Source organism: Papio anubis, unplaced genomic scaffold (genome assembly GCF_008728515.1).
Source record: "Papio anubis isolate 15944 unplaced genomic scaffold, Panubis1.0 scaffold259, whole genome shotgun sequence".
Lineage (NCBI taxonomy): Eukaryota > Metazoa > Chordata > Mammalia > Primates > Cercopithecidae > Papio > Papio anubis.
The window spans coordinates 36,924-109,012 of NW_022162666.1; the positions used below are offsets into that span (position 1 = coordinate 36,924).

Below are 72,089 nucleotides of genomic sequence, written 5' to 3' on the forward strand. Positions count from 1 at the left end.
TGTGAATAGTGCTGCCATGAACATACGTTGGAATGTATCTTTATAACAGAATGATTTATATTCTTTTTGGTATATATCCAATAATGGGATTGCTGGGTCAAATGGTATTTCTGCTTCTAGGTCTCTGAGGAATCACCACACTGTCTTCCACAATGGATGAAATAATTTCTAAGTGTAAATTTTAAATTTCAAAAAGTGACTGTCTAGATTAGAATGTTGTTTGAATTTCAACATTTGGCTCTCCTGGAGGAACTTCTTCCTAGTCTCTGGGGTTCCCTGGAGGAAGCAAAATAATTCAGCAACACTGCTAGGTGAGCCATTTGTAGCTGCCTCTCAATTCCTTTATGTTGTGTGGTAGTTTGGCCTTAGGCCCACGGATTCCAGCGCTGTCCAATATGGCAGCACCAGCTACATGTGGCTATTTCAAATGTGGCCAGTCTGAATTAAGATGTGCTGTAAGCATAAGGTACATACTGGGTTTCGAAGACTTAGTACTCAAAGTGGAAAATATCTCATTAATAATTTTATATTAATCACATATTGAAATAATTTCTTATTTTTTATTTTTTTAGATGGAGTTTCGCTCTTGTTGCCCAGGCTGGAGTGCAATGGGGCAATCTCGGCTCACTGCAACCTTGGCCTCCTGGGTTCAAGTGATTCTCCTGCCTCAGCCTCCTGACTGGCTGGGATTACAGGTGCCCGCCACCACGCTTGGCTAATTTTTTGTATTTTTAGTAGAGATGAGATTTCATCATTTGGCCAGGCTGGTCTCAAACTCCTGACCTCAGGTGATCCACCTGCCTTAGCCTCCCAAAGTGCTGGGATTACAGGCGTGAGCCACTGCACCCGGCCTGAAATGATGTTTTGGATATCCTGAGTTAAATAAAATAGATTATTACAATTAATTTTCTTTTTACATTTTAAACCATGGCTACTAGAAAATTTAAAACTACACATGTTGCCTGCTTTATATGACTATTAAATAGTGCTGGACTAGTCCTAAGATACTGTAGGCTCAACTGTGTCTTAATATGCCTTCCAGAGGTTTGCAATATGTGCTGCGTATAACTCCCTTCCCCTACCTTGTCAATGCCTATATTAGTAATTAGAAGTCTTGATAATAAATCCCAAATTCCGTTTCACAGTGTCCGCAGACAGAGATGGAGCAAGTATATAAATTGAGCCCCTGGGGGAACCACAGATATTCCAGAGTCCTAGTAGTGGCTGAGTTAGTACAGCTTTCTTTTTTCTCTTCTCACACTTCTTTTGAAGGGGTAGACAGGGATAAAACGTTACAGAATTCCTCATAAAACCGCACACCGTCACTATCCATTCACAAGCATGACCCCATTCCAACAAACAGCAATACTAAAAAAGCGAACCTAGTTGGCTGCCATCCATCAATCACTGAGAATTTGGTTATCCCTTCAGAGGGCTAAACATAGGATATTTCACTGTCATCAAGTCTGGAAGAATATTTATGCTACACTTGGACTTATGCCCAGTGACTGAGTATTAACAAAGTCATTAATCTGGATAGTGTTTTCAAGTCTAGCATCAGTGAAAATCCTGTTTGTTTAAACTGAGATTATCTTAGTTCAATGTGCTCATTACCTCCTATTAGTTTGAGAAAATACGCTTGAAATTCTCATTTATAAAATATTCTTGTTCCAGAAAAACAACTTTCAAGAAGGCATGATGTTTGCCTTGATAATAATTGATGATTTTTCAGAAGAGAACTTAAGTCAGGACCTAAATAATGAATAGAGTATAGCTCATGAGCCTATAGTTACGGCTTTAATCTTTGGTTAATTTCACGAGGAGAAAAAACTTTGTTCGAGAGTCATATGATTGCACAGGAACTTTCAGTTACTCGGGCGTTTGAAGGCCCTCCCTTGCGCTTCTCTCCAGAGATTTAAAGCAGTTCTAAACACATCTGCAGAGAATGATCAGCAGCTCTGGGCTGTGAACTGCTTTCTTCCCTTCATGGCTCTAGTCTGATTTGGACCCACCTCATAATCCTGACCATGATTTCACTGGAAAGACACCAACCTTGCCAGTAAAAGGAGCAATGATGGCTTTTCATTTCTCTTTATATAAGAAGCAAGATTGTAAGGATGAGTTGAATATAATTTCAGGCCAACGCAACCTTCTGGTATTGAGAAAAACACGAATTGATGGCTCATCTGAGAGTAGTGACTTGTGAATTTACAGCTGCTGAAGTGGAATCTTACCGGCTGTTGTTAGCATTAGTTTATCTAGCTGGCCTTCCACTGACAAAGAGGGAAAAATGAACTGCACATTATAAAATCAGATATATGTAAGTGTTTTTCAAGGTGAATCTCCATTATCCTTTTCTATCCTTAGCCTTTACCTTGTGTGGAAGGCAGAATTTTCTAGTAATGATCTAGGAAATATCTCATCCTCCTAATGTATGCTGTTTATGAACGTGATAAGATCTTGGTCCCATGACTGTGTTCTGCCTAAGGTACAATTTTCTTTTCTTTTCTTTTTTTTTTTTTGAGACGGGTTTTTTTTGTTTGTTTGTTTGTTTGTTTCTTTTTTTGAGTCAGAGTTTCACTCTTGTCACCCAGGCTAGAGTGCAATGGCATGATCTTGGCTCACTGCAACTTCCACCTCCCGGGTTCAAGTGATTCTCCTGCCTCAGCCTCCCAAGTAGCTGGGATTACAGGCATGCGCCACCACGCCTGGCTAGGTTTTGTATTTTTAGTAGACAGGGTTTTGCCATATTGGTCAGGCTGGTCTCAAACTCTTGACCTCAGGTGATCCACCTGCCTCGGCCTCTCAAAGGGCTGGGATTATAGGCGTGAGCCCCCATACCTGGCCAGTACAGTCAGTTTTCAAAAAGGAAAACTATTCAGGTGGGCCCGATCTATTCAAATAAATCTTGAAATGCAGAGAACCTTCTCAGTCTGGTGGCAGAAGAGGGCAGCCAAATGGGAAATCAGAGATTAGAAGCAAGAGAGGCATTGTTGGCTTGAAGAGGGAGAAAGGGCCAATCCATGAGGAATGTCGGTGACGTCCGAAAGTTAAGAGTGCCCCCCAGCTGCCATCCAGCAAGAAAACAAGGACTTCAGACCTGCAGCTACTAGGACCTGGATTCTGCCAATAATAGGAAAGATTGTGGATGCAGGCAATAGCCCCGACACCATGATTTTGGCTTTGAGAGACCCTGAGCAGAGAACCCTAAGCTAAGACCATGTGCACTTGTGACCTACAGAACTCTGAGATCATAAATGGGTATTGTTTTTAGCTGCTAAGTTTATGGCAATTTGTTGTGCAGCCCAAGAAAATGGATACATCTTGGTAATTTGTTGGATTCCATAGCTTTTCTTTGTTGTGGTTCCTAAATCCACTGAGTTTACAAGCTGTGTGGCCTTAGGTGTCTTACTTGTCCTTGAGCCTATAAAACTTGCCTCACTGAGTTTTTATGAAGATTAAATGAGATCCACATAAAGTGTTTACTGCAGAACCCCGCACTCAGCAGGATCTCAATCAAGCTCCCTCTCTGCTTGAATATTTACGTAGTCCCCAATGTCCACCTAAATACAGAGCTCCTGCACATTTTTGCAGTTCCAGGCACACCATACGTGCTCCCAAATGGATTCTATACACAAATAGTCTTTTTAAGCTCAAATTTATCCAATATTTGCATTGGGAAATGAACATATGAAAAAGATGGATACAGAATTGTGTTTGTCCTCAAACTGCCCAGAAGTTTGTAGGACAGAATTACGTAAACAAAGAAGCGTAATGCAATGTCTTCTACACTAGCATATACCAACTGCTGAGGCCACAGCACCTTTCCACTGTGTCCAGAAAGTGAAGTCACTTACTCAAGTAGACATGAGAAGCGAAAGCACTGAGGTGGCACTGAGTCTGCAGTGATTAGGGGCTGGAAGGACTCTGATCCGGAGGGGAACCAAGGGCGCCTGAGTGAGGTATGATGGAAGGTGGAACTGAGACCTTAGGCTGAGGATGGACTGCACTCCATGCCAGCCTCCATGCTAACGGGTTTGTGCTTCATGCTTTTGGCTCTGGGGAGCTCTCAGGTTTTCTGGCGGTACAGTAACCTGATCAAATCTGTGTGCTAAAAAGGAAACACTGGTTGTGATGGAGGTACTGTGTAGGATGCATTGCAGGGGAAGAGATGAGTGGAACAGAAGCAGGAGGCTAGTGTAGTGATAGGCTTTAACTTTCAAGGAAAATACACAAAAATCTACTAAGAGTCTTCATAGTGAGGTCCTGACATTCTAATATCTTAGTTTAATATCATTTATAAAATAAATATCTGCCGTGATGGACAGCAAAACAAGGACTTCTTGTACAAGTGGGGCATGGTGTGGGTTAGCTGCTGTCTAAGCTGGCTAGAACACGAAGGGTGGAAGCAGAGGGCCATGGCCTGAGCCCCCCAAATTAAAAGCTATGGTCTGGATTGTGGCAGAAACGTGGGGCTGGAACAGCACCTTCCCAGGCTGGCTTGAGTGGGTGGGAGTGGACTCCCTTCTAACTGGGAAACTAATTCTCATGCCTGAGAGGAAGGAGGAAAAGACACTTCATTCTGAATTAACACTCGGAACTCTTTTTCTCATAGAAATGTTATAAATAGTGGTTGGCTACAAGACTGGCTTCTCTGATGAGCAGCAAGGTGCCTGAAATCCAGTCCATTTTTAACTGTTAATTTTATCTTCTGGATATTTCATTAACAACCAGACTTACGCAATATGACCTTTTTTTTTTTAAAGTGGAAATTGATTATCTGTGGTTGAGAGTTTATAATCATGTTGGTTCATCAGGTAATAAGTTTAGGATTGCATTGAGAATTTAACATGTTGCTGTAAGGAACTAGACCAGAAGACATCACCCAGCATACTGACTTGGAAACACTCCTATTTTATAATGAACCACAGCTGTGTTTTTATTTTTATTTTTTAATCAGAATAAACTTTATTTGTGGATTCAAGATTTTAAAAAGTGATTTTATACTTTAAAGTGTGCAATAAATTTCGATACATCAATCTTGATACATATATTTACCATATCAGAAGATTTTAAAAAGTCAAACAGTTTGTAATCAAAATGAATTGTGTTTAACTTGATACTTATATGGAATAACTTCAGTATTATAAATAAAAACCTAACACAAACACCATTTAAATTTGAGTTCTGATGATATGTATTTGTAATACAATTTTATGTTACAATTTTTTAATTAGAGATTGTAGGTTAAAGTTATATGCTTATAATTTCTAGAAACACATGATGTCCTTGCTTTATGAAAATGATCCTACTGACTGTCCAGCAGTAGAATACATTTGAGACACTTTTCTATATGGGATAAGGGCCTGTGTTGCTTGATACACATTCCTTCCGGACCATGAGCCCCCCAGTGGGAGACGAAGGGGATGAAGGTCTGCAGCTGGGGACTGGTGGCAGTGAGTCTGGTCTCATTAACACCGTGTTCTATGAGTCACAGAATCATCCAAATGAGTATCAGCCAGATAAAAAGAAAGCTTTGTATTTTCTCATGCTTAGATACTTCACAAACATAATATTTAAATAATTGCAGCAAAATCCTTTTTAAACAAAAATAATTTTCACATTCCATTCTACATAATGAGGACATTTCCAAAATGCATTGGCCCACATTACTATTACTTTGCTGATACGAAGAAAATGAATTATGATGGTAAGATCCATATACAGATATACACATGTGTATCTATATTTATTTATATATTTAATATCAGATATGCTCCTACTTCCTTGTCTCTTAGAAGTCACTTTACTTTTAAATGATTCTTTGGGAGTGTGGTCAATTTGCACACCTGACTTGACACAATCTGACGGTCAGCACAAAGCACCTTCTGATTGTATAACACTTTACAAAGTACTTTTTGCTTTCTCATCTGTCTGGAACTTATGACAATCTGGCATGACATTGAGGGTGGGCATGATTATTCTCATTTGACAGACGAAGAAATATGAATCCAGAGAGGTTAAGTAAGCTGCTTCAGTTCACATGGCTGGTGAGAGATCAAACCAGGACTATACCTGGCGCTCATCCTTGACTGCTGGTTGTCAATGGTGAAGACAAAACGCAGGGTACGTTAATCTGTGAATTGCTTCCCCTAAACCATGCTGATGATGCGGTGTTTGGAAAGCAGAAAGTGGTTTTGCTACTGTCGTATTTCAGATTTCTATCAGGTGCTAATGAGTACTCATCATGTTATACCCCAACAAACTTAAACCAAGAACCAAGGTACTTTTTACAGTTCTCACAGGGTGTATATATATATTTAAGAAGATTCACAACATATATTTACAATTATTCCTAAATCACCAAGATACCATACTGAGAAATGGGTTTAATCTTTTTAAGAGCATTTTCTATATAATCATTCCAATGTAAGGATGAAACAATGTAAGTATGAAATATAAATACAGTCTTGGCATACTTTATCTTTGCAGGTGTGCTGGAACCTAGAACACTTTCCCTTTTGCCTTATTCTGCTTACACCTACTTTTGATTGTTTTACAAATTCATCGACACATTTGCAAATTCCTTGAGGATCAGGACTCAGCTTCTCTGAAGCTGGCAACTCTTACCCCAGAGCACAGCACAGCGCTATGCACGCAGCATTCAATAAATATTTGATGAACACATGTACATGGTCTTTACGTACTTGAGTTTGGTTAAAGGAAGATGCGAACTGTAGCATTTTGCCTAGAGAGTTCTGGATTTGTAATAAAAACATTGTCTTCATAGTAAACAGTATTTTTAAAAGGCATAAGAAATAGTAATACATTTAATACAAATTATGCATTATAACAACTCTTTGGTTACTTTAAACAAATCATTTGGTTTTTTTTTACTAGAGTGATACTAAAAATATAAAAATGCGACTACAGATATTAGCTTAATCTGTAAACATAATAAACCCTGTAAACATACATTTACTACATAATTGTACAAGTGTAAAGAATGTCTAGTAAAGGCAAGTGCTATCCACTTCATTTAGTTCTTCAAGGCATACTTAGAAATACTGCTCTGTGGATCTTTAATGTTTGAAGAAGGAATTCTTCTAACTACACTAAAATGAAAAAGTGATGACTATGCCAATGGTCAAGAGGATATGCAGGCAAGAGAAAAAGGCTTTAATACTTTTTACCCATTGCAAATATGGATTTGCTTCACATGTCTTATGAACCACCTGTTTAGTAAAAACTGCATATTAACAAAAGCCAAATACTTTGAAAGTGAAGAAGTAAACAGTTTTTCTGTGAGTTGGCTGGAAATATAGGTAACACACTTTCCAAGGTTTTTTTCCAAAAATCTAGGCAGTAAGGTGCGTAAGGCAGGTCTACAAAATAATAAATAGCTGCGAGTAGCACTAAATATATTGTAGTTTACTCAATAGTAAAGTATTTCTTTTTTCAAATTTCAGTTTTCCATCTCAAAATGCATCAAACTTTTCACACATGACACTTATCACAAATATTTCACAGTTATCATCTCAGTAGTTTAAGAAAAAACTGCCTGGCAGATACTATACAAGAGGTAAATGTTAAGGACAAAATTCACTATTTAAGTCATACAGGACTTATATCCTATTGCGTGAACTTTAAAGCCAGGCGTGGTGGTACCTGGCTTTAGGCAGGCACCTAACTCTAAGGACAGAATGAAACAACTGTGTAAATGCAACACATTATTTAAAAGTGATTGAAAATAAGTTGTCATACTATTTCTTCAAATGCTTTTTATATGATTTTCTTCAAGATCTGGGAAGAATCAGTGGCCATGTTTTAGTAGTTCCCTGGAAAATTTTAGGTCAAGATTTTGGTTATAAAACTATGGCAGTGAAAACACTATAGATTGTTATTTGTGATCTAATCAACTCCATCAAAGCCCTGTGTGTTTTCAATTGCCATCTGAAGTTTATCCCATAATTCTTCAAATGATTCATAAGGTGGCAGGTCCAGGCGATTAAAACTGGAAGACGAGAGAGGAACTGGTTATGAAAGACACTGAAAAAGCAGGTACCACTGAAAGACATTGAAATAGCGGCAAACAGAGCAACGCTGCTATTCATGATGAGGATGTGCCACCACCACCAAAATACGTCTTTTCACCAGGGGTAGAAGTAAGATGTAGGACTGGGTTCTGGACATGGATACTCTGCATGACTCCTTGTGGAGTCCTGCCCCCACCACATCTTCCAAATGTCTGAGTTCCTCTTTCATTTCAACCTCCAAAATGGAATGTTCTAGCCCCTCTTGGGATAGCCCATCATTCAGCACTCAGTTTAGATGGATCTCTCTGATCTTCAGCTACCTGGACTTCAAGCCCGGGCTGACTTGGTAACAAAACACACATTCGTTGGGTTAGTGTCACCAACTCCTCCTTACCCCTAATCCATACCTGCCACCGACATAACACAGAGGAGACTAGCCCTGCTGTAGCTAGACTAACAGTCAGAGGAACCTCACTCTCTGAGGCTTCGTTCTATCAAGGTCCAAACAACTGCTTACCAGGTATGAGCTCTTGGCAGCTTTTCAGGAGTACCCCACTGTTCGACTGTAAATGACTGTGGTCCGTTTGAACCTATAAGGAAGAATTTATTTGGTTTCATTTACTCTCTACAGGGATCTTCAGGCATATCAAAACTTTTTCTAGTGTAGAACCTACACATACAGGGAACTAATCTGGTTTATTTATTTATTTATATTTTAGAGATGGGGTATCCCTCTGTCACCCAGGCTGGAGTGCAAGGGTATGATTCAAGCTCACTATAGCCTCAAGCTCCTGCGCTCAAGTGATCCTCTTGCTTTAGCCTCCTGAGTAGCCAGGACTACAGGTGTGCACCACCATGCCTGGCTAACTTTTAAAAAAATTCACTTTGTAGAGATGGGGGTCTCACTATGTTGCCCAGGCTGGTCTTGAACTCCTGGCCACAAGCCATTCACTCTTGTCACCCAGGCTGAAGTACAATGGCATGATCTCGGCTCACTGCAACCTCCGCCTCCTAGGTGCAAATGATTCTTGTGCCTCAGCCTCCCAAGTAGCTGGGATTCCAGGTGCGTGCCACCACACCCAGCTAATTTTTGTATTTTTAGTAGACACGGGGTTTCACCATGTTGGCCAGGCTGGTCTTGAACGCCTGACCTCAGGTGATCTGCCTGCTTCAGCCTCCCAAAATGTTGGGATTACAGGCATGAGCTACTGCACCTAGCCAACTTAACATACTTTTTATTGGCTATCTAATATTGTAATTTTAACATTTTGAAACAACTTATTTCTATAAATACATAAGAATTTGACTTTATATTCTAACACAAACAACTCTGGCTCTATGTGTGGCATATCTGCCCCAAATTTCAAACAGTGCATGAAATCAGTGGATGGTTATAGGGCTGGGTTACATAAAAGAGGGAAGAGAGGCCAGAGATGGAAAGGGGCATTTGTTTGCCCTGCCTTTATTTTTCACTACCAACTGGTTAAGGCAGAGAAGAGAGAGGAAGGGGAATCAGGTGAAACCACGAAAAAGAAAGAGGCTATGAAGTCCAATTAGGCAAAGAATGACTGAATTGGTCAGTGACAAAGCTAACCACTTTTGAGTGGTTACTCTAGGTAGAGAAGTAGCAGCTGCTTGATCAGTTCTGCAAACACACATTAATGAGGCTTGGCAAGCTGACCAGATTTGCCATGAAGAAAGGGTTTAGCTATCCCATCAGATGGTCAGCTTCTATTTGCACAACAAATTCAGCTTAGCGATTTCCTAGGCAGCAGTCCCGACTTCTAATCCTCAGGACAATCCTAATCTTACTCGTTGTTCTGAGTAGGGCTCCCACTTCAGCTACATCCTTTCTAAAAGATTTATTCTTGGATTCTTGGTATCCTTAAAAGCAAGTAAATATTCCAATAAACAGAATATGAATCAATGTGAGAAAAGTTGCTGCAATCTACATCAGAAACGGCACTTTTAAACAAAACACACCTCCAGTTTTGTACATCAACTGAAAAATAATTTGATAGAATACACAGAATGTTACTTTACTGAAAACTGCATTAACTATTCTAAAAATCAAGAAATATGGGCACTCTTCTCCCCAGTCCTGGTGCTCCCCCCAGGAAATGAAAAATAGTAGCCTAATGAGATTCTCTACCCCTATCTTGAAAGGCAAAAAAAAAAAAAAAAAGATTTCATGATCAAATAAGTTTGGGAAACAATGCTTTTGTTTTCTTCTAACAGTAAAGGTTCTACACAAGTCCTGAAGAAATCCATTTAAACTTTGTTTAGTCCAGCATTTCCCTAAAGGTATTCAACTTGAATACACTTAGTGACATTCTGTGAAACTTCAAATGCTATCCTGAACTATCACATGAGAAGTAATGCTTTTTCTTTTTTTTTTTGAGACAGGGTCTCAGTCCGTCACCCAGGCTGAACTACAGTGGTGCAATCTCGGCTCACTGCAACCTCCGCCTCCCGGGTTCAAGCAATTCTCCTGCCTCAGCCTCCCGAGTAGCTGGGACTACAGGCGCACACCACCAAGCTCAGCTAATATTTGTATTTTTGGGTAGAGACGGGGTTTCACTGTGTTGGCCAGGCTCGTCTTGAACTCCTGACCTCAAGTGATCTGCCTGCCTCGGCCTCCCAAAGTGCTAGGATTACAGGTGTGAGCCACCCCTCCCAGCCAAGGTAATGCTTTTTCTGTAACTGACGCACACGGGGCATAGAATCTGAAGTTAAAGAAGGGAAAGTGACTCAAGTCATTTGATGTTTCCAGTTTTCCCCTTTATTATCTGATTCGAAGGTGTAAATATATTTTAGCCTACTCCAGTGTCTCTAATGATATCACTTTCAAAATCTTAATTCTTTTTAAAATTAAGCTAAATGTTAGTAAATGATGGAAGCGTGAGGATTCATCAGCCATGAAAAAGACAATAGGCATCACTCCATTTTTTTTAATGATCTATGGAAAATCCTTACCATATAGTTCAGCAAATCCATTCATAGGCACCCGAGATGTGCCAGTGACAAACTGAAGTAATCTTATTCTTTTTTCTGAATCCATCATTAAAACAGCCTGAATAAGATAAAAACATCATTTAGGGAACAGCACTGGGAAAAAGGTAAACAAATTATCCTGAAACATAAGCTATCAGAATTTAGCTAGAATATTAACAATCCCTTACTAGATGTGGATGTTTCTTTTAGTTAAATTTTTATTTATGGGTGGGTTATAAAGTTCTTGAAAACTTTATTTGTAAGGCTACATGGCAACTTTTTAGAATGGGATTATAACCTAATGAAGTAACAAAATTTCTCTTGAGATATGACTCATGACTTTTAAAACTTATATGCTGGGTGCAGTGGCTCATGCCTATAATCCCAGCACTTTGGGAGGCTGAGGTGGGCGGATCACTTGAGGTCAGGAGTTTGAGACCAGCCTGGCCAATATGGTGAAACCCGTCTCTACTAAAAATACAAAAAAATTAACCAGGCATGGTGGTGCATGCTTGTAATCCCAGCTACTCGGGAAGCTGAGGCAAGAGAATTGCTTGAATATGGGAGGCGGAGGTGGCAGTGAGCTGAGATAGCACCATTGCACTCCAGCCTGGGAGACAGAGCGAGACTCTATCTCAAAAAACACATTATATTAATATTACTGAATGGCATACACATTGCTCTATGAGATATTTTAAAAGAGCCACTCAGGAGTCCCTAGGAATACCCTGTAGGTTATTACAAGTTCTTTCAGAGTCCCTACTTTAGTAGAAAACTAAGTGCCTGTCTCAGCCTGTCATTCCACTTACTACCTTGTGAACATTTTACTTACCTAGTAATAGTTATAGACCCAGAAGGTGCACGTATACGGTACAAAATCAAAGATCATTTTTGCTGGTCTATATATTTTTCTGTGTCAGTTAAATGTAATCCACCAGTATAGTTAATCAAGAGTTGACTTAAATATGATTCAATGTATCAAAAAGTAATTTACGAAAATAGAAGTTTCAAATTACCTTCCAAAACCACTGTATAACCTGATGATTTGCACTGTAGCCATTTTTATACTTTGTATGTTCCCTCCAGTCATTCACATCGACATCTCCCAGTCCACACATAAGAAGCTACGTAAGAAATGTCAAATTATAAACAAGGAAAATAATGGGTTCAAAATTTGTTTCAACGTAAAATATTATGTCTTACCTCTAGTTCATTTTCATCAAAAATTTTGATGAGATCCTGTGGTATTAGTTCAAAGAATCCCTAGAAAAAAGATGTATTTAAAAACCTGATGGGCAGGGCCAATGGCCTTCCCTATGCTTCAGCTTCCGGGTGCCACTGGAGGAATCCCACAGACACACAAGTTTCTACCGCTACACAATCACGGGCTCTTCACTGAGATCTCAATATTGGCCAGAAAATGTACATGTGCACAGTCTGTTCTCTCATTTTTTCCTCAAAGTGGCTATTTTTAAAACTTCCTGTGGCCAGGTGCGGTGGCTCATGCCTGTAATCCCAGCACTTTGGGAGGCTGAGGTGGGCGGACTGCTTGACTCAGGGAATTTGAGACTAGCCTGGGAAACATGGTGAAACACCGTCTCCACAAAAAAATACAAAAATTAGCTAGGCATGGTGGTGTAAACCTGTAGTCCCAGCTACTGGGGAGGCTGAGGTATTCCAGCCTCGGCGACAAAGTGAGATCCTGTCTCAAAACAACAAGAACAACAACAAAAAACAAATTTGCCATCCTTCTCAAGCCTCCACATCACCCCTTCTTTACCGTAGGTAAGTGTAAGTTCTATTTGAGGGAAAACAGAGGCAATTATGCATGACGGAACTCCTTCAAGCTTCTGCATCCCTGTGTCCCAACCATCACCAACACCCATCATGGCCTCCTTCCCGCCGTGGTGGAAGACAGAAGGGCCACCTCTTCTTTCAGGCTAGGCCTGCACCTGTGCTTCACCTGCTCCTCAGGGAGGTCATCTCACTAGATCTCTTTCTCTTTATTGGCTCACTCTGTATGCATTTAAATGTGCTCAAGTCATATCTACCTTTAAAGCAAACAAACAAACAAACAAAAAAACAAAAACAAAACTAATGACCCTCTTTTTCCCTTCACAGGCAAGTTCTTGACAGTGTTATGCACTTAGCATATCCATTCACTTACCTCCCATCTAACACTCAACCCACTGCAATCGGACTTCTACACTACAGCTTCCTTGAAATTGTTCTGGAAAAAGTCAAAGACGGCTTTGCAGCTATATCTAATAAACACATTCAATTCCTTATCATATTTGACTTCTTTGCAGTATGATATGATTAAAACCATCTTTGCTATTGAAACTCTCTCTGCTCTTGATATCTTTCTGTCTGCCTTGGTTATTTTCCTTATTTCCTTTACAGTCTCCTGTTTTTTGTTTTTCTTTTCTTTTTTCTCCCATGCCCTAACCTGTCCATTCATAAACCATCCATTCAAAATAACAGTTAAGATGCTGGTGTTCCCAGTTCACTCTCCACATGTCAGGCCATCCACTTTCACTGCCCTTTCACATCTTCCATCGTATTGAGTTCGCAGCTTCACTACACGTAGGCAAATGAGCCCCAAATCCATACATCTCTATCCTTGAAGTCTCCCTTTCTTTTTTTTTTTTTTTTTTTTTGAGACAGAGTCTCGCGCTGTCGCCCAGGCTGGAGTGCAGTGGCGCGATCTCGGCTCACTGCAAGCTCCGCCTCCCGGGTTCACACCATTCTCCTGCCTCAGCCTCCTGAGTAGCTGGGACTACAGGCGCCCACCACCGCGCCCGGCTAATTTTTTGTATTTTTAGTAGAGACGGGGTTTCACTGTGGTCTCGATCTCCTAACCTTGTGATCCGCCCGCCTCGGCCTCCCAAAGTGCTGGGATTACAGGCGTGAGCCACCGCGCCCGGCCGAAGTCTCCCTTTCTGAATGCCATTCAAATGCACATGAAGCTCTGACCACCACCACTATCTTCATTCCCTTCCCACTCCTGTCTCAACTCCCTCACCATTCCCTTAATTCCTTACCATTTCTCACCAAGATTATGTAGCCCTTTCCCAACTCTGCTGGGAAGTCTCTGCTGCTAGTCTTGCTCTCCTCTAACTTGCTCTACATGGCACTTCCAGAATGATCTAAAACATAAATTGAATCTTGGTGTCTTACTGGTTAATAGCCTTTAATGCTACCTTCCTTCCCCCTCACTGAAATTCAGAGAAAACTCCAAACTCTACCGCTTCACACACAGGCCCTGTATAAGCTGGTCTGTTAGCTCTGCAGGCTGACTGTTTCCCTCTTGCATTCTCTCACCCAGCATACTCAACTGCCTGTGGGTACAGCCTACCTTACTGCCAGACTTCACATACGCTGCTCCTGCTGCCTAGAACTGCATTTCCCTCTTCTCCATGGTTGGCCAATCCCTCTAGTCCTTCTTTGTCCCTTCCTTTGCCCCTCCCTGGTTTGCACTCTTCTCTGCTCACCTAGCACTTTATGCTTGCCTCTGTTCGTTTCTCTCTTTACATCATACATCCCTTAAGAGCAGGACTTATGTCTTTTGGCCTGGTACAGCACCATACACATAGTACTCAATACGGAATTTATGAAAAAGTATGTGATACACACACACACACACACACACACACACACACACACACACACACACTTTAGAGACAAGGTTTCACTCTGTAGCCTAGACTGGAGTGCAGTGGTGCCTTCATAGCTCATAGCTCACTGCAGCCTCGACTTCCAAGGCTCAAGTGATTCTCTAGCCTCAGCCTCCCAAGTAGCTGTGACCATATGCACATGCCATGACACCAAGCTCATTTTTTTTTTTTTTTAGACGAAGTCTCGCTCCATTGCCCAGGCTGGAGTGCAGTGGCGTGATCTCAGCTCAGTGCAACCTCTGCCTCTCGGGTTCAAGCAATTCCCCTGCCTCAGCCTCCCGAGTAGCTGGGACTGCAGGTGCACGCCACCACGTCCGACTAATTTCTTTGTATTTTTAGTAGAGATGGGGTTTCACCATGTTGGCCAGACTGGTCTCAAACTCCTGACCTCAGGCAATCCACCAGCCTCGGCCTCCCAAAGTGCTGGGATTACAGGCATGAGCCACTGTGCCCAGCCTAATTTTTAATTTTTTATAGAGATAAGGTCTCCCTATATTGTCCATGCTGGTCTCAAACTCTGGGCTCAAGCAGTCCTCCCGCTTCATCCTCCTCAAGTGTTGGGATTATAGGCATAAACCACCACACCCAGCCAGATACTTATTTAACAGAAGATTGTAAATTATCTGAAGAAATGAGTGCTCTGACAATCTGTCTACCAATTGGGGAAATTTTAAGTAACTTACTAATTTATATTCTGAATAAAATATAGCCACAAAGAAAGGCAGCTATATGTTTTCACATGTAAATATCCCCAATAAATATCTGATAAAAGAAGAAAGTAGGCCGAGTGCGGTGGCTTATGCCTATAATCCCAGCACTTTGGGAGGCCAAGGCGGGTGGATCACTTGAGGTCCGGAGTTCGAGATCAGTTTGACCAACATGGTGAAACCCTGTGTGTACTAAAAATACAAAAATTAGCTGGGCGTGGTGGCGGGCACCTGTAATCCCAGCTACTCGGGAGGCTGAGGCAGGAGAATTGCTTGAAGCTGGGAGGTACAGGTTGCAGTGAGCCGAGATCAGGCCGCTGCATTTCAATCTGGGTGACAGAGTGAGACTCTGTCTCAAAAAAAAAAAAGAAGAAAGTAAGTCACAAAACAAAATGTCTAAGGTGATCCTATTTAGAAAAACAGACAATATGTTATACTATGCCTAAAGCACTCTTGTTCTTTTGCTGTCCTAAGGTGAAGGGAATGAAATAGGGAAAAGGCTTGGGGGAAAGGGGACCTGTCAATGTTTATTGTCTAGACTTCTTGAATGACTGAATGAAATATTTAGTTAATATAAAAATATAATTTAGAATGATTTCACAAAACAAGCCATACACTTATTTTTCTCAGATATGATGAGGCCCAATATTTGAAACTTATGGGTGCAGCACACCAACATGGCACATGTATACACATGTAACAAACTTGCACATTGTGCACATGTACCCTGGAACTTAAAGTATAATAATTAAAAAAAAGAAACTTATGGGTTATACTATGAAATTATGGAAGAGCAAATAAAAGAAAACGAATACCTCTTTAAAAGCAGCCATTTGCTTCTGGATTCGGTTTACAAATCGCCATTGTATTACAAGACTAAAAAGAAACAACATTTCATTTTCACGTGAACCAAGACAAAATTCTGAGTCACAATTATTCTAGTTAGAAACAAAAACTAAAGGCTAGCTAAGCCCAATGCAAAGGCTGAATATGAGTGCTCGCTACTGCATTGTGATAGAGAAAAAGAACACTGAGATTCTGGCCAAGGGGACAGAAAAAGATGGTAAGCGGAGTCTTTTTGGAGTAAAGTACAAAATTATGTCCCATAAAATAATTATTAACAAAATACTTACTAAATATATTCCTTTTTGTTCTTATTGGTGACAACTATTTCTGATCCACCATTTTTCAGCTCATGTTGGTGTGTCTAAAATTAAACACAATAACTTGATATATGTTATTTTACTGAGAAAAATTTAAAAAGTATACATATTGTAGTTATACAAGAAACCTGGTGTTTTAAATTAAGTCCAGTCACAAGTTAAAAGCTAAGAAAACTTAAAATATTAGTTTTACTAAAATAAATATGGAATGAGTCAAATGTTAAAGAAAGCACAAATTCTTGCTGAGAGACAGTTTTTGTTACTGGAAAATAAATGTAAAAACAGAGCCTAGGAATGTATTCAGTGTACATAGTAACATCTATACATTTGTTTCACAATTTATGTGCCATTTTAACTGATCAAAATTAACAAACCTGTCCGAAAAGTTCTTCATCTATGATAAACCTGAGGTCCAATTCTGTTGGGTCATTTTCAAGAATCCATCTTAGGGAATTGTAATATTCACTATCCTAGATGGGAAAAATTACGTATTTAAAATTTGTACATATAACACACCTGAAATTGCAAAAAACAATTATGTAGAGGGGCTGAGTAATTGGGTAAAAGATGAGAGGTCAGATGGACATCCTTTACTTACACACATAAACAAAAATGTATGTGTGTATGTGTGTGTATTACAAAAAGAGATGGATGACAGGTAAGGGCAAGAGTAAAAATGCACCAGTCAATCAATCAATCAAGTGGTGCCTACTTAAAAGTTCAGAATCTATGTTTATGTGGAAGCAGTGGAGGTACAGATTGTATCATCCAGTTAAAGGAATGAATACAGAAGTTTTCAGATAAAACCTAACTTTTGGCTTTGGATATCCAGGAGCACTTAGCACATTCCTCATATGCCTACGTGACTATAATGTTTTATTTTTATTTTTTAATTTAATTTTTTTTTTTTTTTTTGAGACAGGGTCTTGCTCTGTCCCTCAGGTTGGAATGCAGTGGGGTGATTGTGGCTCACTGCAGCCTCGACCTTCTTGGCTCAAGTGGTTGTCCTACTTCAGCCTCCTGAGTAGCCGGGACTACAGGCATGCACCACGACACCCGGCTAATTTTTGTATTTTTTGTAGAGACAGGCTATCACCATGTTGGCCAGGCTGGTCTCAAACTCTTGACCTCAAGTTCCACATGCCTCAGCCTCCCAAAGTGCTGGGATTACAGTTGCGCACCCCTGTGTCCGGCACTGTGTGTGAAATGTTTAAGTAGCTATGAGGAGGCCACTGTTTATACCCAGCCCGAGTTAAAGAAAAATCTCTAAATAAATATAGAGGCTCAATGAACCAACTCAAATAACTGTGCAATCTTACGATTTATAAAGAAGCACACTGTTTGTGCTGTTAATATGTAATAAGAAAATAAAAAATGAACTTGGTACTAAGGAAGATGTCCTAGAATTCATGTGTACACATATTGTGTGAGGCTATTCAGCAGCACAGGAAACAACATGGCTACAGTCAGGGGTTTAATCCTTGGGCTTCTGTTTTTTTCTAGGAGCCTAACCATAATGCTTTGCCTTTCGACTGCCATTTAAAAAATATACACCATATGGTCGGGCGCAGTGGCTCACGCCTGTAATCCCAGCACTTTGGGAGGCCAAGGCGGGTGGATCATGGGGTCAAAAGATGGAGACCATCCTGGCGAACACAAAACCCCATCTCTACTAAAAATACAAAAATTAGCTGGGCGAGGTGGCGCGCACCCATAGTCCCAGCTACTCGGGAGGCTGAGGCAGAGAACTGCTTGAACCTGGGAAGCGGAGGTTGCAGTGAGCCGAGATCACGCCACTGCACTCCAGCTTGGCAACACAGCGAGACTCTGTCTCAAAAAAAAAAAAAAAAAAAAAAAAAAAAAATATATATATATATACACACACACATACACACACACACGCAATATTCATCATAAAAGATCATAATGCAAATACTGATTCCAAAGACACATAACTTGTACAACCTATTGAAGTATTTAGTGGGATGTTTACTGTTATCTATAACTTACTCTGAAATGCATGAAGAAACTAAGATAGGCTGATGGATAGACAGATAGGTATATGATACAGTAAATCTAGAAAAAACCAATTGTGAGTAATGCATATACAAGTGTGCGGTGTAAAATACTTCCATCTTTATTAAACGTTAGAAAATTTTCATAATAAAATGTTGAGGAAAAAATTAATTTGTATTTTGAAACATAATATATTAATTTCCATGTCATTAAAAGCAAATTCCTCAAAATGTTCAAGTTACTTATTAAATTATACTTTGTCTAAACTATAAGTGAAAAAGACATACCACAGATTCCATATCATGAAGGGTTATTGGTTTGTGAAGCATCATCTTGTAAAATGGGCGGATGAAAAAACCTTGCAAAAAACCAAATACATTTAGGATGATTACCAAGTGAAAGACAACAGGTAATTACATTGTAAAAGTTTATACTTAATACTAACCATCCAACAGTTTGCCATGATAAACTGCCATTCCAGCTACCCGACCAATAAACTTGAAGTAAGAGAGGTGATCTTCATTACACAATCCAGAGTTTGGATTTATCTGTAGGGTATAATTGTCCCTGTAAAGACAACCCCATTTAAATACTTCATTTGAAACACCTGAATATGACAAATAATTATAAATAATCTTCCTCTTTTAAGAGTTGTTTACTACTGTTAGAACCACATTCCTCCACTGAATTTAATGGTTTTAAAAATAGTAATTTCTGTCAAAAAGTGGAAATAACCCAAATGTCCTTTGGCAGATGAATGCATAAACAAAGTTTTGTTTGTTTGTTTGTTTTCGAGATGGAGTCTTGCTCTGTTCCCCAGGCTGGAGTGCAATGACACGGTCTCAGCTCACCGCAACCTCCGCCTCCCAGGTTCAAGTGATTCCCCTGTCTCAGCCTCCCAAGTAGCTGGGATTAGAGGTGCCCGCCACCATGCCTGGTTAATTTTTGTATTTTTAATAGAGACAGGGTTTCACTATGTTGGCCAGGCTTGTCTTGAACTCCTGGCCTTGTGATCCACTTGCCTCGGCCTCCCAAAGTGCTAGGATTACAGGTGTGAGCCACCGTGCCTGGCCTAAACAAAGCATTATATGCAAAAATAATGGAATATTATTCAGCCTTAAAAAGGAAGGACATTCTGATACAATGCTACAACATGGATGAACCCTGAAGACATCATGCCAAGTGAAATGAGCTGGTCACAAAAAGACAAATATTGAATGATTCCACTTATGGGAGGTACCCAGAGGAGTCAAATTTACAGGGACAGAAAGCAGAATGGTGGCTGCCAGGGAATGGGGAGCAAGTGCTTACTGGGTACGGAGTTTCATTTTGGGAAGATGAAAAAGTTCTAGAGTTGGATGGTGGTGATGGCAGCACAACAATGTGAATGTATGCAATGACTCAAAATGGTATATTTAAAATGGTTAAAACAGTAATTTTTTTTTTTTTTTTGAGACGGAGTCTCACACTGTCACCCAGGCTGAAATGCAGTGATGCGATCTCGGCTCACTGCAAGCTCTGCCTCCCAGGTTCATGCCATTCTCCTGCCTCAGCCCCCAAATAGCTGGGACTACAGGTGCCTGCCACCACGCCCGGCTAATTTTTTTTGTATTTGTAGTAGAGATGGGGTTTCACTGTGTTAGCCAGGATGGTCTCGATCTCCTGACCTCGTGATCCACCTGCCTTGGCCTCCCAAAGTGCTGGGATTACAGGCGTGAGCCACCGCACCTGGCCTAAAACAGTAAATTTTATGTAATGTGTATTTCACCACAACTTTTAAAAAAGTCACTTCTGAAGCAACATTAGTTAAAATTGCCCTTTTCTGGCATGACATATATTTTCCTTGTATCATTTGACTCTTACTTTTAAAGCAGTGATTTTTCTTTTTCTGCCTATAATCATTGTAAAGGTACTTACGTAGCAGAATATTCAAACAACCCATAATAAGGGTTAAACATTTCCTTTGAGATCAGAAAGAACCATTCTCTGGCGACTCCTCCATAATCCAATCCCTTTTCACCATCAAACTCAATCCACAGTCGAGCCTTGAGGAAGTCTGCCCTCTTGACACCCATAATTCTCCGGTAAGAGTCCTCAAGAACAGTTGCTCGGCGAAGTTTCATTTCAAATTTGTTTGGAATGTCATTCTGAAAATCCAGAGGAGAGACTTACTGTTTAAATCAGTTCAACATAATCACAAACCTCTCTCTCATGAAGTTATAACATTCCCTCTACACCCTGTGTCCAAGTCTCTTTTTCCTTACATAATATACTCAGGGAAAACACAACTAGGAATATTGTCTTGGTTTCCTCTATGGTATGAGAGAGTTCCTGCATTTTCTCTAATTACTTAGTAATATAGGCTTCTTTATATCTGAGGAAGCTTTTTGGTTTTTGGAGACAGCTCTGTAATCCAGGCTGGAGTACAGTGGCGTGAACATGGCTTACTGCATCCTTGACCTCATGGGCTCAAGTGATCCTCTTGCCTCCGCTTCCTAAGTAACTGGACCATAGGCGCGTGCCATCATGTCTGGCTAATTTTTTAAGTTTCTGAGGTCTTGCCATCTTGCCCAGGCTGGTCTCTCATACTCCTAAGTTCAAGCAATCCTCACGCTTTGGCCTCCCAAAGTGCTGAGATTACAGGCATGAGCCATGGCACCAGCCTAAAGAAGCTACTGATGGTGATGGTAATGCCCCCATGAAGGCATTTCATTAACAGTCCGTTTCATATTAAGTTCCAATGAACACCGTTCTGTGACCTGTAGGATAGCCACTGCCTGCTAGCTGTTGCCTGCCTGTCTGTTCAGGGTTTTCCCTACCTCTTCTTTCCTCCCTGGAGTCTATCTTCCTTCACTCATTAACAGATGGTGACATTTACAGACTGTGCCAGTGATATGTTTTGGCTGTGATCCTACCCAAATCTCATCTTGAATTGTAACTCCCACAATTCCCATGTGTCGTGGGAAGAACCCGGTGGGAGGTGATTGAATTATGGGGGCGGGTCTTTCCCGCACTGTTCTCGTGATAGTGAATGGGTCTCATGAAATCTAATGGTTTCTATGCACAAGCTCTCTCTTTGCCTGCTGCCATCCACGTAAGATGTGACTTGCTCCTCCTTGCCTTCTGCCATGATTGTGAGGCCTCCCTAGCCATGTGGAACTGTAGGTCCAATAAACCTCTTTCTTTTGTAAATTGCCTGGTCTCGGGTATGTCTTTATCAGCAGCGTGAAAATGGACTAATACAGCCAGGCATGGGTCCCCTGGAATGGTAGGTTAACTCATTTAACTTTATAACAACACTATGCAAAAGCTATTCTTATTGTCTTCATTTTACATATAAAACTGAAGAAGACAACTTAAGAAAGTGTTAGCTCCTGAGTCTGTACTCTTAATTAATGGAGCTACATTGCCTCACTAATCTTTTGTACATTCTTTGCTTATGTGACAAATGTACACAACTATGCTTTAGGCAGACCTTTTTGTACATTTTACAAAGATATATCTAAATATTTTATTCCTCAGTACTTCGTGGGCAAATTTCCAGGGGAAACCAGTAAGAGAAAACATGCCATCAACATTCTGTCACCTCCAAAAAAGAAGGTTAGCTCTAAGGAAAAAAAATCAATTTCATTCTCTATTTAGGGAAAATGGAAAGCCCTATAGAAACATAATAATATAAGCAGTTGATATAAGCAATATAAGCATGATATGAGCAGTTTCTTGTACTGCTTATGTCACTAAAAAAATGGTAAGCTTGCAGAAAAGTAACTTTAGACTGGATACTAGGGAGCTGGTGCAGGTAAGCATTTATCAAAGGCCTACTCTGGGCCAGGTGGTATTGTAGTAGGGCCAACGATGGGGAATAAAAAGAATAAAAACACAGGGTAAGATGTCGTTGCTTCCTCAAGGAGTTTCTCATCTGGTGCATATGTGAAAAACAAGTGTAAATGCTGCTAATTCTGAGACTTAAAATAGGAGGACAATTGCTGATGATAAGAGATGGAAGCAATGTTCTGCAGGGCATAAAAGACTGAGCTATTGACTTCAAATGAGGCAATCAAGAAGGCTTTGAGAGGAAGTCTTTAGACAGAGAGAAAGGGAAGGAAGGATGGAGGAACAGCATACATGAGGGGTCTGATATATTTAATACCTACAGGGTACAGAAGGAGAAGAAGGGAGAGGAAGGGAAAGAAAGCAGGGATTATAGTTAAAAAATGTGACAAAGCAGTCTGGGGGCAGAGGGTGGACAGTGTGAATGCAGATGAGAAGAGAGTTTCTGAGTAGGAAAGCCACATGGTCAGATCGCTGGGTTCTCAGAAGCTGAGGGACAGGGTGTAAAGGGTGGTTTTAAGGAGGAGAAACAAGAGGCACACTGGTCAGTTAAAGATCCCTGGAATAGCTCAGTGAGAGAAGACAGAGGGACCTGTGAAGGAGCAATGGTAGTGGAAGAAGAGAGGGTTACCGGAGAAACTTGAGTGTTTGAACTGAGTAGTAGACAAGTGCATGCATTCTGAAATCTGGCCCTGCGTTCAAATCTTGACTCCACCATTCATTAGGAGTGAGACTTTGGACAGGTTACATGTCTTTTCTAAGGATTAATTTCCTCATCCATAAAATAGGGATAATAATAATGATAGCTATCCACATGGAGTTGTTTCAAGACTTAATGGAATAATGCATTAAAAATGCTTACACAGTATCTGGCATATGGTAATTATTAGCCATCATTATTCCTAACTACAAGATGTTGAGAATAAGGAAGAGGAAAAGGTTAAAGACAGTGCATGGCTTTCAAGCACCGGTTTTTAATTTTTCTTTTTTTTTTTTTTTTTGAGACAGAGTACTGCTCTGTCATCCAGGCTGGAGTGCAGTGGCATGATTATAGCTCAGTGCAGCTTTGAACTCCTGAGCTCAAGTAATCCTCCTGCCTCAGCCTCCCAAAGTGCTGGGATTACGGGCATGAGCCACTGCACCTGGTGTTTTTAATATTCTTTCTCTCTGTTTTGGTGCTACACGTTCTTACATTCTAAGTGTTCTGCTCTTTTGCTATGATGTGTCTAGATACAGATTTTATTTTTAAAATATTGCTTGGGCTTTTTTATTAATGTTGAGAATTCATATTCTTATCCTTCTCCTCCTTATGATCTTGGTCCCCTCCTTCTGGAGTGACTTCATGTCCTTTTATTTTATTTTATTTATTATTATTATTTTTTGAGATGAAGTCTCATTCTGTCGCTCAGGCTGGAGTGCAGTGGCGTGATCTCGGCTCACTGCAAGCCCCGCCTTCCGGGTTCATGCCATTCTCCTGTCTCAGCCTCCCAGGTAGCTGGGACTACAGGCGCCTATCACCTCGCCCGGCTAATTTTTTGTATTTTTAGTAGAGACAGGGTTCCACTGTGTTACCCAGAATGGTCTCAATCTCCTGACCTTGTGATCCGCCCGCTTCGGCCTCCCAAAGTGCTGGGATTAAAGGCGTGAGCCACCATGCCTGGCCGACTTCATGTCTTTTAACCTTTCTTTTATATGTTTATTCCTTTACCTACCTTTGTTGCATTCTGGGTAATTTCCATACAAATTAATTAATTTCTCTCTTAATTCTCTTAGTCACCAATATGATATGTCATGTTGCTTAGGAACATGGAATCTGGAGCTAGACCACTTAGCTTTTCTACTTAATAACCACGGGACTTGATCACATTACCTATTCTCTCTGTGCCTCAGTTTCCTCATCTGTGAAATGTAATAGTAGTCCCTTCCTTACAGAGTTATTGTAGACATTAAATGAATAACATATGTAAACTTCTAAGAAGAATGCCTGGTATGCAGTGAGAGATCAACAAATATAATTGCTTTTATCTTTTTTTTTTTTTTAATTTTGTGGCCTGTAATGGCATTGCCTCCCATCTCCTGCTGCCTGGAAGACATTAACAATTAGATACTACAACATGTTTCAACCACTTAAAGTGGCAAATGGAGAAGCTAGTGCTTCTATTCCTCCAGCATATACTCATTGAGAATGAAAAGATTTACCAGAACAATGAATCAGCAAACATTTAAAATCCCAAAATCTAGAAGTAGAAAACAAATTTCCAGGGAAATTTTGACACAATGTTATCTTTTCTTTTTTCTTTTTCTTTGAGACAGGGTCTCATTCTGTTGCCCAGGTTGGAGTGCAGTGAAGTGATCTCAGCTCACTGCAACCTCTGCCTCCCGGGTTTAAGTGGTTCTCCTGCCTCAGCCTCCCGAGTAGCCAGGATTACAGGCGTGTAACATCACACCTAGCTAATTTTTGTATTTTTAGTAGAGATGGGGGTTTGACCGTGTTGGCCAGGCTGGTCTGGAACTCCTGACCTCAAGTGATCCACCCGCCTCAACCTCCCAAAGTGCTGGGATTACAGGTGTGAGCCACTGCGCCTGGCCACAAAATTATCTTTAAAAATGAGTTTAGAAAGTTGATGATATTTAAGGATTTTATTAGGGCATAAAATGTTTACACTAAAAAAACTATCATATTTTATTTTTGTTAAAAGTCTGGGTGAAAATCTGAGGTAGCCGACCCACCATCTTGAATCTTTGTGAAAGCCAGCTTTTGGCTTAGAATGCAAGAAAGTATAACCCAATATGGCCACCTAGTGGTAGTACTCCTAAACTGCAGGCAAAGGAGGACAGGATGAGCAAGTGAGAGAGGCATTAAAACTAGTTAAGACACCAACAGAAATGAAATAGATGGCCAGATGATGAGTTTAGTTCCAAACATATTGCATTTGTGGTGATGGGAAAAAGTGTAGTGAACATAACTGATAAGCATATGGAGACAAGTCACAAGAGCACAGTTCCACTCATGATTGTATTTTTAAATTATGCAGAGACATTACATTTGAAGCTGTAGAGAATGAATGACTACCGCTAGAAAACAACAAAGTCATAAAACAAATCCAGAGTCTTCCAACAGAGTCAAAGACTAGGCCAGAAGATAATTTCCTGAGCCACTCTTGCTCAGGTTCTACAAAGATCAAGCCCCATAAACCCCACAAGGATACATCAGGTTAGAGCTCTGGAAAGCAAACTTTAAATGCCATTTTTCTATATTATAAAATATCTTACAAAATAAAGACATAAAATAATCAGTGGTCTGTAGTGATATATCACAGCTACACAAAAAATAAGCATCCTTTCTCTATGAAAAACTGTTCACTCAAAGTTGTTACAAATATAGAACAAATTATTACTTAAAAAAATTTCCCATTACTTTCCATCTATATATTGATGACTCAAGTATTTATCACAAACATCACTAACCTGCTTCTTCAACTTTCTTCGGAAGAACTCATACTTTCTTTTGTAATCCCTGGAGTAGGGCACTGCCTTTAGTGGGAAATTTTGGAAAAATAAAGAAGTTTAGGTTGTTTTTATGCTGGAACAATTTTTAAAGTTCCCGGCAGGGTATTTTATGAACATACGTTAAGGGCATGAAAAGAAAAATATTTGGAAAGAAAAGTTTAATTAGAAGAAAAACAAATACAAAACTTTAAAATATTTAATTTCTCTGTTTAAGACAAAATTATATTCAGCAATTCCTATGGCTGTAATTTTCATTATGCAATATTCTCAAAATGCAGCATGCCAGAAATAGGAAATTTCTTCCAGGTAGAGAAATACTAGAAACAAAAATTTCCATTTCTAAAGAGACTTTCAAAGTGATTTCTCCATTAAACAGGCAATGTGAAAAGCGTACTTTTTCCTTGAACTCCAAGGAATTGCCTTTTTGAGCCATTAAAGGACTACATGTTGAGATAGTAAATAGTAATAAAAAAAGGTATCTTCAGTTTTATTTTTATGAATTAGAAAACAAAATCTGAATAAAATGGAAAAAGCAGCTATAAAAAAGGATAATAATTTTCCTATCTGACTACAGTTATCATACATGGTAATATTTATACTTAAGTGTGGATGTGTCTTACATACTGGGCATTTACAATGATTTCTTTTTCTTTTTTTTTTTTTAAATTTATTTATTATTATTATACTTTCAGTTGTAGGGTACATGTGCATAACGTGCAGGTTTGTTACATATGTATACTTGTGCCATGTTGCTGTGCTGCACCCATCAACTCATCATTTACATCAGGTATAACTCCCAATGCAATCCCTCCCCCCTCCCCCCTCCCCCCTCCCCATGATAGGCCCCGGTGTGTGATGTTCCCCTTCCCGAGTCCAAGTGTTCTCATTGTTCAGTTCCCACCTATGAGTGAGAACATGCGGTGTTTGGTTTTGTGTTCTTGTGATAGTTTGCTAAGAATGATGGTTTCCAGCTGCATCCATGTCCCTACAAAGGACACAAACTCATCCTTTTTTATGGCTGCATAGTATTCCATGGTGTGTATGTGCCACATTTTCTTAATCCAGTCTGTCACTGATGGACATTTGGGTTGATTCCAAGTCTTTGCTATTGTGAATAGTGCTGCAATAAACATACGTGTGCATGTGTCTTTATAGCAGCATAATTTATAATCCTTTGGGTATATACCCAGTAATGGGATGGCTGGGTCATATGGTACATCTAGTTCTAGATCCTTGAGGAATCGCCATACTGTTTTCCATAATGGTTGAACTAGTCTACAATCCCACCAACAGTGTAAAAGTGTTCCTATTTCTCCACATCCTCTCCAGCACCTGTTGTTTCCTGACTTTTTAATGATCGCCATTCTAACTGGTGTGAGATGGTATCTCATTGTGGTTTTGATTTGCATTTCTCTGATGGCCAGTGATGATGAGCATTTTTTCATGTGTCTGTTGGCTGTATGAATGTCTTCTTTTGAGAAATGTCTGTTCATATCCTTTGCCCACTTTTTGATGGGGTTGTTTTTTTCTTTTTCTTTTTCTTTTTTTTGAGATGGAGTCTCGCTCTGTCACCCAGGCTAGAACGTGGTGGTGCAATCTCTCAGCTCACCGCAACCTCCGCCTCCTGGGTTCAGGTGATTCTCCTGCCTCGGCCTCCCAAGTAGCTGGGACTACAGGTGTCTGCTACCATGCCTAACTAATATTTTTTGCATTTTTAGTAGAGACAGGGTTTCACCATATTGGCCAGGCCGGTCTTGAACTCCTGACCTCAGGTGATCCACCTGCCTTGGCCTCCCAAAATGCTGGGATTACAGGTGTGAGCCTGGCCTGATTTCTATAAAAAAATTTAAGAATGACCCTGGAGTGGATAGGGTGCTGCTACTTCCTCATCTGGATACACTCTCTGCTCCTCTTTGATTTGTGGAGGACTGTCAACATTCTTGTTCAGACAGTGGCAGGCACCCGCCTGAGCTCAGCAGCCCACAATGCCTTAGCATTCCGACCGTCTGGCTCACCTGTCTCCCACTGCTATTGCATAGGGTAAAGATAATGACGTCATAGAATCTTTTCAAATAACTGAGACTTGGAGTATGGGAAATGGGGGAGAGGAGAGAGAATGGCCAATGTGCTTTCCTCTCAATGCCTGTAGGGTTATGCCCTTGAGTATCTGCTCTTGAAGAGACAGGTGAGGGGACAGTCCCATCAGAGCACATCGGCACAGAGAGACTTACTGGTCCAGTTATTGCTACGTTCTGCAACCGAGGATCTTCCCATTGTGTTCTTTTTATATCTGAAGGGAAGAAAAAGAAAAATGGTGAACTTTCTCACACATAAAATTTATTACAAAAAATAACATAATGAAAAATCGCATTGCACATACTGTGATTTATGTAGAAGATTCTTCCATCTGTGTGAGTTCTCTCTTCCCATCCTGGCTATAATGAAGAATGTATTTCAATTATGTTAGGATAGGGTTTTAGATTAATGGATAGAAAAACAGCACTGGTTGTATGGTTAACTTGCATATTCCATTCGATTCTTAGAAGGTATCAACCTTTTTTAATTTTTAATTTTATTTTTATTTTGTTGAGATGGAGTCTTGCTCTTTCACCCAGGCTGGAGTGCAGTGGCGCTATCTTGGCTCACTGCAAGCTCCGCCTCCCGGGTTTACGCCATTCTCCTGCCTCAGCCTCCCGAGTAGCTGGGACTACAGGCGCCCACCACCACGTCCGGCTAATTTTTTGTATTTTTAGTAGAGACGGGGTTTCACCGTGTTCGCCAACATGGCGTGTTGGCCAGGATGGTCTGGATCTCCTGACCTCGTGATCCACCCACCTCAGCCTCCCAAAGTGCTGGGATTACAGGCATGAGCCACGGCGCCCAGCCTACATTTTAATAATAATATTAATTATAGCTGATAAAGAACGACTATATCCAAAAATACAAAATATTTGAGATAGCCAAGTTAGATGGGTTAGCATTTCTATACACTTACAGGTAAAGGCCCTAGATCACTGGAAGTATCAAGTGATGTCTTTCCTCTCAGATGGGCTGGAATTTTCAATCTTGGATCTTCCTTTTTTGGTAGAGTAAATAAAGAACAATACACACACACAAATTTTAAAATAATGAAAGTCAGTCTGTTACCATGTTTTCTAGCATCAATGGATATTTAAAATATTCTCTTGTAAAAGTCAATTTATACTTTATTTCCTAAATATGTGACATAATATTTTCTCCTTCTAAAATCTATCACTCTCAGGCTATAATATCAAAAGGAATAAGGAGCAGTTCTCAGGGATCACCACTAACTAGTAATCTCTTTTGCCCCACGCTTTAGGAAATGTGTCACATACGGCTTTTCTCTATGTAAAAACTGGTGAAAGAGTGGGACATTAAATTGGACCACATGATATTTCTTTCATTGATTTTTTTTGAGATGGAGTTTCACTCTTGTCACCCAGGCTGGAATGCAATGGCACCATCTCAGCTCACTGCAACCTCTGCCTCCCAGGTTCCAGGGATTCTCCTGCCTCAGTCTCCTGGGTAGCTGGGATTACAGGCATGCACTACCATGCCCGGCTAAATTTTTGTATTTTTAGTAGAGATGGGGTTTCACCATGTTGGCCAGGCTAGTCTTGAACTCCTGACCTCAGATGGTCCACTCACCTTGGCCTCCCAAAGTGCTGGGATTACAGGCGTAAGCCACCGTGCCCGGCCCTGGACCACATGATATTTCTAAGCCCCAGAACATACATTTTGCCAGCTATCTGTTCAAGGGTTGATTAATATTTTTGAATAACAGGAAGGTAAGCCCAAAAACGTTATCAAAGGCCAATTCAGAATGTTAAAAAAGAGAACAAAATTCAATTTATTTGGTTTAATTTACATATATTATCTTAATAGTATTAATTTATTAAATAATTTTAGTATTATTTAAGCTATGTTGGTCTTTTAATAATTAAAATCTATTCATCTGCTGCTAATTTTAAGTAATTTTTCTTTTTATTTATTTATTTTTTTGAGATGGAGTCTCGCTCTGTTGCCCAGGCTGGAGTGCAGTGGTGCGATCCCAGCTCACTACAAGCTCCACCTCCTCGGTTCATGCCATTCTCCAGCCTCAGTCTCCCAAGCAGCTGAGGTTTCACCATGTTAGCCAGGATGGTCTTGATCTCCTGATCTTGTGATCTGTCCCCCTCAGCCTCCCAAAGTGCTGGGATTACGGGCGTGAGTCACTGTACCTGGCCTTTAAGTAATTTTTCTGTTAGTAGTAAGCCAAGCACTAAACAACTTTAAGCCTTATCTTAAAATAAAAATACTTGTTTTACCTAGCCTCACAAGGTTTTTCTGATATTAAATGAGATATGGATTCAAAAGTGCTTTGGATCTATAAAGCCTCATATAAAAGCAAAGGGTTATTCCTATATATCTTCCTAAGCATTTGTGGCTAGTGAGCTAAAAACTGGAAATAGGAAGTAAACATGAATATCTCCGTAATCCAAAACAATATTAAAAAGAGGCATAAGCATTACCTTGAATACATATAATATTATTAAGAATTCAATATATCTTTCAATGAATATTAGGAAACACAGGTTATGGAAATACACACTTAAAGATTGTAAGGAACTATACATAAGAGATGATTATTGTTGTTATAAATTTAAATGGAAGAGTGTCAAAGTTACCCAGGTGGTGGTTTTAGTGTTGTGGTCAATAAAGAAAGGCCTCCCATTTGGCGCATGTCGGACTTCCCAGCCTTTAGGAAGGAATCCTTGCTCAATTTCAGATGGCTGGGTCACCTGCTGGCTTGAATCACTGGTGGAGGCTTGTGACTGAGGGCCCGCAGAACTCTGGCTTGATGTCAGCTGACTGGTCTCCACTGTGGCCTAGCACATTAATGAAATCATACTGTAATATTTTATAGAGAGAAAACTCACAAATGGATGCAGTTAAAAAGGTAACCTAACCTGCAAACAGAATACACACCCTCCATTAAAGAGATTCTACATATTTGAGGCTCATTTTCAAATGTAGTTATGGCATATTAATATTTTCCCAACATTTTAATAATGCATTACATTTCATAACATTTAATAACACTTTTCCAATACATTATTTTGTATAACTTTATTTTTACAGTAATTTATAATTTCTCAACTCATTCTCAAGCAGTAAGATGGTAGTTAACAGTCTGCTGTGGGTGCATCTGGCTGAAGGAGCGAGGTCCACAAGCGCAAGTCCTAGCCGCAAGGGGAGCTCTGGTGCCTATAGGAGGAGGTCGTCTTTGTTTTCCCAAAACTCATAGGATGGGGAATTCTTCATACACAGAAGTAGATTCAAATGTTGGGCAGACAAAATGAATGGCAAATATCTACCACAGAAATGGATAAGTGAAATGTAACATATTCATGACGGAATATTAGTAGTTAAGAGAAATACACTGGATCTATAAATAACAATATAGACAGAGCTTTAAAACAATGTTAAGCAAAAAAAGGTGTAGACTTATGGGGCAAAGTTTTTTTTAATTGAGCAGCACCTCATTCTGTAAAATAAAATGAGTGTTCTCTCATTGCAAAATTAGAAACACAGGCATATAAACAATATTTTACATTTTCTTTTCTTTTTTTTTTTTGGAGACGGAGTTTTGCTCTGTTGCCCAGGCTGGAGTACAGGGGCGCAATCTTGGCTCATTGCAAGCTCCACCTCCCAGGTTCGATCAATTCTCCGGCCTCAGCCTCCCAAGTAGCTGGGATTACAGGCATGTGCCACCATGCCCGGCTAATTTTATTTTACATTTTTAAAGCTCTTTATGTAAGTATATAAAAAAGGCTAAAAGAATACACAAGAAATTCAAGATGGTGGATCCCCCTGGGGAATGGGACCAAGAGCTTGGCTAAAAGGAATTTAGCTTAATCTATAAGACTCTATTTTTAAAAATAAAATGTCTGGAAATTAATATGGTAACTTGTTAATGATGGTAATTCTGAGTGTAAAGAATATGTGCATTTGCTGTATTATTCTCTGCACTTTTCAGTGCTAAAATATTTCTCAACAAGAGACACGGTGGTAAGAGAAAATAAATATTTTGCTAAACACTTACAAGGAAATATTATAGATGAAACTGTTGCCAAGGGGAGGTGTCATCAGCATAAACTTCTTTTTTTTGAGATGGAGTTTCGCTCTTGTTGCCCAGACTGGAGCACAATGGCACAATCTCGGCTCACTGCAACCTCCGCCTCTTGGGTTCAAGTGATTCGCCTGCCTCAGTCTCCCGAGTAGCTGGGATTACAGGCATGCGCCACCATACCTGGCTAATTTTTGTATTTTTAGTAGAGATGGGGTTTCTCCGTGTTGATCAGGCTGATCTTGAACTCCCAACCTCAGGTGATCCACCCGCCTAGGTCTCCCAAAGTGCTGGGATTACAGGCATGAGCCACCTTGCCCAGCCCAGCATAAACTTCTTTAATAGATACCAATCGACAAGATTATCTTTTAGTTAAAATAACAATCTTAACTATTCAAATTACAAAAATACCCCAAAACTAGATCATTTGCTTTTTCCTTATTCTCATTTGAACTTGTTTTATATAATAACAAGTGGTAATTCATGTATATTAGAGATTCATAGGGAATGGCAGACACTTAACATCAGTGTCAGAAAATAAATAATTAGAAGATGCTACGGCCAGGCACGGTGGCTCATGCCTGTAATTCCAGCACTTTAGGAGGCTGAGGTGGGTGGATCACCTGCGATAGGAGTTTCAGATCAGTCTGGCCAACATAGTGAAACCCCATCTCTACTAAAAATACAAAAATTAGCTGGGCGTGGTGGCGTGTGCCTGTAGTCCCAGCTACTTGGGACGCTGAGGCAGGAGAATTGCTTGAACCCAGGAGGCAGCGGTGCAGTGAGCCAAGATCACGCCATTGCACTCCAGCCTGGGTGACAAGAGCGAGACTCCATCTCAAAAAAAAAAAGAAGATTCTAGAAGTATCCAGCGTATACTACAAAGTGATGTACTAGTTGACATAGGGATGTGACAGTTGAAATCCTATAAGAAAGCAAGTGAACAAAATGCAGGATACCTGTACAGTGGGCTTTGTCCAAGTAGTCGTTCTGGAATTGTGATCTACATAATATGATCTTCCTCTTTCATCTTGTTTTTCTTCCCAACCTGGTGGTAATCCAGATGAAGTAGGCAAAAGCTACAGTGAAGCATAACAGAAGAATTAAATACATCAAGTTTAAGAATCCTTCTATCACCCCCAAAAGTTCCCTCCGTCCCTATCCCTACTCTCAGCCGGAAACAACCACTCATCTGCTCTCTGTTGCTACAATTTTGCCTTTTCTAGAAATATATATATATATATAGAGAGAGAGAGAGAGAGCGAGCGAGAGAGAAACAGAGTCTTGCTCTGTTGTCCAGGCTGGAATGCAGTGGTGCAATCTTGGCTCACTGCAACCTCTGCCTCTCGGGTTCAAGCTATTCTCGTGCCTCAGCCTCCCGAGTAGCTGGGATTACAGGCATGTGCCAACACACGCAGCTAGTTTTTGTATTTTTAGTAACAACAGGGTTTCACCATATTGGCCAGGCTGGTCTTGAACTCCTGACCTCAAGTGATCCACCTGCCTCAGCCTCCCAAAATGCTGAGGTTACAGGCATGAGCCACTGTGCCTGACCAGAAGACTTAAATATTAACAAGAAAGAATCCTTTGAAAAGCACCACATCCCTTCTTCACTACTTGCTTGCTTTAAAACAATTCATATTTTATTTTATTTTGAACTAAAACCATGTATTATAATAAAAATGGGTAAATTATACATTTTAGTGAAGTAAACCACATTTCAAATATTTTAAAATGTGCAAAATAAAGTGTACAGTATTTCACTTGGGGAAAAAAAACACTAGAACAATAATGTTGAGAGTGATAACAACCCTAATAAAACATCCCAACAATAACAAGCACACGCTCTGTTTAACACGGATAATGTCATTTATTTCCCACCCGAATTTCAATGAGATAATTACTAATACTGGCTCATTTTACTGATGAGTAAACAGAAGCTTACAATATAGAAGTAACTTGCTACTACACTTGGTCTTAGCCAGAAGGCCGAGAGTGATGGAATTAACCTGTTAAGCGACATTGCTTCTAAGGAATGGAGCTGAGATTTGAACCCAGGTAATCTAACAACAGAAATCATGCTTATCTGCTGAATCAAGGGTTACTCCTGCCTTGTTTCTCTAAAAGCTAGGAGATGCTATTTATCATAGTTTGTTAAAAATGAGTAAAGAGAGGTTTGGTTGTTTCCAGGCTTACTTAAAATAGTCCTAAATCCAGGCTGGGTGTAGTGGCTCACCCCTATAATCCCAGCACTTTGAGAGGCTGAGGTGGGTGGATCACCTGAGTTCAGGAGGTTGAGGCCAGCCTGGCCAACATGGTGAAACCTCGTCTCTACTAAAAATACAAAAAAAAATTAACTGGGCATGGTGGTGGGCACCTATCCCAGCTACTCAGGAGGCTGAGACAGGAGAACTGCTTGAACTGGGAGGCAGGGGTTACAGTGATCTGAGATCGCACCATTGCACTCTAGCCTGGGCAACAGAGCAAAACTCCGACTCAAAAAAAACCACAAAAATTAGCTGGGCATGGTGGTGCATGCCTGCAGTACCAGCTACTCAAGAGGCTGAGGCAGGAGAATCGCTTGAACCCAGGAGGCGGAGGTTGCAGTGAGCTGAGATTGCGCCACTGCACTCCAGCCTGGGCAACAGAGCAAGACTCTGTCTCCAAAAAAAAAAAAAAAAAGTCCTAAATCTGGCCTTCCTGTTGTTATTTTGAAGCAGATTAGACCTGGTTTAGTGTGGCTCCTTAAGGTGTCTTACAACATAAAAACCAACACCACCAGGCTCCACACTGAAGACACCACTTACTAGATACACAGGAGCCCTACATACTTTGCTGACAGTTGTGATGAACTGTTAGATCACAAAATGATGGATTTAAATGCTGCCCAGTTCTACAAATGTCCATCAGCTGGTGAACAGATAAATGTAGTGGATATATCTCTACAATGGAATACCGTGCACTAATAGAGGCATGCAATAACATGGATCTATGTGAAAACAGCATGCTAAGTGAAAAAGGTCAGACACATAAGCTTACACCCTACAACTCCCTTTACATGAGATTTCTAGAAAAGGCAAAACTGTAGCAATAGAGAGCAGATGAGTGGTTCCTTGCAGCTGAGAGTAGGCATAGGGATTGAGGGAACTTTTCGGGCTGATAGAAGGTTCTTAAACTTGATTGTGGTGATGTCTCCATAACTGTATACATTTACAAAAACTCTTTAATTGTATGATCAAACATGGCTGGATTTTATGGTATGTAAATTATACTCCAAGACAGCTCTTAAAAAAAAAACCCAATCAATGTATTGAGGGGAAAAAAAGGCATGGAAACAATTTTTCTGGTACATAAAATATAAATCATCTCAAGATTCTGCTGCTCATCCGAAGCACCTAAAGTAGTGTCTTGGGTGAATATCTGTCAGTCAATGAGAACTTCCACATATTCATTGTATAGAGGACATTATAAGGTGCAGAGGGAAAAATACCAGGAACTCGACTTGAGCAGGCTCTGATCTAATGGAGGAGGCTGGACAGATGACAGTGAGTGACAGTAAGGCTGGCGAAGGTAGTCTTTCAATGGCATCTGTCCTCTTGTTGATGGTCAATATTGACCAGAGCAATGGTTGCATAGGTGGGTGACGTCTCATTCCTCAGCACAGGATCTGTGTCCCATTCTTAGTGCAGGGTGTTATTCAGACAGATAAACCACTCATGGGCTGAGGATTTTGAAGCCTCTGCATTGCTGTCCTAGAACATACCCTGTTTTTCAAAGCTGATATCTAGACTGCCATTCCAAATTCCAGATGGTTGGGGAAGAAAATGAGAAAGCCATTCCAAGCAGGGAAATGGAATGCACGCAGACTCAGAAGCGGGAGAGAATCAGGACATGGGAACAGTCTGCTTGGAAGAAAAAGCATAGACAGGAATGAAGGCAGCAGGAGGCTTCTGTTGGGGGATAAGGAGAAGGGTAGGCTGAAGAGGCTGGGAGCCTGGGAGTTTTACTTTAGTTTCAAAAACAAGTAGGGTCTTTGGAAAAGGGAGACAAACTCAGAGTAGTGAGGCTTGTGTCAGGAAGAGGATGGAGGCAGGGTTAAGGTTCAAGCTGCCATCCAGGCTGTGACTGGGACAGCACTGAGCAGGAAGCAGAAGGCCTTAGTAGACTGGTGGATGTGATACTGCAGGGAAGAAACAGACCAGGGACTGATAAACTCCAGCCTGGCCGCCAGCCGTGTCAATGCCAGTGCACACCTGAGTGATGAAACCCTGGCTATGCTTCATGTACAGGGCAGACATGGCTGCTGGATGCCATGTGCTTACGCAGAGCATCGGCAATTGGACACAGTGATCCTGAATTGTATGCTGCATGCAGCGGACCACCTCTAGCCAGCACGGCGCTTCAACCGACAAGCCCAGATACCACCCACAGTCACCAGTATGCAGAGACTTTGCTTTTAACATGGGAGAGACAGTTCTGCATGTTTTGTCTTTGAGGCCTTTCCCTGAACATCACCACCTGGAGCCTACATTCTCTGCTGTATTAGTTCCCTGTAAGGCAAACGTTCACACTTAGTCTTCTAAATAATAAAAAATAAAAAGAGATGCTGAGTTTTATATTTTTCTTGATTGATGGGAGAGGGTAAAACTCACCACAGGAAGTGCAGGTTGTTCCTCAAAAGTATAGGCTTGTAAGCTGCCTCTTCTGCTGGAATGATTCTTGTAAAAAAACAAGACAACAGAAGGAGAATACCTTGAGATTTGTCATTTGTCTCTGAGCATCAGCTAAGGTAGTGAGGGTAAGTATGACAGGGAAGAGAAGGCTGGCTAGGATGCAGCTGTCAAGACTGCAGGCTGAGGCACGTGGTCGCTCTCAGCCCCCAACGTGGACACCTTCACACATCCAGCTCCCACACCCCGGGTGCTGGACTGCCTCCTGGACACCTTCTCTTGAATGTCTCACAGAAACTATTCTCAAATACACTCTCTCTCCACTTTAGTTACTAGTTTTATTGTTGTTTTAACTTCAAGTTTTCATCTTTTGTCACTTCGATGACAATGGCAGCAATATCCTAATAAGTTTCCTCATTGTAAGTCTTACTTCCTTAAGTCCATTCTCCATGCTGCACGCTGCAGGTTCAGAGCATCCTGCAGTGCACAGCCAGTCCTGTCATTCTGGAGCTGAAGCCCATGACAGCACAGAAAACAATGCTTCCTGAGCACCACGACCTGCCTCTTCCTGACTTCTTCTGCCACTTCCCACTTTGCAATCCACCCCCTGGACATTCCAGACTACTTGTTTCCTGGAAATCTCTTGTTCATTCTTTCCTTATGTTTTTCTATTCATGCTATTATCACTATCCGAAATATCTTAGTTTTGTTATTTAACGACATCAAAATTTACAATGCACGTACAAATTAAATCAGAATATCCACTGTAGTACTGTTTATAATAGTACTGTAAACAATCTAAAGTCTTTTAATAGGAGACTGGTGAAATACCTTAAGGACGACTTGTACAATGGAATATGCCAGAGTTGAGTGATTGTTTTAGTTGGTTTCTAAAGGAGTACATCTATATATACTGAAATGGTTCAATGTCTAAGAGACAGCAAGTGAACAAAGCAAGTTACCAAAAAGTATGTTTAAGATGATCTCAGGCTAAAAAATCACCTACAAATGTATGTGTATGCATGCATGTTTATGAATATACAGAAAAAGTTTCCATATATGTATGCATGTGATTTATCACCAGCAAATCAATATCATTTATTCTTTAGTCTTTGACCACTAATAGTGACTGAGGGAGCATACACTAGTGGTAAGATGGAAAATTTAATTTTTATTTATTTATTATTTATTTATTTATTTATTTATATATTTTTTTTTTTTTTTTGAGACTGAGTCTCGCTCTGTCGCCCAGGCTGGAGTGCAGTGGCTGGATCTCAGCTCACTGCAAGCTCCGCCTCCCGGGTTCACGCCATTCTCCGGCCTCAGCCTCCCGAGTAGCTGGGACTACAGGCGCCCACCACCTCGCCCGGCTAGTTTTTTGTATTTTTAGTAGAGACGGTGTTTCACCGTGTTAGCCAGGATGGTCTCGATCTCCTGACCTCGTGATCCACCCGTCTCGGCCTCCCAAAGTGCTGGGATTACAGGCTTGAGCCACCGCACCCGGCCTATTTATTTTACTTATTTATTTTTTTGAGCCAGAGTCTTGCTCTGTCGCCCAGGCTGGAATGCAGAGGCATGATCTTGTCTCACTGCAACCTCCACCTCCCAGGTTCAAGCAATTCTCCTGCCTCAGCCTACTGAGTAGCTGGGATTACAGACACGTGCCACTGTACCCGGCTAATTTTTATATTTTTAATAGAGACGGGGTTTCGCCATGTTGGCCAGGCTGGTCTCGAACTCCTGACCTCATGTGATCTGCCTGCCTTGGCCTCTCAAAGTGCTGGAATTACAGGTGTGAGCCACGATGCCCAGCCTTAAGTTTTATTTTATATACCTAAATACAATTTCAATTTGTAACCGTAACCATACAGTGCTTTAAAAATATTTTTAAAAAATAGATAACAATCATCCATGTTATAAAATTCGAAAGGAGCCTAGGCAACAATACTATACCCAGTCTCTACAAAAATTTTTTTAAAAATTAGTGGGGGTACAATGGCATGTGCCTGTAGTACCAGCTACTCCAGAGGCTGAGGTGGGAGAATCCCTTGAGCTCAGAAGTTTGAGATTGCGGTGAGCTATGATCATGCTACTGCACTCCAGCCTGGGCGACAGTGAGATCCTATCTCAAAAAACCAAAAGGTACAAACAATATATATCCTGTTCATTCTTTGCCTCTCTTCAGAGGCAAGCAACGTTACTAGTTTCCTGTTTCGTTCTTGAGTAAATCATACACACATTTATGCTCTGCATTTAAGTAATTTACATAAATCCTGGCATAACAAACACACTACCTTGCTGTTTTTCATTTACCAGCAGCTCTTAGGGATTGTTCCATCTGACATATACACTTGAGCCCACCTTACTCTCTTCAATGGCTGCATAGTATCACACTATATGGTTGCCAGGTATTACTTTAAGTAAAAAAAAAAATACCAGGAAGAAAAGGGATGGGACTGCATGTGATTTATCACCAGTGAATCAATATAGTTTATTCTTTTTTTTTTCTTGAGATGGAGTTTCACTGTCACCTAAGCTGGAGTGCAATGGTGCGATCTTGGCTCACTGCAACCTCTGCCTCCTGGGTTCAAGCAATTCTTCTACCTCAGCCTCCTGAGTAGCTGGGATTACAGGTGTGCACCACCACACCCAGCTATTTTTATATTTTTAGTAGTGACAAGATTTCGCCGTGTTGCCCAGGCTGGTCTTGAACTCCTGACCTCAAGCCATCTGTCCGCCTCAGCCTCCCAAAGTGCTGGGATGATGGGCATGAGCCACCATGCCCGGCCTAATGTAGTTTATTCTTTAGGTCTTTGACTGCCCTGTCCTACCCTCCTGTGAAAAAATGAAATGAATGAAGACAGAACAGACAAATGGAAGAAAAGAAGGGCAGGAGGCAGGCAGGCAGATTTATTGGTGAATATTCATATTCACGTACAACTATCTACTGTGAAGCTTCTTGAAGAAGATGCTAGAGCAGAGGTTAGCACACATTTCCTGTTAAGGTCCAGACAGTAAATACTGACTGTGGGCCATATGGTTGCTGCTGTAACTACTCAATTCAGATGATGTAGTGTGAAAGCAGAGATGGGCAATATCTAAACAAATGATGTGGCTGTATTTCAGTGGTAATTATTCATAACAGGCAGCTGCCGATTTGGCCCACCGGTTGTAGTTTGCTTTCCTCTGCACTAGAATATAAGTCCCATGAAGGCAGGAGATATTGTTAATTTTATTTACTGATGTATCCTCAGTAACTAGCATATAGTATCTTGCTCTCAATAAATATTTACTTGCTCTCAATAAATATTTACTAACTAAATGACAGGCATGAAAACCTCAACTGGAAATGACAAATAGCATCCTCTCAGAGAGTAATCTTTGGCTCCTACTGAATCTCCCGATGATAGAGTTTAGACAGCTAGCTATGAAGTTCTCATCATAGAAGCATATGCTGGAATACTTTATTCTGAACCCTATGGACAACAGTTTTTACAGTAGTGGCTGAAGTGAAAATGTCATCGATTTCCTTGTTTAGTCAAAGTATATCAGTTCTTATTCATATATACCTGTTGGTGACATTTGTGATATCATGTTAAAACTTCAGGTCAGAAGCAGTGGCTCATGCCTGTAATCCCAGCACTTTGGGAGTCTGAGGCGGGTGGATCACTTGAGGCTAGGAGTTCAAGACCAGCCTGGTCAACAGGGTCAAAGTCCTCCATCTCTACTAAAAATACAAAAATTAGCTGGGTGTGGTGGTGTGCGCCTGTAATCCCAGTTATTCAGGAGGCTAAGGCATGAGAATCGCTTGAAGCTGGGAGGTGGAGTGTGCAGTGAGCCAAGACAGCACCACTGCACTCCAGTCTAGGTGACAGAGTGAGACGTCTCAAAACAAACAGACAAACAAACAAAAAACCAACTTCAGCATAACTGGGAGAGAGAAAAGCAGTCCCTAACATCCAGGAGCTGGCCTGGCACTCATAGGTAAGATCAAGACAAAATCAAAACCACTCTATAATTGTGGCTGAATATAGACAAAACATGAACACTGTCCAAGCCACAAAATACCAAACACTTCCCTCTCCTGGCAAATGTGAGTGACTGTTCTACTTTGCTAATCATAGCTTTAGCCTCACTACGGATAAGATTTGAGATGCAAAATCATAGAATTATCCCTGATTCCCAACAGCATCTCACACAGAGCAAAGTCCTGCTTCCTAAAACCCTCTTCAAAATCACTTAATGGGAGCCCAAATCCTTAAAGTCTTTTCTAACATTCTGCTACCAAAACACCATGGTGCGTGTTCTCCCTTGCCGAAATGAATAATAAACCCAAGTTGTTCAATTACAAATGTGTCCCTAGTGATTTTTGTCTGGAGGGTATTCACATAACGGAAATTTGGCTGCCATGACTCTGGTCCATACTATTGATGGGGATATTTGAAAAATGCCCATGTTATAAAGTCCCAAGATCCCTAACATATTATTACATATTATTGCATTTAAGACAAAATTTTACATAAAAGTTAGTTGTTGAATGGTATAATAAGCATAATATAAACTACTGAAGCCATAACAAAATCTAAGAGCATCTTACTGAGCTGGATGCTGACTGGCTTGTGGCTGAATTTCCAAAAATGGTGAGTCTGGCATTCAATTCTTCTGCAAGATGAGTTGGAACATCCAAGTTACTTGATGGTGGAGGTGATGGGAAGGCCTGGCTACTATACATGGTGGCTTCATCTTCTCTTATAATTTCCCAGTTCTAAAATGAACAGAATAAGCTTGAGGCACACATACTTTATTGCTATAACGTGTCTATCAAGGAGAACTAGGAAACTACTTATACCTCGGAAGACTCTCGGTTATCAACACTTTCTGTTTCCTCGGATATTTGCCGCCTGGTGGTAAATGCACGTTGTGCTTGCAGTTGAATGTTGCCATTCTCAGCATCTGTTAGGTTGTCCCTATATTGGAAGTATAAAAAGTCATCATCCATGTCTTAAGCAGTTAAAATGATTGTCAAAGATTCTGTGATCGTTGAAAAAAAAATCTACATTAGATCAATAAAAAAATGTATTGTCTGGCCGGGTGCGGTGGCTCACGCCTGTACTCCCAGCACTTTCGGAGGCCGAGGCAGGTGGATCATGAGGTCAGGAGATCGAGACCATCCTGGCCAACATGGTGAAACCCCATCTCTACTAAAAATACAAAAAATTAGCTAGGCGTGGTGGTGGGTGCCTGTAGTCCCAGCTACTTGGGAGGCTGAGGCAGGAGAATGACATGAACCCGGGAGGCAGAGCTTGCAGTGAACCGAGATCACGCCACTGCACTCCAGCCTGGGCAACAGAGCGAGACTGCGTCTCAAAAAAAAAAAAAAAAAGTATTGTCTTTGATCAAAGGCTATTTCAACATGCATGGATTCAATCATGGGTAGGCAGACTGGTATATTTAGAGGACCTTACTGAGTTTAAGGTTTTGTGGAAAGGTACAACATGTCTGATTTGATATTTAAGTGTCACTGTGTCTAGGATAATGTCCAACACATATAGGTACTCAAAAATATTTGTTGAATGAATGACTATCAGAGAGCTTCACAGATTATTTCATTACATTATTTTGCCATGTTATTATAAGAGTGATAGAGTTACACATACATTTTTGTGAATCAGATAGTATATTTTCTAGAATTGGTCTTAAGCCAGGAGTAGAGTACTCCGTGCATCAATGTGAAGGGCAGAATGAAAGATGGTGTCATAATTTTATAATGAAAAGCTTAGGAATTACATATCTGTTAGGAATGGTATCTGTTTTTGGTAATATACAGTCATGAGCCTGTTCTGAAAGCGGTAATAGTAAAGATTTGTCTGAGCTTAGGAGTACAATAAATCAGATTGGACGGTTAATGAGCATTTAAAAAAAAATAGAAAGAATGAATAAGACCTAGTATTTGATAGCTTAACAGGTGACCACAGTCAATAATAATTGAATTGTACATTTAAAAACAACCAGAAGACTGTAATTGGATTGTTTGTAAGAAAAAGGATAAAGGCTTGTGAGGATGGACACCCCACTTTCCACGATGTGATTATTATGCCTTGCATGCCTACATCAAAACATCTCATGTACCCCACAAATATATATACCTATTAGGGACCCACAAACATTTAAAAAAAAATCAGATTGAACACCCTTACCCCAAGTCATTTATATTATTCTAATTATTTGCATTTAATATAACCAGTCTATCAGATCAAGAATTTTGTTCAAATATTTAATAATAAAATTATTGTTAATTTATTTAACGCCACATGAGCTCAGGCTAGTTGGAAGACCAGTTCTTACTGTACTGTAGCTAAAGAAAACATAACTTTGATACATAGTTCTAAGGGAAAACTTGTTTTTTTTCCCCCGAAATATTTGATTTTGGCTACCTGAAAATGACATCAGCCACAGTGAAAGAAATGTCATTTTGCTCAAGTAAGGCTTGCCATAATACTGAGGTATGCAACAGGGCAATTCTGCAGAATTTTATAGTGTCTTCAGCTTTGCAGTCTGTATGTCACTCTATGAAGACTGAAGCTTCTGTGCCATGAAGTACTTGAATTGCTGATTTGTTTTGGAAGGATATGAGAACAGAAAATATCTATGACAGTGCCTGGCATATATCAGGCACAAAATATCAAAGCCAAAAATTAGGAGACTAATGAACACATTAAAAAATTACAAGTATGTTTCAAACAGAAGACTAAAGGAAGACTTTATAAGACTATATGGAAGGAAAAATGGAAGGGGATTTGAGAATAAATATGAATGGGAGATTTTATAAATGTATACACAGTTTAATGATAATAAAAAAAAAAAATCACTGAGGAGACATAAGTTAGAATATGTTGAAAGTCGTTCCATCTTTGATCTGTGCATGCTGGAAGTTGTGTGGATATTGACCAGACTATCAAATGGGTGTTTAACGTAAGACCCTTATTATTGAGTCCTTTATATTTTACAAAAAATTTATATTTTAAAAAGAGTACTGTAAAAATTAACATTTTATTATATTTTAATAATAAACTATAAAAATTCTCTAAGACTTCTAATTCAGCCTAAAAAGAAATATATACCATTTGTGGCTATATAATAATTAAAAACTTATTAAAATTAAGAGACAATTAAAAGGGCAGTATCTAGTGTCAAATAATTTTGAATATTATCAAGTCATTTAAAAAAAGAAACAGCAGAGTTAGGATTTTCAAAGTCCTGGGCCATAAAAATCCTAGTATTCTTATAGTTTATGGATCACTATACTGTTATGAATCCATCTGAGATATGACTTCAAAATGAAAATTCGTAAAGTGCTTCCAGATTAAAATTGTGAAAGCCATCAGCACATACTGAGGGGTTGGTCTTTTCCACTGTGTTCTTCTAGATTCATGGTTTACATAGTAGGTCCTTCCAAGGATATCCTGCCTCTCTTCCCACCCTGGAGGTAGAGGAGAAGGTTCCTGTTGTTGCTGCAAATGGCAAGCAGCATCTGGTTGGTCCAAAACAACCCAGCCAGGCTGAAAAACACGATGGTAGCAATTAAGTTTATGCATGACTTTTTTAACTTTAGAAATTATATGCTAAAGGAAATTTAAAAAGAGATTTATTATACCAAGTTTTAGAAATTATGCATAGACAGAATTAACAATCCTCAATTTTTAAGACCATAATATACTTTATGATAATGAAGACTTTTTTTTTTTTTTTGCAAAAATGGTAACCATTGAAATTTTGTCTAAAATTGTCCAAAACTTTTTCAAAAAAAAAACTTTAAAGGCACAAGCCTGTAAAGTTTCCACCAGGTTCTGCCTGGGTGACAGAAGCAGACCCTGTCTCAAAACAACAATAAAACAGAACTTTAAGACAAATCTATTTAAAATTTTCATAACAAAAAAGTAATGAAAGCATGTGAGGTGACAGATTTAATTAGCCTGATTTCATCATTCTGCATGTAAGTATATACCAAAACATCACATTGTCCTCCATAAATATATACAATTATTGTTTGTCAATCAAAAATAAAATTTAAAAAAATCTAAAAGAAAAAAAGGACAAAAAATCTTTTAAATAAACAACCATGGAAAGTTGGAAAGCACTGAGAAATTGAGAAGCATAGTTTACTCGTGTAATCTTAGGCTATTCTCTAAATTATCAGCTGAATGAGGGCAAGGATTATTTCTCATTGGTCATTGTCTTTCCTGCAGAGAAAGCACCTTGTTTATGGTAGAAATCAATAACTATCTGACACATGGAAAAAATCATTAGATAAAGGTCAAATGCATAGACGGGCAAGATACGGAACGGCAAATGATTTAGAAATAACTGCTACAGTGAATTCTCTAGTGATGGAAAAGTCATTCTGATTCCCTTGTCTGATTTCTCTCTTTCTCCTCCAGACCAAGGCAAGGCATTTTATCAAGTCATAAAACAGCCAAAGAAAGATTAAAAAAAAAAATGCACTGGAAGTTTGGTTTCTCAGAGACTAACAAGGGGCAAAATTAACATAAAGCCTTAGGGCAGTTAAAGTAGGAACTGATAGAAAAGAGTACCAAGAGTTAATGCTTTTATATGAGAAACCTCATAAAAGAAAAGGCAGTTGGTCAAAGATTCTATTAAATACCGATTGGTTAGGAAAGCATTAGAAACTGAAATAAACTGGTGAAGAAAATTTAAAAATGCTCCCAAAAGGACACAAAAGAAGACTTAAATAAAGGAAAGACATAGTTTAATCTTGGCAGTCTCATAGTTTAATCTTTGTGAGACTCAGTCTCACAAAGGTGTCAATTCTTCCCACGTTAATCTACAAATTTACCAAGATTCCAACAAAACTACATTATGATTTTAGAAGAATAGGCCGGGTGCAGTGGCTCAGGCCTATAATTCCAGCACTTTGGGAGGCCGAGGCAGGCAGATCACCGGAAGTCGGGAGTTTGAAACCAGCCTGACCAACATGGAGAAACCCCGTCTCTACTAAAAATACAAAATTAGCTGGGCGTGGTGGCGGGTGCCTATAATCCCAGCTACTTGGGAGGCTGAGGCAGGAGAATTGCTTGAACTCGAGAGGCAGAGGTTACGGTGAGCCAAGATCACGCCATTGCACTCCAGCCTGGGCAACAAGAGCAAAACTCCGTTTCAAAAAAAAAAAAAAAAAAAAAAGATACAAGGCAATTCTCAAGTTCAAATAGAAACATAAACAAGCAGGAATAAGCAGCACAATTTTTAAAAAGAAGAGCAAGAAGTGAAGATCAACCCTACCAGATAAAACATATTATAAATGGTAACAATTAAAGCTGCGTGGTTCTGGTGCATGCATTGACAGGCAGCTCAATAGATTTGCCCAGAAAGAAACTCAACTTTATAGGAATTTTGGCCGGGCATGGTGGCTCACACCTGAAATCTCAGCACTTTGGGAAGCCGAGGTGGGCAGGTCACTTGAGGTCAGGAGTTTGAGACCAGCCTGGCCAGCATGGTGAAACCCTGTCTCTACTAAAAATACAAAAATTAGCCAGGCATGGTGGCGGGCACCTGTAATCCCAGCTACTTGAGAGGCTGAGGCAGGAGAATTGCTTGAGCCCGGGAGGCAGAGATTGCACCACTGCACTCTAGCCTGGGCGATAAAGCAAGACTCTGTTTAAAAAAAAAAAAAAAGATTACTTAGAAAATGGGCATCCATTTGGAAAAAACTTCCCTTGAATCCCTACCTCATGCCTTGTATCAGGAAAAGCTACAGACTGAATAATATCTAAACGTTTAAAAGTGAAACCAAAAAGTATTAATAACAAACTGCTGAAAATTTTAGAAATACATTTTAAGAGTGGGACACTGTTAAGTATGACACCAAACCTTGAAGGCATGAAAGAGAAGATCTATAAATTTGACAACAAAACACTCAAATTTGTGTATGGCCAAAACTACTAACATATATATATGTTATAAAGAGCAAATGACAAAGTGGCAAACATGTTCGGTACTTGGATAACTGACACAGAATAATTTCCTTAGATACACAGAGTTTCTGTTATAGGCCTGGAGATCACCAGTAAATGACTGTTGTGTGACAGGCAGTGGATTGCTTCCAAGATGGAAGAGAATTCTTCTACGTTGGAAGGCTAGACTTGAAAACGAGGCCTCAGGGAAGAGTTGGGAAGGAAAGGAATGTGTTTTGGTAGCAGGGAGAAAGGGATAGGGGGTTTCTGCAGCAAGGTTGATCTATTTTGGCTAGCTCTGTATAGAAGGTAATGGGTAGTGGAGGAGCAAGAAGACGGAATAAATTATTTTGGGAGAAAAGGTCTGGATGGGAATTTCTCTTTCTTTCTTCTCTCTCTCTCCACACAGTCTGACATCCAGGTTGAAGTGCAGTGGTGCCATCACAGCTCACTGCAGCCTTGACCTCCTGAGCTTAAGTAATCTTTCGCCTTAGGCTTTAGGTGCATACTACCATGCCGAGCTAATTTTTTATTTTTTTTTGTAGAGATGGGGTCTCGCCTATGTTGCCCAGGCTGGTCTCAAACTCCTGGGCTCAAGCAATCCTCCTGCCTTAGTCTCCCAAAGTGCTGGGATTACCAGCGTGAGCCACTGTGCCTAACCTTTCTTCTCTCTTTTTTTTCCTTTTTACCTCTTTTATAAGAATTGTTATCTGTTTTTTTTTCTTTTTATTGCCCAAATTCCATTCTCTTCTTTCCCTATATCCTCTTACTTTGTCTGCCCATTCATGTTTATCTTCCTTCTTTCTTTTTTCCTTTCCCTTAAACTATGATAATATAGGATCTAGCATACCTAAAAATTAGTCTTGCATATATTGAATCAGATTGCATTTTTCTGGTTTCAATCCCAAAAACATGTAAGTTAAGTTTTTATATTTTGTGAGAAAATATAAGCTTAACATTTTTTGGTTGAACATAATCATTGATTAATTTCCTTTAAGATTAATACAATTTATTAATAAAATAGTTCTCACTACTGCTGTAAAGGATTATAAAAATACTCAGCACTCGAAAAATGGTACCAAAAGAATATTTCTTTTAAAGCTTCTTAGAGATTTCTCCCTTAAAGGTCTGCTTAATGTATTTATATTATCTGAGTGAATTCAAGAAGAGAAAGAACAAAAATTAATTTAATTAAAGGCTTAAGAAAAACCTATCTCAAATTTGTGGAAGTAGAGTTGTACAATCAAACACTGTTTAGAAAGACTGGATAAAATGCCTCTATACAGTCAATTTTTGGATACCAGGCCTTCCTATTAAATATGTATCAGCTGGTATTCTTTATAAAATAACTTTCTAAGCATCAATGAACCTTATTTAATTTCTAACCTCAAAGCCAATATGTAATCACTCACAATTTAATCAAGTCAAAGAGGGTCAGGAAGAAAGTATTCAGAGGTACAACCAACATTTTATATGTTAATTTTGTAAAATACATACAACTAAACCAAAGTTGCAAATGGTACAAACATCAACCGTTACATAATTATCTATTATAGTCATACTTTACTACAGAATACAAACTACTAAGAGTGAGCTTCATTTCAAAATTACAATTGTTTTCCTAGTAGAATTTATATAGTCACAAACTAGCTGTCAAAGGACTAGGCAAGACCATTCTAGTCATTAGCTACACAGAAGGTAAATAAGCACAGATTCATGTGTTTGAATTCCTAGGGCCTTTCATAAATAAACTCCTACACGCTTACATCTCCTGAAATTATAAGGTGCATTCTGAGGGAATTCAAACATTGAGACATGAGACCACAAAATGAAGTGAAGCAGTTCTCTCCACAGAAACTCAACTGTGAATAGGGTCCTATGATGCGTGCATGTGGGCAAAACTTGGAGCAGGTCACTAAATAATGAAACGCTGTTAAATCTTTTTAAGTTACTAAATAAATAATTTTCTTTCTTTACAGCAGATATCCTTCATTTCAAACAGAATTCCATTATGCAAGATACTCTGGTACACCGAAAACCAGGTAGAGAAACTTCTACTGAATAAATACTTGAAAACTTTAAAAATGATTATTATATGAAAATCAGATAAAAATACATAAGAAAAAGTTAATCAAATAAGTGAAGAGAGAATTGAGAAGATAAGTTCTTTGGTCACCAAACTAGGGGCTACCTATACTGTGAGTGAAGAAAAAAGATTCTTTCTTGGCCGGGTACCGTGGCTCACGCCTGTAGTCCCAGCACTTTGGGACGCTGAGGCAGATGGACGGCTTGAGGCCAGGAGATCAAGACCAGCCTGGTCAACATAGTAAAACTCCGTCTCTACTAAAAATACAAAAATTAGCCAGGCATGCTGGCACATGCCTGTAATCCCAGGTACTTGGGAGACTGAGGCATGAAAATTGCTTGAACCCAGGAGGCAGGAGGTTGCAGTGAGCTGAGATTGCACCACTGTACTCCAGCATGGGCCCCAGAGCAAGACCCTGACTCCAGGAAAAAAAAAAAAAAAAAGTCTTCCTTCTATCTTTCTATTATTATGGATTTTCTTGCAAAGCAAAATCTCAGTGCATTTAAAATTTTCCCAGACAGCTCTGCTGCGAATTCACTACCTGTTCTAGAGCTTTCTTTCTCAAGGTACATGGGCATGTGAGGTAGAGCCTAGCCCCTGGGGAAGGCCCTCAGCTTCACTGTTCTTATGCAGACATAAACAGGCCCTCAGTCAAAGAGGCAAAAGTGTTAAGCAAGGCACCAAATAAGAAGCCTCCAGAGCAATTTGGTGCCATACACTGTGTGCTCTGCTTTCAGTAACTGCTGTTGATATGGTCTGGCTGTGTCCCCACTCAAATCTCATCTTGAATTGTAGCTTCTATAATCCCCTCGTGTCATGGGAGGCACTCAGTGGGAGGTAACTGAATCATGAGAGTGAGTTTTTCCAGTGCTGTTCTCATGACAGTGAATAAGTCTCACGAGATCTGATAGTTTTATAAAGGGCTGTTCCCCGGCACACACTCTCTTGCCTGTCACCATGTAAGCTGTGCCTTTGCTCCTCTTTCACCTTCCACCATGATTGTGAAGCCTCCCCAGCCATGTGGAACTACGAGTCCATTAAACCTCTTTTTAAAGCTTTATAAATTACCCAGTCTCGGGTACTTCTTCACAGCAGTATGAAAATGGACTAATACAGCTACTGAATAAATACTTCTTTTTGATGATAACGTGCTTTCAAAAGGAACCTCAAGGAGCAGGTGTTTTTTTGACCCCTTTCCAAATCATAAATTTTTCTGCTGGAAGAAACCCTCGAGGTCATCTGGTGCCATCCTGTCACTCTGCAAACAAGATCCTGAGGTTCAGAAAAGTTCAATGACTCACTCAGGTCTGGCTAGATAGTGTGCAACTAGGATTCCAGTCTCCAAAACCTATCCAATTCTATTCCAAGTACGTATTTTCTGCCTCTTACTTGCTTATTCCAGATGCACGTAACTCTACACAAATCTTGACTTGGACTTTCCTCTCATCCTGTTATCCATGAAAATTGTTAAATTCTACTTGCCGCACATACAGAAGGCTCTTTATTAGATCACTTAAATTCTTCCTGCTCCCTAATTCCCCTCCTTTCCTATGAGCCCTCTCACCATAATAAGAACATTAACAGGACTTAAATTTCATAAAAGAGCTCCTAATCAGTGGAGTCTCCTCAAAATGTCCATATATTTAACTTCAAAATACTAAATTGTGTTCTTACTTTAATGGAGAGAATATACAGTTTTAGAAAACTTTGAAAAACTAGATTTATATTCTATTCTCTACTCCTTAACCTTTAAGAAGGCCATCAATAACGGCCATTCATTCGACAGAAATATCCTTAGAGGAAAGACTATTAATGAATGCTTGGGTGAAATAAATGTCCAAGTAAATAATTTTTATTTACACGTTAACTTCATTCAATAGTTATTGTTCTTCAGAGTACAGTAAAATAAGAAATTAAATTTTTTTTTTTAGTTTAACCAAATATTTATAAAATCTCACCTCTAATTCCTCAGCCTGTTCTGCATTATCATCTTCTGAGCCACTGGTTTTAGGCAAATAAGTCATTTTTAGTCTCAGATAACCTTTAACTCTTGATTTGTGACTGTAGAAAAGAAAATAAATATTCATAAAACTTTATCACCAGGGAGAAAAGTATTCAATTAATAAGAGTTTAATGAACACCCACTAGGTACCAGGGGGTCTACAAAGGGAGGTTCAAAAACAAGTTCCAGGGCAGAAGATATCCAGGGAAAGGAATAGAAGGTGGAGAAAAGGGAAACATATATAAATAAATAATTGTTATGCCACAAAGATGATGCTAAGGAAATTTCAGTGAACCATCAGAGACAATGTCAAAGAGAAGCTGGTCTTTGGGTTGGGATTAGGAGATTGGGGAGGATTCTTATCTGTGGCAATAGAGGAAAAGGCATTATGAGTGGAGAAAAGGGCAAGATCCAGGAAACAGGTGGGAAACTGCGGGTGCAATTAAGGAAATGGCAGTAGTTGAGTTTGGCTAGATTATAGGATATGTTAAGGGAACTACAGGAGGTTGGGATGGTCCAGAGGTCAGGCAAAATCAGACAACTTCAGACTTTATTTTGCATATTTTGGTAAATCACTGAGAATTTGGGGGATAGAGAAAGGTATCCTCAGAGATGTGCTTTAGGGATACTAATCTGGCCATATTTTTTTGGATGACAGAAGAGTAGAGGGCAAGGCTTGATAAGTGTCTGAAACCTGCTACATCTCTTTGGCAGCTGTTTGAATCTGTCACACATTAATTTACCTAATCTATTTTTATATTGTATCACCTCTTTGAATAATTAGTTGTCTAAGCTAAAGGCTGCTGCTTGCTGTAGTAATATTTTAAATCTTTTGAAAACCTGTCTTTCACAAGCTGCTGCTGCTGCTTTTTTTTTTTTTTTCAGGCAGCATCTCCCTCTGTCGCTCAGGCTGGAGTGCAGTGGCTCAATCACGGTTCACTGCAGCCTTGACCTCCCAGGCTCAGGTGATCTTCCCACCTTAGCCTCCCAAATAACTGGGACTACAGGCATGCGCCACCACGCCCAGTTAATTTTTGTATTTTTTTATAGAGACAGGGTTTTGCATGTTGCCCAGGCTGGTCTGGAATTCTTGGGCTCAAGCAATCCACCCACCTCAGCCTCCCAAAGTGCTGCGATTACAGTGCTTTCATAAGCTTCTAATTTAAGGCTTAATTCTATCTATTGCCCTCATCAATTCTAGCATCCTATGATTTACTTAAGAAATCCTTGCTTGTCTCAGCTCTCTATATAGATTTTTTTGGAGATGATTTTTACAGATATCAGATATGCAGCAATTACCCTTTGTCTTTCTAGACAAGAGTCCTAATCTTTTTATTCTGTCTTCAAGAGATTACCTACCCCCACTCCCAAGCCTCCCCTAATCTTTTTAGCTCTTCTCTGTATAGTTTTCATGAATTTGGCACATTCAGTGTATCCTTTCCCGAGTAGTCAGTGAAATCCCCGATGCTTATTTCCAAGGCTGCTAATGTGGCTTGTGTCTCCATACTGAAGGAGATGTGAACATTCTGACTTGTGGCTATAAAAGATGGATACAGAAAATGTGCTCAGATAATGTTTTGCTGAAAAGTTTCTCTACAATTGTATGTTTCATGTCTTCTCAATTAGAAAAGAAGCCTCAAGGTTTTGACTTAATGGGGCTCAAACAAATTTAGGAATGTAGTCGTACATTTTCTATCTGAATAAAGTTCTTTCTACACTTGCAATAATATTCATTGCAGACAGAAGAAGCAAATTGTATTTTTTAAAGATAAAGAAGCTAGAAAGCATGTGACAAATTGAAAAGCAGGCTTCTAGGACAATCAAATAAGAAAAAACAATTTAGTCATTCCTGATATGCAGATGTCACAATCAGTCTAAAATTAAAAGACGAAAGATTTACATTCCAGACATCTACAGAAATTAAATGTGACTTCCTTTATAGAGTAAATATTAACAGTCAGTGAGCACTCCTTTTCATTTTGTTTTAATATTTATATTACAAACAGTAACTTAAAAACATCACTTTAAGTGAAAAATTTTACTAAGTTCCAATAGTACCTTTTCAAATGCATTTTATAGTTTAAGAAACAAGACAAATACTGTTACTTTCACAGATGTCCTTTCTCTGCTTTAGTTTGACCTTTTTGAGAGTAAATCCACACACGTTTCGACTAGATTTTACTTGTCAATGTGGTATAGAAGATCAAAAGGAGTTCTGGTTACAGCTTAAATTTAAATTTTTTTGACAAACATCAAGTAACTTTGGGAAAATGGAATTATAAGCATGCTATTTGGGTTTTAAATTCCAGTCTTATGTTATTTTCTCTAAATATTTGAGTCTTCTAAAATACTTTTTAAAGTATACAAAATATAGTTAGGTTTTTCTGAAACTGGCTTTGTGCACGTCGAGTTGGATAATGGTTTTAGATGAATTCATGTTTGTGATTTTTTAAAGCACAGTATGACAATATGACATAAACTTTAAGACAAAAAATAAATATAAAATAATGACAAATTTTAGCCTTCTGGTCTGATAAGTATTAGAAGGACAAATCTTTCCCAAAGGGGTGTGATCACTTTCTGTATTTTCAGAGTGTTTTGCAATGTGCATATAGTACTTTTAATCAGAAATAGCAATGAAGTTTTAAAAATAATAATAATATTTAGAAGTAGCTTATTTACAGAGGTTTAAATCCTGAATTTCTAATGAGGCTACTGTAAGGTGTAAAGAAGAGATAAAAAATTTAATATGCTATTATTTTATACTTACTGACCTTCTTGGGTGAAGAACAAAATCCTTAAATGTATATGGTCTCTCCAATCTTGGATTTTCTGTCTAGAATAAAATAGTGGGTTTTCAAAATATATCTATAACACCAAAAGCATGTACTTTTCAAGAATACTCATGAACTATCACCTAAGGCATAATTTAAGTTGGAAGTGAGAAAAAAAAGTAGCTTTAGTTTATTAAATGCTAACTTGACAGCGCTTTTGCTTTCCTGCCCAAGAGGAATTGCAGCCAGCATCACAAGTCATATGAAAACTAGCTGAGCAGGCGGGTTGTGGAGCCAAAGGGAGGGCAGAAGACAATAAGCAGAAAAACAATATAGAGTGGTTACTATGTTGACATCCCAAAACAGTATGGACTATGCACATGTCTGCAGACTGGCTTGGTTAAAGCATGGAGATAATTCTAGGAGACCAAAAAAGTCAATAGCCTGGAAAGTAAGACTAGATTAAATATATTACTGAAAGCTTATGGTCCTGTACCCTGTTTAAAAAAAAAAAAAAAAAAAAGATTATGCTCTGGAAAGACTGTAGAGAGCTAATTAATATAACTCAAAAGACTGAAAAAGAAGTATTTTTTTTCTTTCTTTAAAATTCAGCAGCTGTTAGTTTTTATTCTTCTTCTCTGATGTTTTGTATTGTTAACTACCCAGTCTGCCTTGAAACTCTTTTCTTAAATTCTCATGACATTATTTTACTTGGTTCTCTTCCTGTTTCCCCTTGTCTGTCTTCTCTTTCTTTTCTGATCCACTCATGTTGACTGAGAGTCAATGGCTGGCCCTCCGTTCTTATCTGTTTTATCAGGAAAATCCATTATTTTCAGAGATTCTGCTGTTGCCTGGACAGTGATAACACTTAATCTTTCTAGTCCCTTTTCCCTACATAACTGATTTTTATCTGTCAGTAGTCTACTTTAAACTTTCATTTTCTTTGTTTCCTATCAAAACTCTGTCCAACAGTAAATTTTTTGCATTTCAAAACAAAATGGGTTTTCTTCCTCACTTTTCTATATGAGATGCCACTCTTATCTTGCAAGTTCAACTTGTATTATCTTTACTTCTTATTTTCTTAAGCCTCCATGTCAGACATGTGATTCAATAATGTTCTATTTTGCAATGTTTCCTGAATCTGTTTTCCTCCTTGCTATATTCTTAGTCCTGATTCTCAGTGTTTTATGTTTCTATTGTCATAAACTACCTTAGTTTTCTTCTGAGAGCTTAGGCACTCCTCATTCTAGTTATTCAGCAGAATATTTTCAAACTAATCTTTTTTACACAATGTTTTCACAATGCCAACAAACATCAGAAGTTCTCTATTTCTCACTGGGGTTCATGTATGGAAATCTTAAAGAGAAAATGAAAACGGAAAACTGAAATGAGTTTTTTAGAAAAACGGTATGTTTAATAAATAAAAGTAGTATACATGTGATAAATCAATTATTTACATTAACTATATTGTATATATGTAAGTATTTATTAAATTAAAAACATAAACACAAAAGGAAAATCATGGGCACCTATACCAACCGGTAATGGATAAAGTGGAACATCCACTTGACCTAGGAAATCATCTCTTGTCTATAAGAGAAACAAGAAAAAATATGATTAGTAAGATGCTCAATTCCTTTAGAAGATTTTGATGAGACAGTGCCACCATTCACAGAAAATGTAGAATTTTTTAAATTCAATCCTATGCAGCATCAATGGAAAATAAAAAGTAATGTGTTACAACTTCTGGTAATGGCAGAGTAGCATACATTAGATTAATCCTTCTGCAGATAACCATTATATTCTGTGACCAAATACTAAAAGAGCTATTTGAAAGTACAACAGAATAACCCAAAACAAGCAGAAACTGGAGAGACGTCAATCCTTGAAAGAAGGAACTACACGAGGTAGGATTCAGTATTTACATGGCTTTTCCTCTAGTAGCATTCCACAGTCCACATAATGCAGACAAGCCTAGAACTTAAGCTGAAATCTGCACTATTACTGGCTTGAGGAGTCAGAAGCCTAGTTTGGGGTTGACAGCATATCTAGAAAAAGAGGAGAAAAATCCCAGAAAAAAAGAAGCCACCAGAGTTCTTCCAAATCTATATATAAACCCTTACCCACATCCCTAGTTTTCCCCTGAACTGAACAGGTGAAAGTCAACAGCTGGAAGATTGAGAGGGCTCAGCATTGATTTCAGTTGATGTTCACCAAAAGGGAAGCAGAATTTGGAGTTCAGCTATGTTAACTTGCTGGAACAAAAATCAACACTGGGCACGGTGGCTCACACCTGTAATCTCAGCACTTTCGGAGACCGAGGTGGGCAGATCACCTGATGTCAGGAGTTCTAGAGACCAGCCTGGCCAACATGGTGAAGAAACCTCATCTCTACGAAAAATACAAAAATTAGCCAGGTGTGGTGGCACATGCCTGTAATCGCAGCTACTTGAGAGGCTGAGGCAGGAGAATGGCTTAAACCCAGGAGGCAGATGTTGTAGTGAGCTGGGACCGTGCCACTGAACTCCAGCTTGGGTGACAGAGTAAGACACCATCTCAGGAAAAAGAAAGAAAAGAGAAGAGAAGAGAAGAGAAGAGAAGAGAAGAGAAGAGAAGAGGAAAGAGAAGAGAAAAAATCAACACACCTCAGGCAAATATAGTAAAATTCACTGTCTCTGTTTGTTACTATATTCACTGTCCAGCCTACAATAAAAAAATTACTAGACATGCAAAGAAATAAAAAAAATATGACCCAGTATCAAGAGAAAAAGTAATTAACAGAAATCAGTCACAAGATGATGCAGATCATGGAATAAGCAGACAGGGAAAATAAAGCAGCTATTATAAAGATGTTCAAAGGACTTAAAAGAAAAATAAGGTCATAATGAATGAAAAGATGGGGAATCTCAGCAGTAAAAGGGAAACTAAAAATGAATCAAATGCACGTTTTTATTTTATTTTATTTCATTTCATTTTATTTTTGAGACAGAGTCTTGCTCTGTCCCCCAGGCTGGAGTGCCATGGTGCAATCACGGTTAACTGCAACCTCCACCTCCTGGGTTCACGTGATTCTCTTGTCTCAGCCACCCAAGTAGCTGAGATTACAGGCATGTACCATGCACCACCATGCCTGGCAGATTTTTGTATTTTCAGTAGAGACAGGGTTTCACCATGTTGACTAGTCTGGTCTCAAACTCCTGACCTCAGGTGATCCGCCTGCCTCAGCCTCCCAAAGTGCTGGGATTACAGGTGTTAACCACCACGCCTGGCCAAATGTATTTTAGAACTGAAAAATATAATACATGAAATAAAAAAATTCACTAGATGGGTTTAAAAGATGATGGAAGATGACTGGAGAAAAGTATCATGAACTTGAAGATACAGAGACAGAATTTATCTAATATGAAAAATAAAGGGAACTTGCAGAAAAATTTCAAGCATTCTGACATATGTGTGACTGGAGTTCCATAAAAGGGGATGGGTAATAGGGCAGAAAAATATTTGGGGGAAAAAACAGCCAAAATAGTCACACATTTAGAAAAACACAAGCTGAGACAGTCAATAAAGTCAGTGAACTGAAGCAGGATCAACATAAAGAAAAATGGGTAGGCACATCATTGTTAAATGCTGAAAACAAAAAAGATAAACAAAATCTTGAAAGCAGCCTAATAAAAACAATACATTACACACAGGAGAATAAGAATACAGATAATGGTTGACTTCTCATCAAAAATAATGGAAGCCAGAAGACAACTGAATGATATCTATAAGTGCTGAAATGGAAAATGTACCAAGAATTCTATATCTAGCAAAAACTATCCATCAAAAAGGGAAGGAAAATCAAGATACTATTGGATAAAGTTGAGATAATTTGTCATCAGCAGACAAATTGTTGGCACTACAGAATATGCTACAGGAAGTTCTTCAGGCTGAGGATAAGTGGCACCAGATAGAAGTTCAGATCTCAAGAGAGTAGTAAAGAGTACCGGAAAATGGTACACATGTGGGTAAGGTTTTTTTTTTGGTACCTTCTCAATCTTTGTTTAAAATACATGTAGATGTAATACAAATGACAGCATTGCGCACAAGATAGGTGGAATAATCAAATCTATATTGTTGCAAGATTTACATTTTATATAAAGTGGTATGATTGATATGTTAATCATTAATTGACTGCAGAGCTAAAAAGCACAGAGAAGAGTTAAAATGGAATATTGCAAATATTTGACTAACTCAAAATAAGGCAGGAAAAGAGAAACAAAGAAACAGATGAGATGAACAGAAATAAACTGCACATTCTGAGAGCTAAATCCAGCCACATAAATTATGACAAACAGTCCAATGAAAGACACAGATTGTCAAGCTGAATAAAAATGCAAAACCTAATCATATGTTGCCTATAAAAGACATCTATCATTATTATTTAAAAATATTTTATTAAATATTTTTCTTTTTTTCACTTTTTTGCTTTTTTTTTTTTTTATGAAGAGATGGGGTCTTGCCATCTTACGCAGGATGGTCTCAAATCCTGGGCTCAAGTGAGTCTCCTGCCTTGGTGTTTCAAAGTGCTGGGATTACACGTGTCAGTCACTGTGTCCAGTCAACTTCCCATTTTAAAATAATTTCAGATTTAAAAAAATTGCAAAAATACTGCGAGAGAATCCTCATATACTTTTCACCCAGATCCCTCAAATGTTAACATCTTAAATAACTATATTATAATGATCAAAACCAGAAATACTATTAACTGCTCTACACACTTGATTCAAAATTCACCAGTTGTCTGCCTAATTTTAGTCCAGGGTCCAATTCAGATTCACATATTGCATTTGGTAGTCCTGTCTCCTTAGCTTCTCTTCTTTTAATCTGGAAAGTACCTTAGTCTTTCTTTGTCTTTTATAATCTTGACATTTTTGAGCAGTACTGACTAGTTATAGAACATCCTTCTAAGATTTCTTCATGGTTGACTTTAGATTATGTATTTTTTGCAATAGCATAAAGGTGATGCTTGTGCCCTTCTCAGCACATCATATCAGGAGGCACATGATACTGATTTGTTGTATTGCAATGATATTAACACTTCAATCATTTGGTTAAGGTGCTGTCTTCCATGGTTCTCAATATCTTCCCCTTTGTAATTAACAGTTTATTGTAGGAAAAGCCTTTGAGGATACGTAAATAACCTATTTCTCATCATACTTTTTCTCACAAACTTTAGCATCCATTGATGATTCTTGCCTGCAACAATTATTACTGTGGTGCTTGCCAAATGTTGACTTTCTATTTCTACTATTTCTATTTTATATTAATTAATTATAATTCTGCTGAAATAAAGAATTTTCCCTTCCTCCCATTTATACATTCAGCCACTAATTTATATTATCATAGGCTCATTGATATTTATTTTTTATTATCTTATAAGATATAATTCATTATTGTCAATTATTTTTTTACTCAAATTGTCCCAGATATGGTCATTGAGAGTCACGTCAGGTTAGTTTTTGTACACTTCTGATATCTTCTCCATTTTTTTGTGTATTTCCTTACTTTTTGGCACCACAAAATGTTTCAGGTTCAGCATATACTTTTCTTATCCCTGCTCTACAATCAGCCACTTCTCCAGAGAACTCTGATAAATTTTACTGGATAATCAGATTTAGATATAAAGATCTGGGTTCAAGGTGCTTGTCACTGTTAGGCTCAAGAGATGAACTTTAAATGCAAATACACAGATAAATTGAAAATAAAGGTATGGAAAAAATAATCAGGTATACAGTAAGTATAAGTGGCTATAATAATATCAGAAATTAGACTTCATGATGAGGAGTATTGCCACAAAAAAAAGAAACATTTTATAATAATAAAGAGATCAATTTATAAAATATTACTATAAGTCAATAATATGAATCAATAATAAACAGAAAAACTATCCAATTAAAATGGGCATAAGACCTGAACAGATATGTCAAACAAGAAGATAAATAAATGGTAAATATAACTCTCTTATAAAGTAAAACATATACCAGTATATGACCAAGAAATTCTACTCCTTGTATTTTCTTAAGAGAATAAAAGCAAATATCCTCTAAAATACTACTCAAGAATGTTCACAGAATTTCATTCATAATAGCCTAAACTGGAAATAACTCAAATGTCCTTTGAAAGATGAAACTGTGGTATATGCAATTAGTAGAATTACTCAGCAATGGAATGAAATGAATGGATATACAAAATAACACAGATAAATCTCAAAGAAAAGTGTTTTTCTGTTTGCTTGTTTTGTTTTCTTGAGATGGAGTTTTGCTCTTGTCGCCCAGGCTGGAGTGCAAAGGCGCGTTCTTTGCTCACTGCAACCTCTGCCTCCCTAGTTCAAGTGATTCTCCTGCCTCAGCCTCCCGAGCAGCTGAGATTACAGGCGTGTGCCACCACATCCAGCTAATTTTTTGTATTATTAGTAAAGACAGGTTTTACTATGTTGGCCAGGCTAGTCTCGAACTCCTGACCCCAGGTGATCCACCCACCTTGGCCTCCCAAAGTGCTGGGATTATAGGTGTGAGCCACGACACCTGGCCAGAAGAGTTTACTTATAAAAAGAAGATACCAAAGAGTACATGCTGTCCTATTTAATTTACATGAACTGTAAAAGAAATATAAAAGGGAGACTGGAAGAGTAGATGACAGCAGAGAGAGAAGTGAGAGAGTAAGTGAAAGTCCTAATACCGAACAGTAAGTACCTCTCCAACTCCTTTGTTTCACTTGGCTTCTGAAATACTGGCAGACAAACATATACCTGCCAGGAAAGAAAATTCCTCTCTGGAACAACTAAGTAACCCAATGAGACAGACTTATAGATATTAAATCCTGGAAGTCTTCCAACAAAATGACTAATTCTCTCTGCTCACCCCAAAGTGGAGTCCACTAGTCAATAGATGCCCATGAACAAAACCCTTCCAATAAATACTGGAATCTTACACATTATGGACAGTTAAGGGCTACTAAATATTTGGGGAAAGTTTATAACACGAAACACACAGACCTAAATGAGAGATGGGAGTCTGATGAATAAGTCTGATGAATAAGAATTAAGTCAAATTCCAAGAAAAATACCTCAGAAAAACTGTAATATTCCGAGATAAGAGGAGATAAACCATCTGTCAAACAAGACAGAAGGCTGCAAAAAAAAAAACAAAAAAAAAAAACAAAACAGAGGACAAGAAATATCTTGTAGAAATACAAAATATAACTCAAATAAAAACTTCAAGATAGAGTTAGAAGATAGAGTTTAAAAAATTCTCAGAAAGTAGAACTAAAAGACAATAGACTATAGGATTCTTCAAATAAGGAAATTACAGGAGAAAATTCAAAAGTCAACACTGAAATAATAGACATTCCAGAAAGAAAAGAGGAAAGGGAGGACATTATTAAAAAAGCATTTTAAGTAACTTTGCTTGAACTCAAGGAAGAGAATATTAAAACTAAAAAGGGCCGGCGGGGAACGGTGTCTCCTGCCTGTAATCCCAGCACTTTGGGAGGCTGAGGTGGGCAGATCATGAGGTCAGGAGTTTGAGACCAGCCTGACCAACATGGTGAAAACCCACCTCTACTAAAAATACAAAAATTAGCAAGGCGTGGTGGTATGTGCCTGTAATCCCAGCTACTGAGGAGGCTGAGGCAGGAGATTTGCTTGAACCCAGGAGGCGGAGTTTGCAGTGAGCCGAGATCACACCATTGCAATCTAGTCTGGGCAACAGAGCGAGACCCTGTTTCCAGAAAAAAAAAAAAAAGAATAAAAAGGCCCACCGAATATTAGGCAAAGTACATGAAAGAAGAAAAAGACTTGCTGCAAGGCACATCACTGTGACATTTCAGAGCACCAGAGATAAAGAAATTCTAAAAGCTTGGAGAGTAACAAAGTAGATAATACACAAACCTGAAAGATAAGAGAGTAATTCCTCCAAAATAATGAAACACAGATATTTCTTAAGTAGAAATCTACATTCAGAAAAACTATCTTTTTCAATTATGGTGGTAGAATAAAGACATTCTCAGTTATTGGTATTTTCAGGGAGGTAATGGAGGATATACTTCACCAAAATGAGGGAGTATGCCATGATATGGAAGATGCAGGGGATTCAAAATAGGAGAGAAGCAAAGAGGAATCTCAGAAAGACAGGGAAAAGAAGTCTCAGAGTAACAGTTATGTAACACCTAGACAGCAACCAGTGCATACTAGAGCAGGAAGACAGCTACAAGAGAGATGTTTCCTAGAAGAGTAGGGATGATCATATCTACTAGTAGGGTTTTATGAGAATTAAATAAGAGAATACAAAGTGCCTTGCATAATACCTAGCACACAGTAAGTATTCAATACATGTTAGCTTATACACACACACACACACACACATATATTTTTTGATGTTCTGTCGCCCAGGCTGGAATGCAGTGGCGCGATCTCGGCTCACTGCAACCTCCGCCTCCCAGGCTCACGCCATTCTCCTGCCTCAGTCTCCCAAGCAGCTGGGACTACAGGCGCCTGCCACCACGCCTGGTTAATTTTTTTGTATTTTTAGTAAAGACGGGGTTTCACCATGTTCGCCAGGATGGTCTCGATCTCCTGACCTCGTGATCCGCCCGCCTTGGCCTCCCAAAGTGCTAGGATTACAGGCGTGAGCCACCGCGCCTGGCCACCTAATATATATTTAAAATACTGGCGTATATAATGAAATCCCTGTTCCCCTTTTCCTGGACCAGTATGTAGACATTTCAAACAGGTTTATACAAGAAAAGGAGTATGGTTGGAGATTGAGGCCTAACAAATTAGCCTGGTTTAATGCCGAATTCCTATACTAGAACATGAGTTGATGATAATTTTTGAAATGAGTAAGTTAGCTTTTAATGATGTTTTCAAGGCTATATGTAAGTGTAAGTTTCTTTTCTTTTCCTTTTTTTTGTTTTTTTTTTGAGATGGAGTTTTACTCTTTTTGCCCAGGCTGGAGTGCAATAGCATGATCTTGGCTTACTGCAACCTCCACCTCCCGGGTTCCAGCAATTCTCCTGCCTCAACCTCCTGAGTAGCTGGGATTACAGGTGCACGCCACCACTCCCGCCTAATTTTGTATTTTTAGTAGAGACAGGGTTTTATCATGTTGGCCAGGCTGGTCTTGAACCCCTGACCTCCAGTAATCTACCCACCTCGGCCTCCCAAAGTGCTGGGATTACAGGTGTGAGCCACTGTGCCCAGCCAGTATGTTTCTTTATTCCTGTTTTTATTACAAGCAGATGTTATACTTCATAAGTCTAATCTTTAAGAAGTTCTAAGTAGGCCGGGCGCGATGGCTCATGCCTGTAATCCCAGCACTTTGGGAGGCCGAGGCGGGCGGATCACAAGGTCAGGAGATCGAGACCACGGTGAAACCGCGTCTCTACTAAAAATACAAAAAAAAAAAAAAAAAATTAGCTGGGCACGGTGGCGGGTGCCTGTAGTCCCAGCTACTCAGGAGGCTGAGGCAGGAGAATGGTGTGAACCCAGGAGGCGGAGCTTGCAGTGAGCCGAGATCGTGCCACTGCACTCCAGCCTGGGCGACAGCGCGAGACTCCATCTCCAAAAAAAAAAAAAAAGAAGTTCTAAGTAAAATATAACAAAAAATAGTAAAATCTCAACAAGGATGACTGAGGAATGAAATATTTTGAGTAACTGAATTATCTAGTTAATTTAGGTTTCAGCTTAATCAGATTTTTAAAAAAACTTTTTTTTTTTTTTTTTTTGGTTTAGTCTTATTAGATAGCCCTGTCCTGAGTAAACAGAATACACTGAACATCTGTATGTCTGATGATTTGTGACCTTGCAGTGCTTAAAAAACATAGCTGTGATCAACTGTCACTAGAGTAATACAGGCACAGAACAGGGTTTCTCAGTTTAGGCACTACTGACTATTTGAGCCAGATAATTTTGTTTGTTTGTTTTTGTGGGGGCTGTCTTGTGCATTGAAGGGTATTTACCAACATTCCTGGCCTCTACCCACTGTGTGTCAGTAGTACCCGCCCTCCAGTTATAACAACCAAAAACATTTTCTGGCTTTGCCAAATATCCCCTGGGTGGCAAGATCATTCCTCATTAAGAACCACTGCTACAGAAGGTATAAGACCAAATCTTCCAACAAATGTGCAGAATTCTCTCCCTAATTTTGGTTTTTAAAAGTAACAGCTTTTAGGTAGGAAGTGGAGCAAGATAAGCAAATAGAAGCCTCCACTGATCATCCTCCCTGCAGAAACACAAAATTTAAAAATGACACAAAAACACCTTCATAAGAACCAAAAAATCAGGTGAGCACTCAGAGTATCTAGTTTGAACTTCACATCACTGAAAGAGGCACTGAAGAGGGTAGGAAAGACAGTCTCCAATTGATGACACCCAGCCACTCCAGCCCCTGGCAGTGTCTGCATGGCATGGAGAATCTGTGCACTTGGGGCTGGGAGAGCTCAGTGACGGTGGGACTTCGCATTGGAACTCAGTGCTGCATCATCACAGTGGAAAGCAACACCAGGCAGAACTTAGCCATGGTCCATGAAGGTGGCATTTGGATCAGCCATAGCCGGCAGAGAATTGTCCATCCTAGTGGCGGCAGCTTGAGTTCTGACAAGCCTCACCACTGTGGGCTAAAGCACTCTAGGGTTCTAAATAAACTTGAAAGGCAGTTTAGCCCACAAGGACTCCAATTCCCAGGTAAGTCCTAGTGCTGTGCTGGGCTTGGAGCCAGTGGACTGGGTGGGCAGGTGATCTAGTGAGACACCAGGAGGAGCGGCCAAGGGAGTGCGTGTGCCACCCCTACACCAACCCCAGGCAGTGCAGCATGCAGCTCTGAAAGAAACTCCTTCCTTTCGCTTGAGAAGAGTAAAGAGGACTTTGTCCTACAACCTGGATACCAGCTCAGCCATAGTAGGCTAGGACACCTGCTGACTAAGCCTTAGGCCCTGAATAATCAGCAGCAGTAGCCAAATAGCATACATCGTGGGCCTTAGGTGAGACTCTAGACATACAGGTTTCAGGTGAAATCCAGCACATTCTCAGGTGTGTTGGCTATAAGGAGAGACTCCTTCTGCATGAGAAGAGTAGGGGGAAGAGTAAAGAGGACTTTGCATTACAGTTTAGGTATCACCTTGGTCACAGTGGGGTAGAGCACCCAACAGGCTCTTGGGGTCCCTGATGCCAAGGCTTGGTTCTTGGATGGCATTTCTGGACCTTCCCTGGGACAGAGGGGAGCCCACTTCTCAGAAGAGTGAATTCCAGGCCTGGCAGCATTCATCACCAGCTGACTGAAGAGCCCTGGGGCCTTGAGTGAACATTGGAGGTAGTCTGGCAGTACTCCCCATACTCTTGTGGCAGGAGTGGCCATGGGAAGAATCTGCCTTTGGAAGGAGAAGGGAGGAATGGGAAGGACTCTGTCTTATGATTTGTGTGTCCACTCAGCTGCAGCAGAATAGAGTATAAGGTAGATTCCTAAGCTTTCTGACTCCAGGCCCTGAGTTCTAGATGGCATCTCTGAAGGCACTTTGGGCCCAGGGTAACTTGCTGCCCTGAAGAGAAGGTCACAAGCCTGGCTGACTGTAGAGCCCTAGGGCCTTGGAGCAAATAGAGGTGGCAGCCAGCGAGTGGTTACAGCAGGCCTTGGGTGAGACTCAGTGCTGTGCTGGCTTTAGGTTTGACCCAGTGCAGTCCCAGTGGTGGTGGCCACGGGGATGCTTTTGTCACACCCTCACCCTAGAGAGACACAGAGAGAGAGGGAGAGAGAGAGAAAGAGACAGAGAGAGAGAGAGACTTTGGGAGAAAGTAAGGGAGAAGAACAAGAGTCTCTGTCTGGTGGTAATCCAAAGAATTCTTCCACATGTTATCCAAGACCACCAAGGTGATACTTCTTCCTTTTTTTTTTTTTTTTTTTTTTGAGACAGAGTCTCACCCTGTTGCCCAGGATGGTGTGCAGTGGCATGATCTTGGCTCACTGTAATCTCCACTTTCTGGATTCAAGCAATTCTCCTGTCTCAGCCTCCCAAGTAGCTGGGATTACAGGCACCTGCCACCATGTCTGGCTAATGTTTGTATTTTTAGTAGAGACTGGGTTTCACCATGTTGGCCAAGCTGGTCTTGAACTCCTGACCTCAAGTGATCCACCCACCTTGGCCTCCCAAAGCGCTGGGATTACAGGCATGAGCCACCATGCCTGGTCCCAAGGTGGTACTTCTATAAGTGCAAGAGTCACAGCACTACTGGGCTTGGAATGTTCCCCAACACACATATGGCTGCAGCGACCAAAACTTAGATCACAACAACCAAGTCCCTTTGAATACCTGGAAAGCCTTCCCAAGAAGGATGGGTAAAAATAAGCATAGACTGTGAAGACTATAATACATACCTAACTTTTCAATGTCCAGACATTGGCAACCATCCACAAGCATCAAGACCATCCAGGAAAATATGACCTCACAGAATATGCTAAATAAAGCACCAGGGACCCATCCCAGAAAGAGAGATACATGTGACCTTTTAGACAGAGAATTCAAAATAGCTGTTTTGAGGAAACTCAATGAAATTCAAGATACACAGAAAAAGAATTCAGAATCCTATCAGATAAATTTAACAAAAGAGACTGAAATAATTAAAAAGCATCCAGAAGAAATTCTGGAGCTGAAAAAAGCAACTGAAATATTGAGTAATGCATCAGAGTCTGTTAATATCAGAATTTATCAGGCAGAAGAAAGAAGAGTGAATTTTAAGACAGGCTATTTGAAAATACACAGTAAGAGGAGACAAAAGAAAAATAATAAAACACAATGAAGCACACCTACAAGATCTAGAAAATAGCCTCAAACGGGCAAATTGAAAAGGTATTGTCCTTTAAAGAAGTAGAGACAGACATCGAAGTAGAAAGTTCACTCAAAGGGATAATAACAGAGAACTGTCCAAACCTAGAGAAAGAGATCAATATTCAAGTACAAGAAGGTTATAGAACACCAAGCGGATATGACCTACATAAGACTCCTCAAGATATTTATTAACCGAACTCCCACAGGTGAGGGGTAAGAACGGATCCTAAAAGCAGCAAAAGAAACAAGTAATACACAGTGGAGTTCTAATGCATCAGGCAGCAGACTTTTCAGTGGAAATCTTATTACCTAGGAGATAGTGGCATGACATTTTAGAAGTGCTGAAGCAAAAGAAGTTTTACCCTACAATAGTGTATCTGGTGAAAATGTCCTTCAAACATGAAGGAGAAACAAAGACTTTCGCAGACAAACAAAAGCTGAGGGATTTCATCAATACCAGACCTGTCCTACAAGAAATGCTAAAGGGAGTTCTTCAATCTGAAAGAAAAGGATATTAATAAGCAATAGGAAATCATCTGAAGGTACAAATTTCACTGGTAACAGTAAGAATACAGAAAAGCACAGAATATGATCGTACTGTAATTGTCGTGTGTTAACTGCTCATATGTTAAGTAGAAAGACTAAAAGATGAACTGATCAAAAATAGTAACTATGACAACTTTTTAAGACATAGTACAATAAGATATAAATAAAAATAGCAAAAAAAAAAAAAAAAGCAAGGGGACAAAGAGGTTTTATTGGTTTTTTCTTGGCTTGTTACTTTGTTTGTGCAATCAATGTTAAGTTGTCATCAGTTTAAAATAATAACTTATAAAATATTTGCAAGCCTCTTGGGAACCTCAAATAAAAAGACATACAAAGGATACACAAAAAATTAAAAGAAAGAAATTAAAACATACCATCAGATAAAATCACCTTCACTAAAAGGAAGACAGGAAGGAAGAAAAGAAGGAAGATAAAACTATAAAACAACCAGAAAACAAATAACAAAATGGCAAGAGTAAGTCTTTACTGAACAATAATAACACTGAATATAAACAGATTAAACTCTCCAATCAAAAGACATACAGTGGCTGAATAGATTTAAAAAAAAAAGAAAACAAAAACAAGACCCAACAATCTGCTGCCTAAAAGAAACACATTTCACCTATAAAGACATAAAGACTAAAAACAAAGGGATGGAAAAAGATATTTCATTAAAATGGAAATCAAAAAAAGGCATGAGTAGCTGTATCAGATAAAACAGACTTCGAGACAAAAGCTATAAAAAAAGACAAAGAAGGTCATTCATTATATAATAATAAATGGGTCAATTCAATAACAGGATATAACAATTGTAAGTCTATATGCATCCCACACTGGAGCAATCAGATATAAAAAGCAAATATTATTAGCGATAAAGAGAGAGACAGAACCCAATACAACAATAGCTTGACAATTCAACATCACACTTTCAGCATTGGACAGATATCTGGACAGAAAATCAACAAAGAAACATCTGACTTAATCTGCACTACAGACCAAATGGATCTAATAAATATTTATAGAACACTTCATTCAACTGCTTCCAATTATACATTATTCTCAGTGCATGGATCTGTCTCAAGAATAAGCCATATATTAGGCCACAAAATAAGCCTTAAAACATTTTAAAAATTGAAATGGGCCAGGCATGGATGCTCACACCTACAATTCCAGCACTTCGGGAGGCTGAGACGGGCGGGTCATGAGGTCAGGAGATTGAGACCATCCTGGCTAACATGATGAAACCCTGTCTCTACTAAAAATACAAAAAAATTAGCAGGGCGTGCTGGTCTGTAGTCCCACCTAGGGAGGCTGAGGCAGGAGAATTCCTTGAATCCAGGAGGCAGAGATTGCAGTGAGCCAAGGTCGCGCCACTGCACTCCAGCCTAGTCAACAGAGCAAGACTCAATCTCAAAAAAAAAAAAAAAAAAAATTGAAATAATATCAAGTATCTTCTCCGACCACAAAGGAATGAAACTAGAAATAAATAACAAAAGGAATTTTGGAAATGATACAAAAACATGGAAATTAAATAGTACGCTCCTGAATGAATGACTAGTGGGTTAATGAAGAAATTAAGGATACTGAAAATTTTCTTCAGACAAATAACGGAAGCATAACATACCAAAGCCTCTGGGATACAGCAAAAGCAGTACTCAGGAGGAAGTTTATAGCTAACAGTGCCTACATCAAAAAAGAAAAAAACTTGAAATAAACAGCTTAAAAGGCGCATCTTAAAGAACTAGAAAAGCAAGAGCCAACCAAACCCAAAATTAGTAGATGAAAAGATATAATAAAGATCAGAGCAAAAATAAATGAAATTGAAATGAACAACACAAAAGACCAACAAAATAAAAAGTTGGTTTTTAAAAAAAGATAAACAAAATTAACAAACCTTTAGCCAGACTAAGAAAAAAAGAGAGAGAACCCAAATAAATAAAATCAGAGATGAAAATGGAGACATTACAACTGATATCACAGAAATCAAAGGATCATTAGAGATTATGAGCAAGTATATGCAATAAATTGGAAAATCTAGAAGTGGATAAATTCCTAGACACATACAACCTATTAAGATTGAACCATGAAGAAATCCAAAACAGGAACAGACCAATAACAAGTAATGAGATTGAAGCAGTAATAAAATGTCTATCAGCAAGGAAAAGCCCAACATCCAATGACTTCACTGATGAATTTTACCAACTATTTAAAGAAGTAATACCAATCCCACTCAGGAGGAGGAGGAGGGAATACTTTCAAACTCATCATATGAAGGCAGTATTACCCTGAGACCAAAACCAAACAAATACACATCCAAAAAAGAAAACTACAGGGCCAAATCTCTGATAAGCATTGATACAAAAATCCTTAACAAAATACGAGCAAACCAAATTCAACAACCTATTAAAAAGATCATTCATCATGACCAAGGGGGATTCATTACAGGGATGCAAGGATGGTTCAAGATATGCAAATTAATCAATATGATACATCATATCAACAGAATGAAGTATTGATTATAAACAGAATGATCATTTCAATTCATGCTGAAAAAGTATTTGATAAATTTCAACATCATTTCATGATAAAACCCTACAAAAAATGGTATTGAAGAAATATAGCTCAACATAACAAAAGCCATATATGACAGACCCATAGCAAATATCATACTGAATGGGGAAAAACTAAAAGCCTTTCCTCTAACATCTGGAACATGACAGGAATGCCACTTTCACCACTGTTATTCAATGTAGTAAAGGAAGTCCTAGCTAGAGCAATCAGGCAAGAGAAAGAAATAAGGGGCATTCAAATTGGAAAGGAAGAAGTCATATTATCCTTGTTTGTAGATGATACGATCTTATATTTGGAAAAACCTAAAGACTGCACCAAAAAACCATTAGAACTCATACATTCAGTAAAGGTGCATAATAAATAATTAACATACAAATATCAGTAGCATTTCTATATGCCAACAATAAACAATTTGTAAAAGAAATCAAGAAGGCAATCCCATTTACAATAACTACAAATAAATTACCTAGGATTAACCAAAGATGTGAAATATCTCTATCAAACACTGATGAAAGAAATCAAAGAGGACACAAAAAATGGAAAGATACTTCATGTTAATAGATCAGAAGAATCAATATTGTTAAAATGCCCATACTACCCAAAGCAATCTACAGATTTGATGCAATCCCTATCAAAATACCAATGACATTCTTCACAGAAATAGAAAACATAATCCCGAAATTTATATGGAACCACAAAATACCCAGAATAGCCAGAGGCATCCTAAGCAAAAAGAAAAAACTGGAGAAATCACATTACCTGACATCAAATTATACTGCAAAGCTATTGTAACCAAAACGGCATGATACTGGCATAAAAACAGACACACAGACCAATGGAACAGAATAGAGAACCCAGAAACAAATCCATACATCTACAGTGAATTCATATTGGGTAAAGGTGCCGAGAACATACACTGGGCAAAGGACAATCTCTTCAATAACTGGTGCTGGGAAAACTGGATATCCACATGCAAAAGAATCAAACTAGATTCCTATTTCTCACCTTAAACAAAAATCAAATAAAAATGGATTAAAGACTTAAATCGAAGATCTTGAACTATGAAAGTAATAAAAGAAAACTTGGAAGAAACTCTGCGGACATTGGAGTGGGCAAAGATTTCTTCAGTAATACTCCATAAGCACAGGCAACCAAATCAAAATGGATAAATGGGATCACATCAAGGTAAAAAGCTTCTGCACAGCCCACAATAAACCATCAAGAAAGTGGGGAGACAGCCCATTAACTGGAAGAAAATAGAATGACCATATAATCCAGCAATCTCACTACTACATATATGCCCAAAAGAAAGGAAATCAGTGTATTGAAGGGACATGTGCACTTCAGTGCTGAAGAGATATTTACAATAGCCAAGATTTGGAAGCAACCAAAGTGTCCATCAACAGACGTACAAAGAAAATATGGTACATATACACAATGGAGTACTATTCAGCCATAAAAGGAATGAGATCTGGTCATTTGCAACAACATGGATGAAACTGAAGGTCATTATGTTAAGTGAAATAAGCCAGGCACGGGAAGACAAACTTCACATGTTCTCACTTATTTGTGGGAGCTAAAAATTAAAACAATTGAACTGAGATAGTAGAATGACGGTTACCAGAGGCTAGCAAGGGTAGTGGATTAGGGGGAAGTAAAGATGAGTAATGAGTACAAGAAAGAGTAAATAAGATCTAGTATTTGATAGCACAATAGGGTAATTATAGTAAAAAATAATTTAATTTAGTGGGGTTTTTTTGGAGACACCGAGGCTGGAGTGCAGTGATGTGATCTCGGCTCACCGCAACTTCCACCTTCCAGGTTTAAGCAATTCTTGCACCTCAGCCTCCTGAGTAGCTGGAATTACAGGCATGTGCCACCACGCCCAGCTAATTTCTTGTATTTTTTAGTAGAGATGGGGTTTCACTGTGTTGCCCAGACTGGTCTCAAACTCCTGAGCTCAGGCAATCTGCCCACATCAGCCTCCTAAAGTGCTAGGATTAACACCCAGACTAATCGTACATTTAAAAATAACTGAAAGAGCGTAATTGTACTGTTTGTAACAGAAAGGATAAATGCTTGAGGGGATGGATACCCCATTTACTCTGATGCAATTATTATGCATTGTATGCCTGCTCCAAAATATCTCATGTACCCCATAAATATATATATCTACTATGTACTCATAAAAATTAAAAATAAAAAGCTTAAGATATAATTCATATACCGTACAATTAACCCACTTAGAGTGTACAATTCAATGTTTTTTAGTATTTTCACAGAGTTGTGTAACCTTTAGACAATCAATTTTAGAACATTTTCATTACCCCCAAAAAAAACCCTTACCAATCAGCATTCACTCCCCATTTCCCCACCCCTCCTCCTTCAGTCCTAGGCAACCACCAACCACTTTCTGTCTTTACGGATTTGCCTATTCTGGATATTTCATATAAGTTGAATTATATAATACGTGGTCCTTTATGATTGACTTCTTTTACTTAGCATGTTTCCAAGATTCATCCACACTGTAGCATTCCTTTTTTATTGCTG

The 72,089-nt window shown here is 39.2% G+C and overlaps 1 protein-coding gene across 2 annotated transcripts; it reads right to left on the reverse strand.

Moving 5' to 3' along the window:
* Positions 1 to 4,954: 4,954 nt before the first annotated feature.
* On the reverse strand, positions 4,955 to 55,902 carry LOC116272920 (E3 ubiquitin-protein ligase NEDD4-like). 2 transcript variants are annotated; one of them, XM_031661824.1, is made up of 24 exons: positions 55,104 to 55,902; positions 53,565 to 53,626; positions 50,747 to 50,849; positions 44,127 to 44,293; positions 41,584 to 41,701; positions 41,332 to 41,499; positions 36,717 to 36,782; positions 33,024 to 33,143; positions 30,623 to 30,823; positions 28,930 to 29,010; positions 28,315 to 28,369; positions 28,166 to 28,224; positions 25,893 to 25,958; positions 20,511 to 20,740; positions 19,039 to 19,160; positions 18,881 to 18,951; positions 16,952 to 17,047; positions 16,548 to 16,621; positions 16,230 to 16,290; positions 12,234 to 12,293; positions 12,047 to 12,154; positions 11,013 to 11,109; positions 8,554 to 8,626; positions 4,955 to 8,014 (listed from the first exon to the last, which is right to left on the reverse strand). In XM_031661824.1, exons 3-24 carry the CDS (start codon positions 50,810 to 50,812, stop codon positions 7,912 to 7,914), a joined length of 2,262 nt encoding a protein of 753 aa, XP_031517684.1. In that variant the 5' UTR covers positions 50,813 to 50,849; positions 53,565 to 53,626; positions 55,104 to 55,902; the 3' UTR covers positions 4,955 to 7,911. The 2 variants fall into 2 exon arrangements, with proteins under 2 accessions (XP_031517684.1, XP_031517685.1); XM_031661825.1 differs by lacking the exons at positions 53,565 to 53,626; positions 55,104 to 55,902 and adding an exon at positions 52,150 to 53,487.
* Between the last annotated feature and the right edge of the window lie 16,187 nt (positions 55,903 to 72,089).

Excerpts from the sequence above, each read along its gene's own strand:
- LOC116272920 (XM_031661824.1), bottom strand. The coding sequence starts at position 50,812 with ATGACTTATTTGCCTAAAACCAGTGGCTCAGAAGATGATAATGCAGAA. Across the intron at positions 17,048-18,880 it reads TTCATGATATGGAATCTGTG|GATAGTGAATATTACAATTC; the intron begins GTATGTCTTTTT and ends TTTCCCATCTAG. Across the intron at positions 8,627-11,012 it reads TGGATTTGCTGAACTATATG|GTTCAAACGGACCACAGTCA; the intron begins GTAAGGATTTTC and ends TCTTCCTTATAG.